The sequence below is a fragment of the Sorex araneus genome, chromosome 4 (genome assembly GCF_027595985.1).
Source record: "Sorex araneus isolate mSorAra2 chromosome 4, mSorAra2.pri, whole genome shotgun sequence".
In the NCBI taxonomy this organism is placed as follows: Eukaryota; Metazoa; Chordata; class Mammalia; order Eulipotyphla; family Soricidae; genus Sorex; species Sorex araneus.
Genome location: NC_073305.1, coordinates 176,385,691 through 176,456,955, shown reverse-complemented (window position 1 = coordinate 176,456,955; position 71,265 = coordinate 176,385,691). Strand labels below are relative to the sequence as shown.

General features: G+C 45.0%; 2 protein-coding genes across 5 annotated transcripts in view; both read left to right on the top strand.

Moving 5' to 3' along the window:
• NUP43 (nucleoporin 43) overlaps positions 1-14,969 on the top strand; it is an 18,315-nt gene extending 3,346 nt beyond the window's left edge. For both annotated transcript variants that reach the window (XM_055135536.1, XM_055135537.1), the window contains 5 exons: positions 481-661; positions 4,282-4,417; positions 5,123-5,274; positions 10,108-10,230; positions 14,720-14,969. In XM_055135536.1, coding sequence (XP_054991511.1) covers positions 481-661; positions 4,282-4,417; positions 5,123-5,274; positions 10,108-10,230; positions 14,720-14,949 — 822 coding nt within the window. In that variant the 3' untranslated portion in view covers positions 14,950-14,969. The remainder of the gene's footprint in view (positions 1-480; positions 662-4,281; positions 4,418-5,122; positions 5,275-10,107; positions 10,231-14,719) is intronic.
• Positions 14,970-23,960: 8,991 nt separating this feature from the next.
• On the top strand, positions 23,961-62,431 carry LATS1 (large tumor suppressor kinase 1). Of its 3 annotated transcripts, none has more exons than XM_055135579.1 (8): positions 23,961-24,215; positions 37,730-38,219; positions 49,471-49,618; positions 52,613-54,123; positions 56,833-57,415; positions 58,204-58,386; positions 59,149-59,255; positions 61,833-62,431. In XM_055135579.1, exons 2-8 carry the CDS (start codon positions 37,869-37,871, stop codon positions 62,340-62,342), a joined length of 3,393 nt encoding a protein of 1,130 aa, XP_054991554.1. In that variant the 5' UTR covers positions 23,961-24,215; positions 37,730-37,868; the 3' UTR covers positions 62,343-62,431. The 3 variants fall into 3 exon arrangements, with proteins under 3 accessions (XP_054991554.1, XP_054991557.1, XP_054991556.1); XM_055135581.1 differs by lacking the exon at positions 23,961-24,215 and adding an exon at positions 26,510-26,524; XM_055135582.1 differs by lacking the exons at positions 56,833-57,415; positions 58,204-58,386; positions 59,149-59,255; positions 61,833-62,431 and adding an exon at positions 55,313-55,363.
• The last annotated feature ends 8,834 nt before the right edge of the window (positions 62,432-71,265 follow it).

Genomic DNA, 71,265 nt, shown 5'->3' with positions numbered 1-71,265 from the left:
GCCAGGGATCAAACCCGGGTTGACCACATGCAAGTCAAATGCCCTCCCTGCTGTCTAGGCTCTGGCTCCCTTAGTCTAGGGTATTTTTTTTTGTTTTTTTTTTTTAAAGGAAGAAATAGGCTCCACTGTGGGCCGAGGTTGGCCTAGCACTGTCTTCGCGACATTGGTACTCTGGGGCTACCGGAGCCACATCCGGTGGTGCCCTATTCTCAGAGGTCACTCTTGGTGGGCTTGGACCATATGGGATGCTAAGGATTGAACTCAGGCTGACTGCGTGCAAAGCAAGCACCTACCTGCTGTCTTATCACTCTGGCCCCCGGGTTTCTAGATTTTAATAACTGGAAATACAAGAGAAAAAGAAGAGAGGTCATCCTTCCAGACGGATGTGAGACTAAATTTAAAAATACTCTCCAGTGGGAAAAGAATGCTCGATATTTTTAGTTTTGTTTTGACTTCCACCTCCTTGTTCTTGCTGTGTAGACTCTGTCTGTCAGCCAGCAGTGGCCCAGGGCTCACTACCACACAGGGCCGGGCAGTCCTTCCTACAGCAGTGCCCCCTGCACGGGCATCGTGTGCAGCAACCCAGAAATTGTCACAGTGGGAGAAGACGGGCGAATAAATCTTTTTAAAGCAGATCACAAGGAAGCGGTCAGAACTATTGGTAAGAAAAGCCATTTCCTTTTTTTCTTTTTGGTTTCAACCTGCTGTGGTCAACAGCAGTGAGTGAGGAAACACAGTGCTCAGTGATTGAGAGATATAAAAATAGACAAAATTGGGGCTGGAGCGAGGCTGGAGCAATAGCACAGCGGGTAGGGCATTTGCCTTGCACGCGGCTGACCCGGGTTCGATTCCCAGTATCCCATATGGTCCCCTGAGCACCGCCAGGGGTGACTCCTGAGTGCAGAGCCAGGAGTGACCCCTGTGCATCGCCGGGTGTGACCCAGAAACCAAAAAAAAAAAAAAAAATTGGGGCTGGAGCAATAATACAGCTGACAGGGCATATGACTTGGCATGTCGCTGACCCAGGTTCGATCCCTGGCATCCTATACGGTCCCTGGGCGCTGCCACGAGTAATTCCTTAGTGCAGAGCCAGGAGGAAGCCCTGAGCGGTACTGGCAGTGGCCAAAATGAAAAGAAGAATAGATCGGGACTGGCCGTGGGGGATGTGCAGACAAAGCAGGTCAGTGTGTGGGGAAGAGTGGGCAGGAGGAAGTATCAGTTGAAGAACCGACAAGGGTGGCTGTGAACCGAATCTAGGTCGTTAGTAAGCCGGAAGATGGCAGGTGCAATGAAGGGAAGAGTCTGGAGGCGGGATCAGATGGCTGAGAGAACTACATAAAAAGGGTGGTTTCGGGCCTGGAGCAGTAGTGTAGTGGGTAGGGCACCTGCTTGCCTGTGGCTGACCTGGGTTCCATCCCAGGCTTCCCATGGTCCCCTGAGCGCTGCCAGGAGTGATTCCTGAGCACAGAGCCAGGAGTAACCCCTGAGCACTGCTGAGTGTGGTCCCCCCCCAAGAAAATGCAGTTTCACCCGATTTTACCTCGTAGAGCTCAGGGATAGTTCCAGCTCTGTGCTCAGGAACAAGCTCTGCCCATTGAACCAGGGTCCGCCACGCGCAAACCTAAGTGCCTTAACCTATGTTCTGTCCCTCTGGTCCCTTAACTGACTTTATTTTTTTATTGAATCACTGTGAGATACACAGTGATAAGACTGTTCGTGATCAGGTTTCAGTCATCAGTGTTCCAACACCCATCCCTCCACCAGTGTACATTTCCCACCACCAGTGTCCCCAGTTTCCCTCCCGCCACGCCTCTTCGCCAGATGGCAGGCTCTCGCTCTCTTTCTCTTGCTCTCTCTCTCTCCCCCTCTCCCCACCCCCTCACCTCCCCCTCGCCCTCCCTCCCTCTCTCCCTCTCCCCTCCCTCTCTCCCTCTCCCCCTCTCTCTCTCCCTTTCCCCCTCCCTCTCTCCCTCTCCCCCTCTTTCTCTACCTCTCCCCCTCTCTCTCTCCCTCTTCCCCCTCTCTCTATCCCTCTCTCCCCCTCCCTCTCTCCCCTTCTCTCTCTCCCACTCTCCCCCTCCCTCTCTCCCTCTCTTCCTCTCCCCCTCTCTCTCTCTCTCTCCTTCCAGCCCCCCAACCCCCATCTCTTTTGGGCACTATGGTTTGCAATACAGATGCTGAGAGTTTTTAGCATACTGCTCTTACCCCAAGTTGTCATTTCCAACTGTCTTTGATCTTTGTCATGGTGGTCCCTTCTCTATCCCAGCTACCTTTCCGCCAAGCACTCGAAGCAAGTTTCCAACTGTGGACCAATTCTCCTGGCCTTTGTTTCTACTGTCCTTGAGTATTAGTCTAATGTTAAGGTTTTTTACATACCACAGATGAGTGCAGTCATTCTATGTCTGTCTCCTTCTGACTCATTTCACTCAGCATGATAATTTCCATGTTCATCCATTTATAACGAATTCATGACTTCATTTTTTTCCCTAACAGCTGTATAGTATTCCATTGTGTAGATGTACCATAGTTTCTCTAACCAGTTTTCTGTTATTGAGCACTCAGGTTGTTTCCAGATTCTGGCTATTGCCTCACTTTAGAGAGATGAAGCCAGATTGAAGAGTCTAATGCACGGCTGTAGAGTTATTTTTTATTAGGTTGGCAACTAAAGAGCCACTTGAAATTGTGAAATTTGCCATCCTTTAGAAGGATTGTTCAACTTCACATAGACTTTGGTGGAAGTAGCCTGGAGAGAGGGAGGGAGGGAGAAGGGGGGAGAGAGAGAGAGAGAGAGAGAGAGCGCTCTCTTAGAAGATTGTTAACCCTGACACATGGCCAACCTGGGTTTGGTCCCCAGCATTTCATATGGGAGTATTGCAGGGTGCGGCCAACCTGGGTTGAGTTTGATCCCTAGCATGAAGGGTAACAACCTTAAACAGAAATAGCGAAATATGAAAGGTCACCTCTTCTCAGATGTGTAGTTAGTGACAGTATTTTCCTATCAGAGCAGAGTCCATTTTTATTTTATTTAGTTTTGCTTTGTGGGCTACCCCAACCTCTCAAGGCTGACTCCTGTTTCTGTACTCAAAGGTCACTCCTGGATGGGTTCAGGGGGTAATATGCCATATGTGGTGCCTGGAAACAAACTAGGGTTAGCTACATGCAAAACCAGTGCTTTAGCCCCTATATTTTCTCTAGCCCAGGAGAGTGTTTTTTTTTTTTTTTCCTTTCTTTTTCTCTCTGTTTTTTGGGCCACAACTAGTGGTGCTTGTTGTCATCCTAGCCTCTACTTTTGTTTTTGATTTTGGGCCACACCCAGCAATGCTCTGGGATTTCTCCTGGCTCTGCTCTCAGCGGTCACTCCTGGCAGTGCTCAGGGCAACATATGGGATGACAGGAATAGAACCCGTGTCGGCCATGTGCAAGGCAAATACTCTCCCCACTGTAACATTTCTCTGGCCCCCTTAATCCTGACTCAGAGATCACGCCTGTCAGGATCACGGGACTTTATGAGGAGCTGGGGATTGAACTCAGGTTGACTGTGTGAGATAAGCACCCTGCCTACTGTAATATCACTCCAACCTCCAGAAGAATTATTTTTTTTTCCTTTTTGGGTCACACCTGGCAATGCACAGGGGTTACTCCTGGTTTAGTACTCAGGAATTGCTCCAGGCAGTGCTCAAGGAGCATATGGCATGCTGGGAATCAAACCCGGGTCGGCCACGTGCAAGGCAAATGCCCTACCTGATGTGCTATCGCTCCAGCCCCAGGAGAATCTATTTTTTTTTCTTTTTGGGTCACACCTGGCATTGCACAGGGGTTATTCCTGGCTCTGCACTCAGGAACAACTCCTGGCGGTGCTCAGGGGACCATATGGGATGCTGGGCATGGAACCCGGGTTGGCCGAGTGCAAGGCAAACGCCCTACCTGCTGTGCTATCACTCCAGCCCCTACCCAGAGAATCTATTTTTAACGTGAGTGCATTTCTTTACAAACGTTAAACCTTGACTTAAAATTTATTTATTTATTTATTTATTTATTTTTATGGGTCACACCCAGCACAGGGGTTATTCCTGGCTCTGCACTCAGGAATCACCCTTGGTGGTCCTTAGAGGACCATACGGGATGCTGGGAATCGAGCCCGGGTCGGCTGCGTGGAAGGCAACTGCTCTACCTGCTGTGCTATTGCTCCAGCCCCTGATTTACAATATTTTAATCTACCAGAAGGAATGTCCTCATGAGAAATGGATACTCAGTCACACATTGCTGTTTTTGAATTTATAGACAATGCCGATAGTAGTACACTCCATGCAGTGACCTTCCTTCGAACTCCTGAGATTCTTACAGTAAATTCAATTGGACAGTTAAAAATATGGGACTTCAGACAACAAGGAAATGAGCCCTCTCAGATACTGTCACTGTAAGTTTTGATGTGTAACTTCAGTAGAGTAATGCAAAATTAACTTGACTCTTTCAAGCAAATGACTTTAAACCAAATTGTAACTTAATTGCATTTTAAGAGAATGATTCCTTCTTAAATTGGTAAGGCAAGTTTGTGTTTGATGCTCTGCCACATTTAGTAACTATTTGTTGTATTGATTCAGAACTTTTATCCCTGTTTATGTTTTTTTATGAGAAGAAATTTATTTGTGCTTGTCATGTGATTCCTTTAATAATGGATATAAAACATGCCAAATATGGTTTGGAGACGGTATTTTTGAGCAGAAATTCTATTTCTGTGTGTGTGAAGCCGTTTCTCTAGTAAGAAATTAGAATGTGCCAAGCTGATAAAAATAATTGTATAAATTAAGTGAAGGTAAGAATAGAGAACCTGCTGTTTGATATGTCTTGTTTTCTACAAGTCAAGAATTGGACGTGTGTTTTACACCTCTTACCACCTGATTGTCTTGCTCCCTGCGCTCCAAGTGGGAGAGGGAATCAATAACTTTGACTTTCATTTTTCTCTCCCAAACCTCTAATATTTACAAGTAGCATCTCAGGTTTAGCCAGTAGCTCCAATCACAAACTAACCCAACTAGTTTCCAAAATGAAATAAATCTCGTGGACCAGGCAAAGATGAATTATCCCTTAGCAGTGTGTAATGTCATTGTGTCTCCCATGAAAGGACTGGTGACCGCGTGCCCCTCCACTGTGTGGACAGACATCCCAACCAGCAGCATGTCGTGGCCACGGGTGGCCAGGATGGAATGCTGAGCATTTGGGATGTTCGACAAGGCACGATGCCTGTGTCTCTGCTGAAGGCTCACGAAGCTGAAAGTAAGTGCTGTGGGATTAGAGTGTTTTTCGGGCGACTTATGTGCTATGTTGTACGCAGCTTTCCAGGATGATTGTAGATCATACATGAGTCATTTCATAACCTAGCATCGACAGAATTTTATAAATTTATTTCAAAACACCTTTTTATTAGACATTTACATTCTTTAATGTGGTTTTTTTTTTTTTTTTTTTTTTTTGCTTTTTGGGTCACACCTGGCGATGCACAGGGGTCACTCCTGGCTCTGCACTCAGGAATTACCCCTGGCGGTGCTCAGGGGACCATATGGGATGCTGGGAATCGAACCCGGGTCAGCCACATGCAGGGCAAACACCCTACCCGCTGTGCTATGAGAATCTATTTTTTTTTTTTTTGCTTTTTGGGTCGCACCTGGTGATAGACAGGGATTACTCCTGGCTGTGCAGTCAGGAACCACCCCTGGCGGTGCTCAGGGGACCATATGGGATGCTGGGAATTGAACCCGTGTCGGCCGCGTGCAAGGCAAACGCCCTACCTGCTGTGCTATCGCTCCAGCCCCCTTTAATGTGTTCTTTAAGATCCCTGGCATCCTATATGGTCACCTACGCACCTTCTGGAGTGATCCCTGAGCACAAGAGCCAGGAGAAAGACTTGAGCACTACCGGGTGTGGCCCAAGGACAAGAAAACAAAGCAAAAAGTACCAAATTCAGGAGAGAAAGTATAGGGGCGAGGACAGTTGTCTTGTACACAGCAACCTCTTCAAATTCCTGGCACTGCGTGTCGACCCCTGAGCTACCAAAGGGTTGTTCCTGAGCACAGAGCCAGGAGTAGCCTCCTGGTGTGGCCCTTGACTCCACCCCAGAAATAAAAACCAACTTGTCTTGCTTACTCAGTGCCGGAGAAATGAGTTTTCCCGTGCAAATATAAGCCAGTTTTACTTTTTGGGGGTTTTGTTTTTGGTTATTCCTGGTGGGGTTCAGGGACCGTAAATGGTGCTGGGGACCAAATGGGGTCAGTTGTGTGAAAGGCAAGCACCATACCTCTAACTTCAGTTTGTTATTTATAATAATTGCTAACTTGTGTTCCTCAGTTTATTTTTGTACCTTTAAAGGGGAGTGTGTAGTCAATATGGCCCCTTGAGCTCGGAGCCCAGTTTAAGCCTTAAGTAAAGCCAGGAATGGCCAAAAAAACAAAATAACATGGGCTATTGTCCCCCTTTTTGTGGGAGTAGGATGTTGGGGGGGTCACATCTGGCAATGCTCATGGGTACCTCTTGGCTTTGTGCTCAGGAATTACTCCTAACAGTGTTTGGGGGTCCCATATGTGATGCCTGGGACCGAATCCAGGTCAGCCTTGTGCAGGGCACCCTATCCGCCTTACCTCTCCAGCCCCTCTTGTTCCCATCTTGTTAGGGATTTTTCTTTTGCTACACAGAATGAATACGAAAAGGGACCAGGGCTCAGACAGATTGGAGAGCAGGGAGGTCACTTGCCTTGCATGCGCTGCACTCGTTGCATCCCCAGCACTGCATAGGGGCCCTGAGTATTTCCAGAGTCACACCTGAACAAAAGACCAGGAATAGGCCTCGAACACTGCCAGATTGGCCCAAAATCCATAGAGGAAAAGGTAAAGGGGTCTGGAGGTGTGAGTCAGTGGGAAAGCACCTAGCTTGCACGAGGGAGGCTCTGAATTTGATTCTTGGCACCACGATAAAACGGGCTGGGGATAGGGAAGCCCAGAAGAGAACTAGCCCTTTGGCAGTAGAATTACAGACTCAATCTCTAGTCATTCCTTTTTTTTTTTTTCTTTATTTTTGGTTCACACCTGGCGTCTGTATGAGCACAGGGGTTACTCCTGGCTTATGCACTCAGGAATTACTCTTGGTGGTGCTCAGGGGGCCGTTTGGGATGCTGGGAATTGAACCCGGGTTGGCCGAGTGCAAGGCAAATGCCCTACCCGCTGTGCTGTCGCTCCAGCCACTGAATGGATAGAGGTTCCAAATCCTATTTGGCTACCATCCCCCCTTTTCAGGAAAGAATCACTCAGCACCTGCCTAGAAATCTACCTTCTGTAAGCAAACAGAAGGTGCCCCAAGTTCCACCCAAGGCTATTCTCTGCACCCCATTGATTCCAGGCAGCCAGGTGAGGTTGGGTATCATTGCCCACTGGGAGAGACTGGCCCAGAAGTCCCCAGGGAAGGTGACTCCTTTGTGTTTTGTGTTCAGATATTCAGTGTCAGAATAAAAGCTGCCGGCTTGCATATTTGTTTTTTGGGTCACATCCGGCGATGCTCAGGGGTTCCTCCTGGCTCTACATTCAGGAATTACTCCTGGTGGTGTTTGGAAGACCACATGGGATGCTGGGGATCAGACCCGGCATTTTCCATGCTCCTCTAGGCTCCTGCTGCTGCCTCAAAGCCACTTAATTCAGCATCCCGAACCCTTGTTCCCAGAGCACCTGTTTCCTCTTCATGTCAGGGAGTCCTGGCCCATCACTGGTTCCCTGATGTGAACTGGCACAATAATTTCTGCTGAGAGTTTAGGTCTGTCTCAAATTGGCTCCTTAGAAGCTCTCCATCTGAAGCTGGATCCAGAATCTGGTAGTATTTCCAGGTTTGGGTTTGCCAGGAGTTAGTTTTGCTGTTTAAGTGGTAAAGTCTGAAACGTGCAGGGTCCAGACATGAGTCACAGGTGAACTCTGCCTCAAAGGTACTTGATCATATATTACCTTAAAAAAAAAAAATTGAATCACTGTGAGGTAGACCATCACAAAGCTCTTCACGATGAATTTCAGTCATACAATATTCCAACATCCATCCCTCCCAGTGTACATTTCCCACCACCAGTGTCCCCAGTTTATCTCCCTTTGGATAACATTAGGTTTTCCTTACTCCTCCCACAGGGAGCTTAGGTTTATTGAGCCATTCCCATAACAGTGCCCGTTAAGCACGCCCGATTCCATCAAGCACTAATAATTCTATATTGCTTTTCTTTTTCCTTTATGTCATTTGCATGGCTTAGCAATGGCCTTTTTGTATAGACACAGGAAGACAGTTGATGCTATGCTTTTGTTAACGTGGGAGTTAATTGACTCCAAATAATATTTACTCCTGGGCTTCCATCATATTTACCTCATTTAAGCCTCAGTTGCCCTTAGCACTCCAAAAGCAGAGTCCTGGTGAAGGGACTGGAAGGACCTAAGGCAAACTGTAAAATACCCTGGTATTGGAAAGGGACAAGCTAGGTGCCACATGAAGTATAAATTAAGAGCACGGTCATGGAAAAACCCTGTCATGACGCCCAAAAAAGTAACTGAATAAGGACCCTGCTGGGGTTAGGAAAGACTAACCTGACCTGAGAACTATAGTCTGGGATAGATATATAGCAAAATGTCTCCAAGAAGAGCCAATCTTTTTATTTTATTTATTTATTTATTTATTTATTTATTTATTTTGCTTTTTGGGTCACACCCTGTGATGCTTAGCGGTTACTCCTGGCTCTGCACTTAGGAATTACTCCCTGCGGTGCTTGGGGGATCATATAGGATGCTAGGGATCAAACCCGGGTCAGCTGCGTGCAAGGCAAACGCCCTACCTGCTGTGCTATTGCTCCGGTCCCAGAAGAGCCAATCTTTAAACTTAGTGGTCTCTTACTGTCTTACAATATTTCTAGTCATATAAAGTGACTAGAAATATCATAGGAAATAAATTTACTATGATTGTTTAATGTATTACAAGCTAAGGAAAAAAGAAAGCAATACACCTGGATGAATCCCACCCTTGAGCGGATCTCCTAGTAATCTGGAGTGCTGAACCCTCAGATGAGGTTTTGTCCTTCCCTTGAAGGAGTGGCTTTACCTCTGTTTGTTGCTGTGACAGTGTGCAACCCCACCTTTATGTATCTCACCCTTCATGATTTCTGTACAACTGTCCTGTAAGGGGACAGAGGTGTCATAGAAAGATGATGACTATGATGACTATGAGGCCTGTGGAGAGGACTTTGGGGTCTCTGATCTGTGCTCAGGGATGACTCTCGGCGACACTCAGGACAAAATGCAGTGCCAGGGATCTAACCAGGGTTGGCCCCATGCAAGGCAGCTGGCTTATCCTCTGCACTATCTCTCCAGCCAGAGAGTCCTTTTAAAACCTCCCTAGAATGATCTCATCATAGTTTTCCAGGAAGAAACTTTGTGATGAGTTTGGCATTATTTTCATTGATTTTAGGGGAGAGTGTAGCCTTCCAGGCTGTGCCCTCGGGTCCCTCCTGGAGAGGCCAGCTGGTCAGCAGTCAGCACTTCTGTGCAAGGCCCTGAGGATGCCAGGGATTATGGTGTTCAGCCACCTCTAGAGTTGCATCTAGCAACACCTTTTCCACCCTTTCTGGGGGCTTCCAGACCCAGAATTTGACCTGCTGGGGACCGGCCACTTGACAGACACGGACTTGACCCCTGTGCTAGCATCCCTTCGGCCCGTACTTGACTTCTCCACCCATGTACATATGAGAGCTGTATGGAGAGTTGTGGCTTGAATCCTTTAATCTTTTTTTTTTTTCTTTTTGGGTCACACCTGGTGATGCACAGGGGTTACTCCTGTCTCTGCACTCAGGAATTACTCCTGGCGGTGCTTGGCGGACTCTATGGGATACTGGGAATTGAACCCGGGTCAGCAGCATGCAAGGCAAATGCCCTACCCACTGTGCTATCTCTCCAGCCTCAAATTCTTCAACCTTTTGTTTTCATTACCAACTTGGGGGTTGATGATTGTGATGAATACGAATAGGAGGGGATGCCCATAAATAAGGTTTTGATGTTCCCCTAAATCTACACAGGAGTAAATGTCTTCTTTCTTAACTTTTAGTGTGGGAAGTTCACTTTCACCCGTCCAATCCAGATCACCTATTTACTTGTTCTGAAGATGGGTCCCTCTGGCATTGGGATGCCTCCTCAGATGTACCTGAGAAATCCTCACTCTTCCACCAAGGTAAAAGGGCTGTGGGTTTTGTTTTTGGCGGGGCGGGGCGGAGGGCTGCTGCTCGTGGTTGCTCCTCAGGGACCCCTGCAGTGCTGGGCAGGTAGCACGCGTGCTCCAGCCCTTTCAGACATCTCCCTGTCTTCACTCGGCTATATGCGTCAGCTTCCTACAGTGACTAGACACTTCTCGGTGTGGAGGTCCACTACAGTCAACTGAACAAAAAGTGTCCACAGGGGCCAGAACAATAGTACAGTGGTGAGGACATTTGCCTTGCATGCAGCTGACCCAGGTTTGATTCCTGGCATCCCATACAGTCTACCAAACCCTGCCAGGAGTGATTCCCGAGCGCAGAGCCAAGAAGAAGCCCTGAGCGTTGTCTGGTGTGGCCCAAAAGACAACTAACAAAAAAGTGTCTGCACACATAGAGTAGATTCAGTAGCAAGCTTTATTTACTTATTATTATTATTATTATTTTGCTTTTTGGGTCACACCCGGCGATGCACAGGGGTTACTCCTGGCTCTGCACTCAGGTATTACTCCTGGCGGTGCTCAGGGGACCATATGGGATGCTGGGATTTGAACCCGGGTTGGCTGCGTGCAAAGCAAACGCCCTACCCAGTGTGCTATCACTCCAGCCCCTCAGTAGCAAGCTTTAAATAAGTAAGGGTTCAATCAGAAACTACACAAAATTTAGGAAAAATTGGTTTCATATCTGTAGGAAGGAGTAGGAGAAGACGGGAAACAGGAGAGACATTGGAAAAGCAAGGAAGAGGAAGGCCAGTGATGGAGACAGTGCTAAGGACCGGAGCACGTGTGCTGCTCTGAGAGCTCAGGCTTCAGTGCCCAGCACGGCGTGCTCCTTCACACAAAGCTGGAAGTAGCCCCTAAGCACCACCAGGTTTGGATCAAAACCAAGAGTCGTGCCCAAGAACAAAAAGTTAAGGCCAGAGCGATAGTACAGCAGATAGGGCACATTGCATGCTGCTAGCCCAGATTTAATCTCTGGGAGCCCTGGAGTGGTCCCTAAGCTTGCCAGGAATGATCCCTAAGTGCAGAGCACTGCCGGGGTTGGTCCTCAAACCATGTATATAACTCCTGCTGCTGCTGCACTGTCAGAAATGCTGTCATAGTTGATTCTGACGCTGCAGGTGGCCCACGGCCAGGCTGGAATGACTGCTAAAATCAGGGGGACAGAGCCGTAGCTCCCCCCATCCACAGGTCCTTCCTAGAGCAGGGTCTGCTTTGCAGGCAGAGGGCAAAGAGAACTGGAAAATGAAATTAGTCTCTGCGATAGATAGTAGAGCAAAGAGCAGTGGGAATGGGACTCAGCAAGAAAGAGAAGATTAGCCCAGGTGCCCTGATGACCATCAGAAGAACTGAAGCAGAGTTGGAGGGTAAAGAATGAAAAAGGGTGGGGGCTGGAGCGATAGCACAGCGGGTAGGGCGTTTGCCTTGCACGCGGCCGACCCGGGTTCGAATCCCAGCATCCCATATGGTCCCCTGAGCACGGCCAGGGGTGATTCCTGAGTGCAGAGCCAGGAGTAACCCCTGTGCATCGCCAGGTGTGACCCAAAAAGAAAAAAAAAAAAAAGAATGAAAAAGGGGTGGGAGGGCTTACTCTAAGGCCTGATGGTGGGCAGAACTTTGGAGACAAAGGTAAGAGCCTTCCAGGAAAGAGCAGATACCCAGGGTCCGAGATCAGGCTGCAGTTGAAGGGCAAACAGGAATGGAACAAATGGAGGTAGCTGTGGGTCAGACTTTGCAGAACCATGAGAAGACTCTGGGTCTTTTTTTTTTTTTTTTTGCTTTTTGGTCACACCCAGCAATGTACAGGGGTCACTCTTGGCTCGTACACTCAGGAATCACCCCTGGCGGTGCTCAGGGGACCATATGGGATACTGGGATTTGAACCCGGGTCGGCCGCGTGCAAGGCAAATGCCCTACCCGCTGTGCTATCCCTCCAGCCCCAAGACTCTGGGTCTTATTCTGGCTGTGATGGAAATCCACTGGGGGCAGGAGGCAGCAGCCTGTTTCTGAGGAACCACTGTGGGAAATGGACTGTGTGAAGAAGGATGGCAGAATGCAAGCAGAAAGCCACGGTGGAAGACTTAATCTCAGTGCTTTTACCAGTGTCAGTTTCCCAGTATTTTAGGAGTATAAGAGTAATGTAGGGGCCAGAGGTGTGCTCTGTGGTGGAGTGGGGACCTTGCAGGTGTGACTGGCAAACCCAGGCACTTGCTTTGGATGTGGTCAACCTGGGTGTGATCCCTGACACTCCATGATCCCTGAGCTCCACCAGGAGTGATCCTGAGGTCAGAGTCACTCAAGGAGTCACTTCTCAGTATCATGTGGGGTGTGGCCCAAAAACAAACCCAAAAAAATGTGTGAAAATAGAGAATTAAGAGATAGTCTGGGGTTGGGGCCGGAGCAATAGCACAGTGGGTAGGGCATTGCCTTGCACACGGCCGACCCAGGTTCGATTCCCAGCATCCCATATGGTCCCCTGAGCACCACCAGGAGTAATTCCTGAGTGCAGAGCCAGGAGTAACCCCTGTGCATCTCCGGGTGTGACCCAAGGAATAAACAAAAAAAAAAGATAGTCTGGGGTTAAGTCATTTATAAGCCTTTCATTCAGAGGCCCCAGGTCAGTCCCCAGCACCACATAGTCCTCTAAGTACCACTGAGTACAGGAAGTGCTGGAGACCCCAAGAATGGTCAGGTGTGGCCCTGGAGTCTCCCCGAGAACTGGGATGGCAGGGGGCCCTCGGCACTGTACTGAACTGGCCTGACTGGCTAAGAATTGCCAGAAGCAGACCCTGGCCCTACTGACCACCACTTGAGAGACCCCCCCCAAAAAAAAATCAGTAATAAACAACACAAGTTAGTACATGAGGGGGTCAGGGAGACAGTACAGTGGATAAGGCATTGTCTTGCACGTGGCCAACCCAGGTTTGCTCCCCCGTATCCCATATGGTCTCCTGACCCCACCAGGAGTGACCTGAGTGCAGAGCCTGGAGTAATTCCTGAGCACTGCTGAGTTGGCCCAAAACCAAAAATAAGATTATGAATGGAATATACAATTGCGGAGGGTTCCAGGAAGGGAGACTCATGAATTAGAGTACCTCAGAATCTTAACCACTGTGCCCTCTCTGGCTCACTGCCACTTATTAAGGAAAATATGACCTTATTTGATCCAGCAGAAAGTGTTTTTCTCAAAATTGTAAAATTGCCGTATATGTTTCAGGCATGCATACTGCCACTGAGCCACATGCCCAGCCCCAGTTAGTTCTGCATTAACAGCATTTCACTAGGCGTGTAGCTCATTGGCAGAGCATTTCCCTTAAATATGTGAGGCCCAGGGCTGGAGCGATAACACAGCAGGTATGGTGCTTGCCTGGTACACGGCCGACCATATTTGATCCCTGGCACCCCATGTGGTCCTCTGAGCCTACCAGGAGTGATCCCTGAGCACTTCTGGCTATGACCCAAAACCCCTCCAAAAAAAAAAAAGTGTGAGTCTCTGGGTTTAATCCCCAGCACCGCATACATAGATACATGCATATATAATAAATGTAGGGACTGGAGCAATAGTATAGCAGGTAGGACGCTTGCCTTGCACATGGCTGATCTGGGTTCTATTCCAAGCATCCCGTATGGTGCCCCATCTGTCAGGAGTAATTCCTGAATGCAAAGCCAGGAGTAACCCCTGAACATCACTGGGTGTGCCTCTTGAACTCCCCCCCCACAATAAAACAATAAACCTCCACATTGGGGGGCCGTATGTGGTGCTGGGGGTTGAGCTGCGTGCACGGTGGGTGCCCTGCCTGCTGCACTCTCTGGCCTACTGTATTCTTGAGACTTTCCATTGAACAATGAGTAGAAGGACAGAATCATAATCTTGTGCTTGGCCTGAAGACTTAAAATTTGACAGCTATACTAGGTCTTGGAGAATATATTTCCTGTCTAAGAATCAGTCTTTGGTTCAAAATGGTGATTATGGGACAGGAGCAAAATAATTCAGAGGGCAGGGTGTTAGCCCGAACGTGGCTGACCCGGGTCCAGTCCCCAGAATCCCATATGGTCCCCGGAGCACTGGCAGAAGTAATCTTGAAGCATAGAGCCAGGACTAACACTTGAGCATTGCTGGGTATGGCTCTACATAAATAAACTAACTAATTAAATGGTCATTAGAGCTGGAAAGATAGTCCAGGGGTTAAGGTTCTGTCCCCGGCACCACGTATGCCCCCCCCCCCCAAGCACCCTGAGGAGTAAGCCCTGAGCACTGCCTGGTGTGGCCCAACACCATTCCGTCCCATCCCCCTCCCCCCTCCCTGCCAAAAAGCTTAAATGGTAAATAGTACAGACTTACCCGTATATTCAGAGAATGAGACAAGTTTAAATCATTGACTTTTTAAAATACCATTACATTTGTGGATTTTCCCATAAAATTGGTCTTGAAAGTTGTTTTGTTTTTTTTTCTTTCCTTTTCTACTCTCAGGAGGAAGAAATAGTACGTTTTTGTCTCATAGCTTTAGTAACCAGGCCAACGTTCACCAGTCTCTCATAAGCAACTGGCTCAGCTCTGATCCTGCAAAAGACCGTATTGAAATCACAAGCTTGCTTCCCAACAGGACTTTGTCTGTGAATAGTTTGGATGTTTTAGGTCCTTGTCTTGTTTGTGGAACAGATGCAGAAGCAATTTATGTTACTAGACAACTTTTCTCATGAAAGTACTATAATTTTCAGGTTATTTAGCCTTCCAAATTCCAACTTCTATGCAAAGTTTTATTATTGGAAAATGTGAAATTTGTAAGGAAAGCATCAGTAATATAATGATATCAGTGTCCAGTTTGGGCTTTCAGTTGTTGGTTATTCTCGTAACTGTTGCAGAATCTAATGGCTGGCAAAAGGAGTTGAGCTTGTAGATCGTCAGATGGATCTCTATACTGATGAATGTACTGCCTTCAAATAATTGTGGACAATTCATGGAACCAAGTCCCATTACTGATGTGGGGCATAATTCTGCAAACCATCAACTGATTCCTATCATTTATATCACAGTATCTGGATCGTACTCCTCAGAGACATTAGCCAGTGTTAATGTTTATTCTTTTTATTGGATGTATTTTCTTCTGTCCTTTCACATTTTCCCACCTTAATAATGTTAATAAACCTTGTCAGAAGTTCAGTAGAGCAAAAATGACTTTTGTAGTTTTTTTTTTTTTTTTAAGTGGAAAATGTTTTGACAGGCTTCTTTTATTAGAGAATAGACTTGAAGTAAATTGTGTCAACTGCTTGATCCAGCCATTTTTCCCCTAAGGATTTTTGCTCTTTTTTTGGTTGAAAATTGCCAAACTAGACATTGGGTGGTAAAATAAAATTTGACATTGATGAATAAAACAATTTCTAAACTAAAATTTGATAGATTACATATAATGAGACTAATACGATGATTTAGTAACAGTAAAGAATTTTGCTATCAGTATTCTGAACTGAAATATGCCTGATTGTTTTAAGACAGTTTATGATGCTGCCTTTCCAACATTTATTAGATTTACTGCATTATTGAACTGCTAAGACTTTGTTCACTAATCACTGCTATGACACAACTAAAGTGTGTATTCATTTACTTTTTAATTCCAGTAATAGTAATTATGGTAAAGTTTTTTTTTCTATCCTAATAAGTATTTTGAGTTTTTTTTTTTAATGACACCTCACCTCAGGGTTTTTGGGGTTTTGTTCCTTATAGCATTTAAAAATGGAATGCAGTGCATATTTGCATCTGCTTTTATATATAAAAATATCTGATTAAAGATAATAACCGAATTTTATATCATTATGCTGGGGAGAAATGTTGCTGATAGGAATTTTTAACCTGTGTATGTATAGTTTTATTGATTGCTGGGACTGATCTGTAAAATTTTCTGTTATTACAAAAGTAATTCATTACAAAGATGTATATAGTCAAGAGAAAATTTTAATACACAATACAAGTCTTTTTGGGACCCTATCATTCATGTGTATAATTTTTTAAATGAACTATGCCGTTTATGGGCTGGAGCAATAGCACAGCGGGTAGGGTGTTTGCCTTGCACGAGGCCGACCTGGGTTCAATTCCTTCGCCCCTCTCAGAGAGCCCAGCAAGCTACTGAGAGTATCTCGCCCGCACAGCAGAGCCTGGCAAGCTACCCATGGCGTATTTGATATGCCAAAAACAGTAACAAGTCTCACAATGGAGATGTTACTGGTGCCCACTCGAGCAAATCGGTGAGCAACGGGATGACAGTGATAGTGATGCCATTTACATTATATTTATAGCTGCCCATTTCCTAGCAGTAAACAAGCGGATTTGATGATAAAAATGCACTATGAAATTATCCTTTGATTTTTTTTTTAACTCCCTTTATATGAATGTCATACTGACACCTAAGCTGTAGTGTCCCTCACTTTTCCCTATACAGCCCCCACCTTCTGCTTAACACCCTAACATCCTTGCTCTGTGCAGCTGTTGTCCATCAAACTCAGGAAGACTCCCTTCCAGGGGCACATTTTCTGTGTGCAGTGAGTGGCAAGTTTGTTGTGCCTCTGCTTTTATCATTAACTGCTGCTGAAAATGTAAAGGTGTCCTGTGTGCTCTCAGCACCATCTCCATTTCCAGCAGCAACGTATAGGATTTCCCTAGGCACCATCAAGAGTTAAGGGAGCCAGACCTATAAACTTGTAATACTCTTGGACTAGAAACAAGTTTCAAGTTGGAATGTTTGCTATAAATTTTAAGGGTATCTGTAACCGCAATTCAACGAAAGTAGAATGGAATCATTAAATAGATATACCAACTTTCTATAGCATAAAACCCTAATTTATGAAACTGTCACCGCCTTCATGCACCAAAGTAAAAGTTTCTTTTGAGGACTACAGGATCTCTGGTGGAAGTACCCTGGAGAGCATCTTCAGCCAAAATTTAATTACACAGCATTCTCAAACTCTCCTGCAAATAACCTGGGATAAAGTCTTCTGTTTCCCAATGCAGTCTCTCCTTGTTCAGACAGTGCTGACTGAAACAGCATGATGGCAGGGTTTCAGTGCCTGAGTGGGATCCCAGAAAGGTAGAATCATGTTTTTGTGGGTTAATTAAGCGATAGTGTGAACATCCCATGACACAGAGCTAATTACCAATTTGCTGAGTTTGTAAAATGTTGGGCTACTTATGGTTTCACTAAATAAATGGATTTTCATATACTGAACTGAAATTCCTTTGTCTGCTTTCTTCAGACGCCACACATGCAATAAAAAGAAATGTAAACCTCATCACATATAAATATTGGTAAGTGCATACTATAGTTTCTTTGGAATCTCTTTAATCCGTGTGTCCTTGTGGTCAGGATTTCCTCCCCCAGCCCTTTCTTGCCTTTCTTGGTTAGTTCTTGCTTCCCCTTCTGGATTTCATGTGTCGTTTGTCAAGAAAGCCTTTCTTGCCCTCCAATCCTAGCTAACGCTGCTTCAAAAGCCCATTGGGAATTTGTGTGTTTATAGGCAGGTATAAAGCTGCCTCACTCCCTCTAGTGGACAACAAGCACAAGTCTTATTTTTCATTTTCTTATCAATGTTGAATATAAAATCCAACCCATAGAAACGTTGAATCATTATAAACAAATCAACTCACAATCTCCTTTCCCTTTAAAAAATACTTCTGAGAAGGAGGAGAGATTGCTCAAAGGGCTAAATCATGCTTTGCATGTGGGAGGCTAAGATTCTATCCTGGGCCAGCCTGCATATATATATATATATATGATTTTGGGGGGGTCACACCTGGCAGTGCTCAGGGGTTAATTCTGCACTCAGGAATTACTCCTGGAAATAACCCCTGAGTACCACTACTCAGGGAACCATATGGGATGCTGGGGGATCAAACCCAGGTTGGCCACATACGAGGCAAGTGCCCTACCTGTTGTACTATCACTGTGACCCATATTTACCACATCGGGTAAATGCAGAGTTTTGATCTTTTCTATAGGTGTGTATCCTTGTTCTAAGTAAAATAGTATAAAAATTATCAAGTAGGGGATGTATTTCAAAGTTCATATACTTTGCATGTGAGAAGTCCCAAGTTTTTGATTTATTTTACTTGGTTTGGGGGCTGCACCCGGTGGTGTTCAAGGCTTACTCCTGGGTCTGCATTCAGGGGTCATTCCTGCCGGGCCTGGGGCACCATATGGGGTATGAACCAGGTTGGCCACATGCATGGCAAGCACCCTACCCGCTATACTAGGGCTCCAGCTCAAGGGAAGTCCAGGTTTGATCATAATACATGGTCCCCAAGCACCACCAGGAATGAGCACTAAGCCAGGAGTACCCCCGACCCTCTTTGGTGTGGCTCAAAGACAAAAATATTGATCTACTGTGGAACTTTTTTATAAGTAAATTTTTTGTTTTTGTTTTTATACCACACCTGGCAATGCTCAGGGTTTACTCCTGGCTCTGCAGTCAGGAGTCACTCCTAGCAGGCTCAGGTGACCATATGGGATGCCAGGGATTGAACCCAGGTTGGCCTCATGCAAGGCAAGCGCCTTACCTGCTTTATTATCGCTCTGACCCCTAGAAGTTAATCTTTCAGCATGTTCTTCTCTACCTTGATTCTGTTAGGAGATAACTGGACTGAAGTGCTCAAACCCTCTCCTCAATTTTCAATGACACATTCATCATTAGTATTTGGCTACAGTTATTTTTTTTGGGGGGGAGTCACACCTGGCAAGGCTCAAGGGTTACACCTGGCCTCTGCACTCAGGAATTACTCCTGGCGGGAATCAGGAAACCATATGGAATGCCGGGGATGAAATCCAGGTCAGCCACTTGTAAGATAAGTGCCCTACCAGCTATACTATCACCCTGGCCCTGGAAAAAAATTTTAAGTTCAAATATCTGGGCAGGCCACCCTCAAGGCTGAACTTTACAGGTTTGCCCTGGGTCCCCCATGCTAGAGAATAAATCCTCTGAAAAACTCAGGTATGCGGAACCAGTGACTAAAAACGCCAGGCCTCAAGGAGTCGGGGTTGGGCCACCCCTTCCCATCTTCCTGCCCTTCCAGGTGTCCTGGCTGTCAAAGTGCCTCTGGGTGCCCTTTAAACCCATTAACAGCCATGGTTCAGAGACTCACAAATGAATCTCGGAACCGAACAACTCGCAGAGATGTCTCTGGACCCCAATTTAAAATTTTAGGATTCCAGGAGCACACGACCACAAAGGCATCTAATACTATCTTTTTTTTAACTGTTGAATCACTGTGAGATAGACCCTTACAGACATCTCATACTAGTCATCACTGTATCGCTGTTATCCCGTTGTTTGTCGATTTACTCGAGCGGGCATCAGTAATATCTCTATTACACTCAGCCTGAGATTTTAGCAGCCTCTTCTTACTGGTCTTTCCCAACGATTGGAGGCTCTTTCAGGGTCAGGAGAATGAGACCTGTCGTTACTGTTTTTGGCATATCGAATACACCACCGGGAGCTTGTCAGGCTCTGCCGTTTGGGCAGGATACTCTTGGTACCTTGCTGGGCTCTCCGAGAGGTATGTATATATCTGTTACTGTATTTGGGATATGAATACGCCACAGGGAGCTTGCCAGGCTCTCCCGAGTATTTGGGATATGAATACGCCACAGGGAGCTTGCCAGGCTCTGCCGTTTGGGCGGGATACTCTTGGTACCTTGCTGGGCTCTCCGAGAGGTATGTATATATCTGTTACTGTATTTGGGATATGAATACGCCACAGGGAGCTTGCCAGGCTCTCCCGAGTATTTGGGATATGAATACGCCACAGGGAGCTTGCCAGGCTCTCCCGAGTATTTGGGATATGAATACGCCACAGGGAGCTTGCCAGGCTCTCCCGAGTGGGCAATAGACTCTGTAGCTTGTCAGGTTCTCCAAGAGGAAGAATTAGGCTATTAGATTTAGGCTATTAAAAACAAACCAAAAAAAAGTAAATAAAACTTTTAAAATTTAAAAACAAAAAAGAGGGGCTGGAGAGATAGCACAGCGGGTAGGGTGTTTGCCTTGCACGCGGCCGACCCGGGTTCAAATCCCAGCATCCCATATGGTCCCCTGAGCACGGCCAGGGGTAATTCCTGAGTGCAGAGCCAGGAGTAACCACTGTGCATCGCCAGGTGTGACCCAAAAAGCAAAAAATAAAAAATAAATAAAATAAAAAAAATAAAAAATAAAAACAAAAAAGAAGGGAAACTGACCCGGAATAGCCAGCAGCAATAAAAAATAAGTTATCTAGCATCTGCCTGTGGGGCAGGCTTGCGTGGTGGTGGGAAAATGCTTAATAATGGTGATGGGAAGGTATAATGGTGGTGGGATTGGTGTTTAAATATTGAATGTAGGGGCCGGAGCGATAGCACAGTGGGTAGGGCGTTTGCCTTGCACGCAGCCGACCCGGGTTCGATCCCCGGCATCCCATATGGTCCCCAAAGCACTGCCAGGAGTAATTCCTGAGTGCAAAGCCAGGAGTAACCCCTGAGCATCACTGGGTGTGACCCAAAAAAAGCAAAATAAATAAATAAATAAATAGATAAATAAATATTGAATGTAATCAATTACTGTGAACAACTTCATGAAAATAAAATTTAAAATTTATTAATAAATATCTGGGCAGGAAAGATAGTACAAGTAAGGCTTTTGTCTTCAATATGGCTAACTCCAGATTAATTCCCAAGCATCACATATTCTCTCCTGAGCACTGCCAGAGGTAAACCCTGAGCACTGCTAGATGTGGTCCCAAAACAAACTAAAACTAGTTTTCTTAAATTGTCAACATTTCACTATATTAGAGGCAATCAAAGAAACAAGAAGCCATGGTGTGGAGTTGGGATGGGGATGGATTTGGGAGAAGAGAAAAGTAGAATGACTAGAATCTAGCTAATGAGAGACAGACAGACAGAATAGCCCAAGGAATAAAACCCTTCATTCAGGGCTGAAGACAGTGCAGGGGTTAAGGTATTTGCTTTGCATGTGGCTGACCTGGATTCGACTCCCCACACCTGCTTGCCTGGCATGCTGCCAGCGTAGGTTTGAACCCCATGTAGTCCCTCCAGCATCACCAGGAATGATTCTTCAGCACAGAGCTAAGTGAAAGCCCTGAACACAGATGGGTGTGGCCCAAACCCTCCATCCTCAATAAACACATACACTGCTGTTCAAAAAATCCACCCCCCTTTTTGTAGGGGGCCACGCAAAGTGTACAGTTAAAATTGTATGAATTCCTGGGAGTTTTTATGCTTTTCAACATTCATCTTCAGGGACTAGAGTAATAGCACAGCAGGTAGGGCGTTTGCCTTGCACGCGGCCGACCCGGGTTTGATTCCCAGCATCCCATATGGTCCCCCGAGCACCGCCAAGAGTAATTCCTGATTGCATGAGCCAGGAGTAGCCCCTGTGCATTGCCGGGTGTGACCCAAAAAGAAAAAAATAATTCATCTTCAAAAGTCTTTCCTGTAGGATTCAGGAGACAGCTCCAAGAGCTAGAGTGCATGCATGTTCTGCCCGTAGGAGCACTGGGCTGTAGCCTCGGCACCACCAGAAGTAACAAATGAGCAGAGAGCTAGGAGCAACCCCTCAGCACCTGTAGGAGTGGGTCTAAAAATAAACACATACGCCTCTTCCCTGGGTGCTGCGCCTTCCCATTCCCATAGCCATAAAATCTGACCCCTACAAAACCAAACCAAACCCATCTCTACTTCCACCAAATACTCAAGAGTGGAGAATACTGAAATTGAACTAAGGGCTTCTATTTGAGGGTCAGAGAGATAGTACAGTGGGTAGAGCACTGGCCTTGCATGCAACCAACCCAGGTTCGATCCCTGGCATCCCCTAGTCACCCTAACACTGCCAGCAATGCAGAGCCAGGAATAAACCCTGGGCATCGCTGGGTGTGAACCAAAACAAAAGGCCTTTTAAAGCCAGTTTTCTGGGCCTGGAGGACTGGGCTTATGCATTCCGTGCTGAATCTGGGGTTTGCCCCCCTGAACTGCACAGTTTCAGCACTTTCTGGTTTCTTCACCCCCTAGCAGAGCTGGGTATTGCCTCCGAAATAAACTTATTTTTGATACCATACCTGGCGGGGTAGTTAGGGATCACTCCTGGTGGGGTCTCCGGGACCCTTATTATAGGGATGCGAGGACCAAATCTGGGCCGGCCCATGTAAGGCAAACGCCCTCCCCACTGGGCTATCTTTCCAGCACACACACAAAATTTTTAAACAAAGGGTGGACTGGTGTCTTCAACCACAAACCCAGGGATTCGCACCCCTAACTGCCAATCCTCTGAACAAAAAACCCAGAAGTTCTGGCCACACCATTGCAACTGGAGTCAACAAGGCTTTCTTTTCCTGGATTAGGTTGCTAGCAGCAAATCTTTAAAAAATTCCCCCAACCCTTCATGTCTGGTTTGAGGAAGAAGAGACTCCTGGCTGCCTCAGAAAACACTTCCAGGGGCTGGAGCTACAGCACAGCGGGTCAGCGGGTAGGGTGTTTGTTTGCCTTGCATGCAGCCGACCCGGGTCCAATTCCCAGCATCCCATAGGGTCCCCTGAGCACCGCCAGGAGTAATTCCTGAGTGCACAGCCAGGAGTAACCCCCTGAGCATCGTTGAGTGTGACCCAAAAAGCAAAAATAGAAGAAAACACTTCAACCTGCCTGGGGGAGGGGGGGGTGGAAAGGCAGCTGGAATAGAGAAGGAATCACGGGATTGCTGGGGTGGGAGATGCGTGCTGAAAGGGACCAAACGTGACAGCCTATCAGTATCTGTACTGCAAACGCTAATGCCCCAAAGGAGGGAGAGAGAGAGTGGGGGAAACTGTCTGCCATAGAGGCAGGGGGAGGGGTGAGGTGGGGGATACTGTGGACATTGGTGGTGGAAAATGGACACTGGTGGAGGGACAAGTCTTCGACCATTATATGACTGAAAATCAATCATGAGAGCTTTGTAACTATCTCATGATTGATGATGCAAGAAAAACCCTTCAATATTTAAAATAATTTTTAAAAATTTCCAAATGGCAAAAAAAAAAAACCCTAAACACCCAAAAAAACGACCTCAAGTCACATGGATTTGAAGGGGCAAAGGAGAATAAATAATAAAATTATTTAAAAAAATAATAAAATTAAATAAGTTAGAATTAATGAAAACCCAAACGACTTGTCTGAAAGAGCCCGGAAAGCCCCCCGCGACGCCCCTGTGGCAGAAAGGCGGCCGACGGGCTGAGGGCTTGAGGGGCTTGAAGGGCTGGGGGGCTTGAGGGGCTGGGGGGCTTGAGGGGCTGAGGGGCTTGAAGGGCTGAGGGGCTTGAGGGGCTGAGGGGCTTGAGGGGCTTGAGGGGCTTAAGGGGCTTGAAGGGCTGAGGGGCTTTGAGGGGCTGAGGGGCTTGAGGAGCTGAGGAGCTTGAGGGGCTGAGGAGTTTGAGGGGCTGAGGGGTTTGAGGAGCTGAGGGGCTTGAGGGGCTGGCTGAGGGGCGGAGGGGTTTGAGGGGCTGAGGCGCTTGAGGGGCGGAAGGGCGGAGGGGCTGAGGGGCTGAGGGGCTGAGGCGGAGAGGCCGCTGCTGCCGAGGCGCCAGCGCGGGGACGACCGGCCGCCCGCCGGCGCAGGCCCCTGAGGCGCGCTCGCTCCCCGCCGCGCGCCGCCGCCCCCGCGCAAGCGCCGCCGGGAAACGCCTACATCCGGGAAGGCTGCGGCCGGCCGCGGCGGCGGCGAGTGGAAGGCAAGATGGCGGCGGCGGCGGCGGCCTGGTGCTGAGGGCTGAGGCAGGTCCCCGCGAGCCCCGCGGCTGGCCGCCCCCGTCCCCCCGCTCCCCGCGGCGCCTCTCCTCGCGCCCCGCCTCCCCCGCCGACCCCGAGGCGGGGAGCCCCCCCCCGGGGACGGGCCCAGGCCGTCGCGCCCCCCCACCCCCCGCCCTGTCCCAGTGGCCGCTGTCCAGGAGCCCCGCCGTCCCCTTGCAGGTGGGTCGCGCCCGGCGCGCGCGTTCTCCTCCCGGGGCCGAGTCGGCGGGGCCCACGCCCATCCCCGCGCCGGCGTCCAGGGGCCGCGGCGGGGCCGCGGGTCCGAGTCTCGGCAGGGGCAAGGGGGCAGGGCGCAGGGGCCCGCTCGGCCGGCCGGTCCGCACCCGGGGTGGAGTGGGGGGCGGGGGGCGGCAGGCGGCTGGGCCGCGGGCTGGGGACCGGTCACCGCGGGGTGCGCGGCCCGCGGGAGGCCTCGCGTGGCCGCTCGTGCCTTCCCCACCTCCACCCCGCAGCCGGCGCGCGCAGGTCGGCGGGGCTGGGAGGGACGCGAAAGGCGCCGAGCGAAACCGCCCCCCGAGTACCTTTCCCTGGCTCGGCATCCCCGGGGGACGGAGCGTGCGGGGAGCCCGGGAGAGGGGCCCGGGCAGGGGTCTTTGCTCTGCATCCCCGGGGGACCGAGCGTGCGGGGAGCCCGGGAGAGGGGCCCGGGCAGGGGTCTTTGCTCTGCATCCCCGGGGGACCGAGCGTGCGGGGAGCCCGGGAGAGGGTCTCGGGCAGGGGTCTTTGCTCTGCATCCCGGAGGGCTCGAGCGTGCGGGGAGCCCGGGAGAGGGTCTCGGGCAGGGGGTCTTCTCTCTGCATCCCGGAGGGACTGAGCGTGCGGAGAGCCCGGGAGAGGGGTCCGGGCAGGGGTCTTTGCTCTGCGTCCCGGAGGGCTCGAGCGTGCAGGGAGCCCGGGAGAGGGGCCCGGGCAGGGGTCTTTGCTCTGCATCCCGGAGGGACCGAGCGTGCGGGGAGCCCGGGAGAGGGGCCCGGGCAGGGGTCTTCCTGGTCGCTGTAGCCCTTCCCCAGTTTGGGGGTGGGTCGTAGCGGGGCATCGCTGCAAGGGGCGTCCTCAGGCGCACCAAGTGTGGCTCGACAGACGGGAAGGAAATTTAAGAGCCTTGTTGTTTATGCTGATCATAACTGCGACAGGAACGTGGAGCCTCCGAGAGGGACTTGCAAGTGGCTTGTTTCCAACCCCCCTCCCCGCATGGACATCTCCGATATTGCCAGGTTCTTTTCCTAGCTGGGTGATGTGGTGGTGGGAAAGATCATTTGTTACTTTGTTACGAGCTGTAGAACTCAGTGATGGCCTGGAAGAGGGTCTTCCGGAATGGGAGGGACCAATCTTGCATTGGTGTTTTTGGAAATGGATCTCCAACCTTTGATGGATGATTGATTGACATTGAAAGGAAAAAGAAAAAAGTTCGGCCGCATATCCCGCGGTCGTGTGGTTATGGAAATCAGTTGGCCTTTGCGCTTGTCTTCACAGTTACTTCTAACCTGGGGTAAGTTGACAGACTGGTAAAATAGGCTCGTTGATTCCCTAAGGCAGCAGAGTGCTGGTTGGACCGAATTCGGAGTTGCATTTTGTTCCCCAGTAGCTGCTAACTGCCTGGAAACTAGATCATGGCTCAGGGTGTGGAAGGCACATTCTTTGCTTTCTAAGATTAATTAAATGTACCTTGTTGTGCTCAAAAGCAGTCATTTCTATTACTTAAAGAACAAAGGTGTTCTTTTTTTTCCCCATATGGGCCTTGAATTTGGGGGTGATTGGATGGGGGTCAAACCCAGCTGTGCTCAGAGCTTTACTCCTGGCAGCAGGGGGGATCCTGGGCAGTGCAAGAGGATCAGACCAGGGTGGGCTGTGTGCAAGTGCTTTACCTGCTGTCCCATCTCTCCGGGCCAAGTACACTGGAGTTTCATGTTTGCTTTTGTTTTCAGTGATAGCCCTTGTTAGTATATATAAATAATAGCCTTGGGGGTCCTTGGGGGTTGGAGCGATAGTAAATTGGGCCTTGCCCTTGTCTTCCAGGAGGTAGACCAGTCCATCCCATATGGTCCCAGAGCACCGCCAGGAGTAATTCCTGAGTGCAGAGCCAGGAGTAACCATGAGCATTGACAAATGTAACACGAAAACAAAAAATAATAGCCTTGAAACAGTTCCAACTCTGGTTAGTTTACATTCTAGGTGTTAGGTTAGTTGAGGATTTTGTAGAACGCAAGAATTACTCATTCATTGGATAGCATTTTTTTTTCCAGGTTGAAATGGCAATAATTTCAATAGCTTTTCTGGATGAGTATAAAATGCAGCGATTATTTTCTCTTTTGACCAGCTCATTTTTAGAAAACAGAATGTCATCAGAATGCAGATTTCTTCAAGGGTGATGCTTAGTGCTATTCAAGCATTGTGTCAACCACTGTTAGGCCTCCCTAAAACAGATTTTATATGAATCTTACAAAGTGCATTTAAAAAGATAACAGCTGGTAAGTAGTTCAGTGAGATCTTCCTGAATGAGGCATTTGAGTGATACCTTAAAAACTGGGTATAGGGCTGGAGCAATAGCACAGCGGGTAGGGCGTTTGCCTTGGCTGACCCGGGTTCGATTCCCAGCATCCCATATGGTCCCCTGAGCACTGCCAGGGGTGATTCCTGACTGCAGAGCCAGGAGTAACCCCTGTGCATCGCCAGGTGTGACCCAAAAAAACCCCAAAAAACTGGGTATAGAGGCAGAGAGATAGTGCAGGAGAGGATTGTATGAGATGTTTGCTTGCAGCAGATCCCTGGTACCAAATATGGGACCCCAAGCACTGTCAGGAGTGATCCCTAAGCCATCAGGAGTAAGCACTGAGCACCACCAGGTGTGGCCCCAAACAGTCCCCCCCCCCCAAAAAAAAAGTGTAATCTCTCTCTTTCTTCTTTCCTTTTTTCCCTTTTGGCCACACCCAGAATTTCTCTGGGCTTACTCCTTGCTCAGGAATCACTTCTTGTGGGACTCGGGGGACCTTAAGTCATCCTGGGCATAGAGTCCCAGCCCCTGTGTTAAAGAGAAGTGCACTCTTCCTAGTACTGTCTCTCCATCCCTGGATGTAATTTCTACAATAAACTTGCCAGGGATAAAGAGAGCAGAGAATGTAATTCAGCTGTGGAGCACTTGCCTTTGCATATGTGAGGCCTTGGGTTTAATCCTCAGCATTGCAAATTTAAAAAAAAAAGGGGGGGAAAGGAAAATAAAAGAATGAACAAGGTAGAATAGAGCAAGGTATGTTAATGAGAGAAAGTAGTGTGGCTTCTTTAGATTAGAGTGTAAGGTAGAAGGGGTTGAGATTGTGTTAGAGGTAACACTATTTATTGAGGTAGGCATTTGTTTTATTGATCTAAGTTTTGGGCCATACTGGCATTACTCAGGGCTTATTCCTGTCTGTGCTCACAGATCACTCCTGGCGATGGGTGCCTGGGGTACTTTTGCAGTGCTGGGGATTGAATTGGGGGTGGCTGCATGTGCAAGGCAAGCACCTCACCATTGTACCATTGTACTCTGTGGTCCGCATGTATTTTTGTTGGGGTGTGTGTGTGTGTGTGTGTGTGTGTGTGTGTGTGTGTGTGTGTGTGTGTGTGTGTGTGTTTGGGGTAGGCCATACTCACCAGTGCTCAGGGCTTATTCCTATCTCTATGCTCAGGGATCACTATGTGTTGCGGAGGATAGGACCCATGTCAGCTGAGTGCCAGGCCTACAGCTTACTTAACCCTGTACTAGCCCCCTCGCATTTAATGTTGTACGAGTTTGTTTGTCTGGTTTTTTTTTTTTTCCTTTTTGGGTCACACCCAGCAGTGCACAGGGGTTACTCCTGGCTCATGCACTCGGGAATTACTCCTGGCGGTGCTCAGGGGACTGTATGGGATGCTGGGGATCGAACCCAGGTCAGCTGCATGCAAGGCAAATGCCCTACCCGCTGTGCTATTGCTCCAGCCCCTCTACGAGTTCTTTTATGGGGCGGAGTGATAGTACAGCGGGTAGGGCACTTGCCTTGCATGTGGCTGACCCGGGTTCCATCCCCAGCATCCCATATGGTCCCCCAAGCACTGCTCAGAGTAATTCCTGAGTGCAGAACCAAGAGTAGCCTTTGAGGTCACCGCCCACATGTGACCCCCCCCCCCCCACACACACACCCCAAAACTAAAATCAAAGAGTTCTTTTAAGGCCTTGGTGATAACTCAAAGGGCTAGAGTGCTTCTAGCCCTCAAAGGGCTTTGCCTATTGGAGGCCAGGGTTCCATCCCAGGCATCACACGTTCGCTGAGTCCTACTCTGTCATCCAGTTGCTCATTGATTTGCTCGAGTGGCACCAGTAACTTCTCCGTTGTGAGACTTGTGACTGTTTTGGGCATATTGAATACGCCATAGGTAGCTTGCCAGGCTCTGCCGTGCGAATAATAATACTAAAAAAATAAAATACAGAAATAAAAGCTATAAGTGTGAATGAATAGTCCACAGGTATGAGAGAAAAAGTAAGAATAACATGAAAAAAGAGTATATGTGAACAGTTGGACACCCAAATCTCCCCAGGAACCAGAGTGATAAAAAAGGCCACAGAAACAGAAATTCAGTGTGAAAGTTAGTCTACACAGACAGTCTCCTTCCTTCGCCCACCGAAGGCAACAGAGGAAGGGCCACAGGACAGAACAGGGGAGGGGCTCAGTTGCCTGCATCTGGTGTGTCGGCCCCAGGCTCGCCTGCCTATGCTCCAGATTAGCCCTGGTGGGGCTGGGAAGGGAGGAAACACCCCAGAGAGTCCTACTCTAGCATTTCTAACTGACCTCTGAGCCCCACTGGGTAGTGTTCGGGTCCTGCTCCCAGTTGTTGCTTCCAGGGCCGTGATGGTGCTGAGGATGCAGCCCAGCCCTCCAGGTACTCGCCATCCTGTTGCCTTACTTCTCTGGCCCAGTTTCTTTGGATTTTCAAAGACCACATTATCAGAGTTTACTGAGATTTGATAATAACTGTTGACCATGTATTGTTGGAAGAATTGTAAATTAATACACCTGGAAGGCAGTCTGATAATAAATATTAGAATTTTAAATATGCATTCTTGGAACAGCAGTTCTACATCTGGGAATTTATCTGAAGGGAAGCTCAACAGTGGATGCACAGAATATTTATTGCAGCTCTTTTCTTCCTCTTGGATTTTGGGCCACACCCAACTGTGCTCAAGACTCACTTCTGGCCCGCTCTCCTCAAAGCTCACTCCAGGCCTGTTAGGCCACAGGGAATCCTCTACGGTGATCGGGATCAAACCCTGTCTCGTTGGCTGCGTGTGAGGCAAGTGTCTTCCCTGTAGTACTACTGTCTCTCCAGCCTCTAAGTACAACGTTTTTCATGTAACTGATTTTAGTTACATGGAAGGAATTTTTATAGACATATAAGTTATGGAGCATAATTAAATGAATTTGACATTTTCACCCACCCGTAGGACTGTTAATATTACTACCAATGCAATTGATGTTAATGGTGTTGAAAAATGTTTGTGATGAGAGAAAAATGAATAGAACCTAAATCTCCATTAGTAGGAGTTATTGTACATTTGTATAATGCAATATATAGACACACACACAAAAAAAAGGTGGTGTGGGGCCAGAGCAATAGTCAGCAGGTAGGGCGTTTGCCTTGCACGCGGTCGACCTGGGTTCAGTTCCCGGAATCCCATATGGTACCTGAGCACCGATAGGGGTAATTCCTGAGTGCAGAGCCAGGAGTAACCCCTGAGCATGGCTGGGTGTGACCCCTCCCCCCAAAAAAAAGATGGTTTTAAAATTGTTCGATTTTTTTTTTTTTTATTTCCAAGGTACCATTACATGAAGTCTAAAGTTTAGTAATAATTAATAGTCGGGGGGGCTGGAGCAATAGCACAGTGGGTAGGGCATTTGCCTTGCACACGGCCGACCCGGGTTCGATTCCCAGCATCCCATATGGTCCCCTGAGCACTGCCAGGAGTAATTCTTGAGTGCAGAGCCAGGAGTAACCCCTGTGCATTGCCGGTTGTGACCCAAAAAGCCAAATAAAAAACCAAACAAATAATTAGTAGTCGGTAGTTTAATAATTGTTAGGAGAAAGAAACATAGTTCCTATTAACTCTTAATAGTATTCATTTACCTACTTGAATATATGAATGTGTGTGTGTTTCTGTATCTGTTCCCCCCCCCTAAAAAAAAAAAAAGACGAAAAAATAACAAGCCAAAAAAACAACACAGGCGGGCCACCCTGTATTGCTCAGAGCCTCCTGGTTCTGCACTCAGGATCACTCCTGGTGGTGCTTAGGGTACCGCAGGTCGTGCCAGGGATTGAGCCAGTTTGGCCACATTCAAGGCAAACTCGCTACCACTGTATTGTCTCTTCAGCCTGAATCGAGTCTCACTCACGGTCATGTTCTGGGATTCTTCTGGATTACTTTGGTAATTAACACTTAATTTCATGGTGTTTTGCTACATTTCATAATCTTAATTAACTTGAACCTAATTGTCTTTGTGGTTGAGTTTATAATTTTGAAGTATTTGAAGAATATTGGGTTTTGTCTTCCTTCCCATTTTCCTTAAATTCTTTGTTTTCAATCTTAGCTGAGGGAGTTGATGCTGGAAATTAAGCAGTTTTTTCTGAAAATTGAGGTTAACTCAAAAGATTTAGACAGATATTTTATGTTTGTGCTTTTACTTTTGAAATTTTTGTGATCTTGCCTAAACTTGTCAGTTGTTTATGCCTCTAATCGCTTACTTAGGTGACAATCTCTGAGTACATAACTCTACATTAAAATGGAATCTTTGAAGACATTTTGAGCATTAATCAAGGTTCTAAATTTAACTATAGATGATGCTATCAGATAAAATAATGTAATTGAAGTAATAAAGTTTGCCTTGTTTATGATCAGGTTAGGTATGTGCATTGTCTGCTATTCTGTTTGTTTTCGGGATACGCCTGCAAGTGTTCAGGGCTATTCCTGGCTCTTTGCTCCAGAATGTCTCCTAGCATGCAGGGCACCAAATGTGGTGCTGGCTGTTTAAACCAGGCTCATGGCTACCACAGGTGCATGCACGGCAAGTGCCTTACCTCTTGTATCATATGGCCTGTCTGCTGTTTTAGTACTTCTCTGCTTTGGCGCTCTGACAGATCTTTTATTGGGGTGGGGCAAGAGAGGGCAAAACTGGAGGTGCTCAGGGGCTACTCGTGGCTCTGTTCTTAGGCATCACTGCTGGCTGTGCTCCATAGACTCACTCCCTGCAGAACTGAGGATTGAACTGGTGTTGGTACGTGCAGAGCAATCATCTTAACCCCTTTCTCTACAGCCCCACGACATCTTTTTAATAATGATTTTAAGATGACTTAATTCTTGAAATACTAGAATGTGGAAAAGCATGATGCTTAGAATCAAGAACACACTGTGCTTTTTGCAGGCGGACATTTACAGTACTGTGTTGTTCTTTCACTAGCCCAGTGTTTTCCAGCAGCAGGAACTGGAGTCTGGGGCCAGTAATGTCTCTGCGAATTTATCTGTCTCTCCCCTTACACTGTGTACCATAGTACAGAATGCCAGAACATGGGGGCAGGGTCATTTACAAGCACTATTACCCATCTATATATAAATTTTGAACACTTCCCCCAGACAGATCTTGGCTTTCCAATAACCAGACCAGGAAGTAAGGAAGATTATTTGAGGACCTTGGTTCAGTTATCTTCAAGGAACTGTTTGATCTACCCGGGGTGGAAGGGACCAGGAGTGCCAGAGATCCGAACTTGGGACTTAGGTATTTTCAGCACGTGCTCCAGCCTTTAGAGCCATCTCTCTGGTCCTCATATTCTCTGACCCTTGGCCACTGCTCTCTGAGAAGGTCTTGGATATTCTTTTTGTGCTCTGAACTGTGGATAAGAGTGAAATGTGAACTTTGGGTGACATTTCCCTCTCAGAATTATGTAAATTTTTCTCAGCTATTTCTTAGAACTTGGGGACCAGAGTGATATTATACCAGGGAGGATGCTTGCCTTGCACATGGCCAACCTGGGTTTGATTCCCAGCATCCCATATATTCCCTGGAACACTGCCAGGAGTAATTCCTGAGTGCAGAACCAAGAGTGACCCCCCAAAGCATCGCCATGTGTGACCCAAAAAGAAAAAAAAATGGGTAGTTAAGGCTTTTTTTCTCTGGTGGTGGGGGTCTTCAAACACTTCCAGAAATGTTTGGGGGCTACTCCCAGCTCCGTACTCGAGGGTCACTCTCTTTCTTTGGTGCTTGGGTGACTGTGCATGCAAAGCCTGGAATCAGACCAGCACAAAGCAGACACCTTAATTCCTGTTCTTACTCTCTGCTCCAGTGTCACAGCTTGTTTTAGTTTGAACTTGATTGTTTGAAAACAATTTTTTAACAAGAATAGTCTCAAAGTTACTATGCTCTGTTGTATTTAGTTCCAGTCAGTCCCATGTATCAGTAACCATAAATAAAGTTATGAGTCAGTAACCTCATCCAAAGATTTGAGAGGGTGCTTCAGTCAGCTAAGAGGGTTCAGAAGGTGTCTGTTCTCAGTCATTTTGGGGGGTGGCCATACCCAATATGCTCAGGATTTAGTTAGGAATCTGTGCTCAGGGATCACGCCTGATGGGGCTCGGGGGACCATATGGAATGCCGGGAATTCAACCCAGGCCTGTTCTCAGCATTTTAATCCCACCTCTTGCTGTTTGGAGTCTAGAAGTAAGTTGAATTTCCAACACTTTGAGACCACATATCTGGTTTTTGGTTTGGTTTGGTTTGGTTTGGTTTTTGGTCCACACAGGACTATCCTCTGTCCCCCCAAAACTGCATTTCTGCTCTGTCTCTCCCTTTGCATTTCTGCTTGCAAAACAGTGGACAGAGAGATGGCACAGTGGGTAGGTTGCTTGCCTTGCACCAAGTTTATCTCTGGTATCCTTTATGGTTTCCCAAGCCCTCCAGTAGTAACCCCTGAGCACTACCAGGTGTGCCATCCCACAAAAACAAAAACCACAAACGGTGGCTCTTTCCTGACCTTACCATTTATCTGTACATTGCCAAACAGCCAGTGGCAGCTAATACACATATCTAAGATGAGTCCTTTTCCCCAACTCTTCATATAACTACAGGTTAAGTACCCTCAAGGTTAAGTAGGCTCCTTGACACTTTGGCCAAAGGGGTGGAGCTTATGCTTTGCAAGCTGGAGGCCAGGGTTTCATCCTCAGTAACTCCTGGAGCAATCCTCAAGCCAGGAGTTGCCTATGAACATTGCCAGGGATGGGCAGCCCCAAATATATATATATATATATATATATATATATATGAGAGAGAGAGAGAGAGAGAGAGAGAGAAGAGAAGAGAAGAGAAGAGAAGAGAGAGAAGAGAGAAGAGAAGAGAGAAGAGAAGAGAAGAGAAGAGAAGAGAAGAGAAGAGAAGAGAAGAGAAGAGAAGAGAAGAGAAGAGAAGAGAAGAGAAGAGAAGAGAGAGAGAAAAAGAAGGAAGACTGACTCAGGGAACTATTAAGTAGTGTCTGGGAATGAACCATGGTCAGCTGCATGCAAGGCAAGCACCTTAACCCTTCCATAACCCTAACCCTTCCTATACTATCTCTGGACCCAGCCTTATGGTTTCTTTAAGTAGAAATGCTGTGTGGTAGAAATTTAGTGTATTTTGTATTTGAATTAGAATTTTTTAATGTAGGAGTACTGCTATTTATTCAGCCATTGATTAAGATGATTGAATTGGATATGAACTCCACATTACTTTTTTTTAATTAAAGAAAATTCTTTTAATATCTGTGAGATAGACTATCACAGAACTGTTCATAATTGGGTTTCAGTCATACAATGATCCAGCACCCTCCCACCAACAATGAACAATGTCTCTTTTTTCCCTATCATCCCAAGCTCTCCCCACCCCCCCACCACTGGCAGCAGCCTTCCTCTATGGGAGGCACTTTCCTTGTTCTCTCTCTCCTTTTCCTTTTGTACATTATGGTGTGCAATACAGGTGCTAAGAGGTCATGGTGTTCAGGGAATTCAGTATTTTTATTGGGACTGTAAGACTGGAGTAGCTTTTCAGTTGGGTGGCCATTTTGGGGTGTGGATGTGACTGCTGAGTCTTCCATAAGTACAGGGAGGTGGGGGGAGGTAGCCCATCCCGACCCTGAGTGAGCCTGTATATTCCAGTCACAAAACCTGCCTGCCTGAATTTTCAGCAGATTATATCTTGGTGAGGTCCATCCTGAGATGGTGGAATTAGGCTGGGGGTATGGTGGTGATTTGGGATTGTGGAAGCAAGTGACTACCAGTGGCTCTGCTTGTACGGGCCCCAGGACAGTCCACCCCATCTCTGATTTACCCTGGCCTGTTCAGCCATGCACGGGTCTGAGAGTAATTGCAGCCTTTGATCTCTTTTGACATTTTTGTATGGGTCTCTGAAACAATGCTGGTAGTAGAGCTTACATGGTGGCACTGGAGTTGGTTCGTGGGGGTGACTGCCAGTGCTTCCAGGAGTATTGGGAAGGGGGGGAGGTAGCCCATCCCGACACCGCGAAAGTCTGGAGATTTCAGTCACAAAGCCTGCATACCCAGATTTTCAGCAGATTGTATCTTGGTGAGGTCTGTCCTGAGATGGTGGAGTCAGACTGGGGGTATGGCAGCAATTTTGGGTTGTGGAAGCAAGTGGCTACCAAAGGCTCTGCTTCAGCAGGCCCCAGACTAACCCACACCCCTCCGATTTACCCCAATCTGTTCAGTCATGTGCAGGTTTGAGATTAACTGCAACTTTGGATCTCTTTTTAGATTTATTTATGAGTCTCTGAAATAAGGCCAATAAATGAGCTTGCATAGCTGAGCCGGAGGTGGTTTACGGGTATGGCTTCCACCTACCTAACTTTTGGCCATTTAATTTTCTTTCTTATTTTTTTTTTTTTTGGGTCACACCTGACGATGCACAGGGGTTACTCCTGGCTGTACACTCAGGAATTATTCCTGGCGGTGCTCAGGGGACCATATAGGATGCTGGGAATCGAACCCAGGTCGGCTGCGTGCAAGGCAAACACAGTCTTCGCTGTACTATCTCTCCAGCCCCTGCATGCAAAGCTTTGACATGTCTCTTCAAGAGGTTGTGTACAGTTTTGTTCACTTTAATCCTATATATGCTTCATATGCTACCCGCAGTGCTATTGCTCCAGCCCCTGGCCATTTAATTTCTTGATAAACTTGGTCCCAAGTTGTTGGGGTCTGGCCAAAGGCACAACAGCAATTTTGGGGTATCAGGAAGCCTGAAGACGCCATCAGGCTGCTGATGCACTTGCCCTGCAGGTACAGCTTGACCTGCTGGCGGCACCATACCCCCGGAATAATTTTTTTGTTTTGGGCCACACTTCATGGTGCTCAGGGCTTATTCCTGGCTCTGAGCTCTGAGATCACTCCTGGCAGTGTTTGGGGGACCGTATGGGAGTGCCAGGTATTGAACCTGGGTCAGGTGTGCAAGGCAAATGCCTTACCCACAGTACTATCCCTCTGGCCCAAACTTGATGGCTTTATACATAAATCATTCTCTCACAGCTCTGAGGGCCCCAAATCCAAAAGGTACTGGTCACCAATTGGAATTTCTTAGCCTCCTTAGCCTCTTGCCACACCAACCCATTCTGCCTCCATAGTCACATTGTTCTCACCTCTTACCCCAGTTATCTCATAAGGACACTTGTAATTGCATGTCTACTCTCTTGGATGATTCGTGTAGTCTTCCCATCTCAAGATTCTTACTTTAACTTAATGACATCAGCAAATCCCTTTCTCCAAATAAGCTAAACATTTACAGAATCCCGGGATTAGAAAGTGATGTCTTTGGGATGCTGTTTTCGGTTTTGGTCTACAGTGATTCTTTATATTGTGGGAGGTGACTTCTACTTTACGTAATTATATAGTATTTGCAAGGATGCAATTTTTTTTATAATTAGCAAAATAATACTGTAAGATTTTTGTTTCTGATTGGGGGACATATGGGCATTGCTTAGGACTTTATTCCTGGCTCTTTGCTCAGGGATCACTCTGGTGGGGCTTGGGAAATCATACGGGGTTCTAGGGATCAGATTGGATTGGCTGCTTTCAGGGTAGGTGCCTTACTCTCCGTACTCTCTCCAGCCCCATAAACTCATCTGTTTTTAAGACAGAAGTTGTCTTCTAAACTTGAAAAACCTTTCTTGTTTTGTTTTGTTTCTTGGGGGGGGGCACATCATACTCAGGGCTTGCTCCTGCCTCTGAGTTTAGGGATTACTCCTGGCTGTGCTCAGAGGACCAGATTGGCTGCTGGGGATTGAACCCTAGTTGGCTGCATGTAAGGCAAGCCCCCTACACACTGTACTACCTCTCTGTCCCAGAAATCTTTTTTTTCTTTTTGTGAAGCAAAATAGTTTTTATTGAAACTTCTAGAAAGATGTGAAGGGGGAGAAAGAGAGAAGTATGTGCTCGAGAGAGAACATAGGGTTCTCCAGAGGAGAAATAGGCAAGCAGAAGCAGCACAGAGACAAGCAAGTGAGATCGTGTTCAAGGGAGCACCCGGGCTAGAAGAGCAAGCCTGTACCAGAAATCTTAGACTTAAATTCTAGCCTGTGAAATCTAAAATTGGAGTTGCTCGGTAAAATTGGTATTGAGAAAGAGAGAGATTGTCTGTTTGTTGATTGCGTTTGGAGGGCTCTGGGACCACCCCTGGCTTAGTGCTCAAGGGTGGTGTTCAGGAAATTATGTGATACCAACAATTGAACCCAGTGCTCCTGCATACAAAGCTTTTTTTTTTTTGCTTTGCTTTTTGGGTCACACCTGCCGATGTATAGGGCTTACTCCTGGCTTTGCAGTCAGGAATTATTCCTGGCAGTGCTTGGGGGAACATATAGGACGCTGGGAATTGAACCTGGGTCGGCTGCATGCAAGGCAGACACACTCTTCGCTGTACTGTCCCTCCAGCCCCTGCATGCAAAGCTTTGACATGTCTCTTCAAGAGGTTGTGTACAGTTTTGTTCACTTTAATCCTATATATACTTCATATGCTTACTAAAGAAATCCTACAAAGTTTTTAAAAACTCTTAAATCTTTTTTGGGGAGATTCTGACCTTGCAGTGCTCAGGACTTAACTCCTGGCTCGGTGCTCAGGGGGTCACTCCTCACAGGAAGAACATATAGAGTGCTGGGGATCTAACCTGGGTCTGCTGCTTGGAAGGTAAGTGTCCTACCCCCTGTACTATCATTCTATGCCATTGATATTTATTTATTTTTGATTGTTAGGACTAGAGAGATAGAGCAGTGGGTAAGGTGCTAACCTTGCATGCTGCTGACCTACATTAATTCCTGGCATTCCATATGACCTCCTGAGCACCTCTGAGAGTGAACCCGTAGTTTGAAGCTTGGAATAAATCCTGAGCACCCTTGGGTGTGGTTCCAGAACAACAATAAAAAACTGACCATTTCAGTTGTTTACTAGAGGAGGTAATGTTATAGTCAACACAGTAAGGTTTAGGAATTTGTCTTCATCATGTAGTAATCATTAATAATGAAACCAAGATCTCTATTATGTTAGTAGAGTCATTTCTTCCCCCCACATTTCTACTTCCAGTGTTTATTGTATGGCTTTATCAGTTAATCATTTTCAAACTTTTATTTCTTCTGTTTTCCTTTATAGGATTAATTATATTGATTGTAAACAGTACCAGGAACTTCTGTGAAGAATCTTTTTTGTTTTGCTCAGGACAAAGCTGTGGATTTATCAAATAGCTCTTAAAGAAGTCCTTTGTGTGGATTATATACATATAGATGTTTTCATGAAGAGGAGTGAAAAGCCAGAAGGTTATAGACAGATGAGGCCTAAGACCTTTCCTGCCAGTAACTACACTGGCAGCAGCAGGCAAATGTTACAAGAAATTCGGGAATCCCTTAGAAATTTATCCAGACCATCAGATGCAGCAAAGGCCGAACATAACATGAGTAAGATGTTAACTGAAGATCCTCGACAAGTCAGAAATCCTCCCAAATTTGGGATGCATCATAAAGCCTTGCTAGAAATTCGAAACTCTCTATTACCATTTGCCAATGAAACAAGTTCTTCCTCCCGGTGTACTGCAGAAGTCAACCCCCAAATGCTTCAAGATTTGCAAGCTGCTGGATTTGACGAGGTAAGACCTTCAAGACAAAGTGAAGGAGCTTAATTGCCACATAACACTTTTTTCTTTTTTTTCTTTTTGGGTCACACTTACCGATGCACAGGGGTTACTCCTGGCTTTGCACTCAGGAATTACTCCTGGAGGTGCTCAGGGGACCATATGGGATGCTGGGAATCGAACCTGGGTCGGCCGCGTGCAAGGCAAACGCCCTACCTGCTGTGTTATCGCTCCAGCCCAACCACATAACACTTTTTTAGGTGCTCTCATTTTCTTTCCACCCTTTCCATTTTAGTTTTTGGGTCACGCCTGGCTGTGTACTCTGGGACTATTCCTCAAGGTACTCATGGGAGTGCAGGGATTAAAGCAGGGTCAGCCTCGTGCAAGGCATGCACCTGGGTTCCTCAGCATCTCTTCACTCAGTCCCAGGTGACTGACTTATTTCCAGAGACTTCCTGTGAGAGAATTGAACCATGTATACTATAGCACTGTCGTCCCGTTGCACATTGGTTTGCTCGAGCGGGCACCAGTAATGTCTCCATTGTAAGACTTGATGTTATTGTTTTTGGCATATTGAATTACGCCACGGGTAGCTTGCTGGGCTCTCTGAGAGGGACGGAGGGATCAAACCTGGGTCAGCCGCGTGCAATGCAAATGCCCTACCCACTGTGCTGTCACTCCAGTCCAACCATGTATACAAATTTGTATATTCTGTTAGCAAAGTATGCCCTTTACAGTTTCATTAGTATTTCACTCATTTTTGTTTGTTTGTTTTTGGGTAACACCAGGCAATACTCAGGGGTTACTCCTGGCTCTTCACCCAGAGATCACTCTGGTGGTGCTCTGGGGACCATATGGGATGCTGGCGATCAAATCTGGGTAGGCCATGTGCAAAGCAAACACCTTACCTGCTGTATGGCACTCAGGCCCCTCATTAATATTTCAATCAAAATAATTGTTATTTTCTGTGTTTCCTAGGATTGAAAAGTCAGATCAGGGCTGGGCAGATAGATCAAAGGCTTGAATACCTACTTTGTGATTCCCAGCACCTGGGGGTCTCGCAGCATCACTAGGAACAGCCTTTGAGCACTGAACCTAAAATAGCTCCAACACTGCTAGGTGAGGGCCCAAAACCCAATAAATAAAAAGCCAAATGTGATGTCAACGTGCAGTTAAAGAAAGAAGACCAAGGGCAGGGTAGAGTCTGTGTTGTGTGTGATAGGCCTTGTCGTGAACTAAGGGACTGTTGCTGAAATGAGAGTTCCACAGAAACAGAGTATAAATTTTTACGACAGAGAAAAGTAATCTGAGGGCCGGAGTGATAGCACAGCGGGTAGGGCGTTTGCCTTGCACGCGGCCGACCCGGGTTCGATCCCCGGCATCCCATATGGTCCCCTGAGCACCGCCAGGAGTAATTCCGGAGTGCAAAGCCAGGAGTAACCCCTGAGTATTGCTGGGTGTGACCCAAAAAGCAAAAAAAAAAAAAAAGAAAAGAAAAGTAACCTGAGATCTCAGGAAATATTTGAACAGTGAGAAACGGGAATTTCAGGAAAACATCACCATCGATCCCAAACTTTAAATTCATAAAAACTCAAAATTGGCCAAGTGTTTCAATTCATACTAATTATGCCAGAGATTTAGTTTTTTGGGGTTCATACCCGGCACTCCGGGGACCATATGGGGTGCTGGGGATCGACCCTGGGTAGGCTGCATGCAAAGCAAGCTTCCTGCTCTCTGTAATATCTCTCCAGACCCCCAGATTCATTTTTATAAGACTTTTACATAGCAATATGAAAATATTTTGTTTAGGTTATAAATAAAATTTGTTTTCTATAATAACATATTTTATACAAATATTTAAAATATTTTTTTGTTCTTTTAGCCCATGGCTGCTGGTGCTCAGGGCTTCTAGCAGGCTCTCAGCTCAGGGATCACTACTGGTGGGGTTCAGGGGATCACATGTGGTGCCAGGATTGAACCCAGTTTGGGTACATGGAGGCAAGCACCCTACCTGCTGTACTCTCACTCTGGCCCATACCAATATTTTAGATAAAAACTGGCTATGAAAAAAGAAATGTGAGTAAGACTGAGGGCTCGGAGATGGATGACTCAAAGGATTAAAATGCATGCATTGCAGACCCAATGCCGGTGTTGTAAGGTGTCCTGAACGCTGCACATCCCAAAATACAAAACCAAAAGCAAATTACTTTTCAGATTAGAGCAACTATCTTCCCCAACTTCTAAATTACTGCTATTAAGAATTAAAAAGTATATAGAAGTAATTGAAGATCACCTTTTGTTGTATTATATAAATAACTACCCTTAACATTTCTTCACTGTTGTTAATATCTGGCCACCACATTTTCAGTTTTTTGTGTTTGTTTTGTTTTAGTGGTACAGGGATCAAATCTAGGCCACACACTAAGCATGCAGTCTTCCCCTGAGCAGACTCCCAGCCACTGATTTAAACAACTAGACGGACTGTGGCTCGAGGTGTCGAGCTCTTGCCTTGCATGTCTTACAGCCCAGGTTCCGTCCCCAACAGTGAGCATCAGGGAGTGGGAGCTTGTGGCCCCCATCCATGGCACCTGCGGCATTTGCTCTTGTGGACAGTGCAGCCTTGTTAATAACAGTGAATAGAGGCTTTATTTCCTTTCGTAAATAAAAGTCTTGGAGCCCCCATCAGGGCTTAGTGTGTGGATTTATTTCCCAGTGCCACATGGAGCCCTGTTCCTTCTCACCTGGCATTTTTAACATATGGTTTCCATCCTTCATATGCTAGCTGAGACTGGAGTAGGACCTGCTGAGTGGCCGTGTAAGATGAGAGCCACCCAGCATGAAATCCTGGGCACATTGAGAACCCAGATGTAGGTGCTGGGGTCACAGATTGAGTTGACTGATGCCAGTCAGCAGCTGTCATCAACTTAGTTGAAGATGTCTTCAGGTGATTTTGTCCCGAGTTGCTGAGTTGCTCACCTGTAAGTCTTCCCAGTTGAGACTCAAGACATCTGTTGGGAGGCAGGAAGCTCTGGTCAGAGACACTGGCAAGCACCGATGCCCGGGCTAACAAGTGCCACCCTGGAACCTGCCTCCTTAAAAGTTTCATGTTGGGGTTGAATATGGGGATAGTTGTGTCCCACCTGGCAGTGCTGGGGTGCTTCTCCGCGCTCTGTGCTTGGGAGGATGTTGCTCCCACTGGTGCTTGGGGGACTATGAGCCAGGAATTGACCCAGGGTCAGCCACTCGGCCTTAACCCCTGTATTCTCTCTCCTGGCCCCAAGTGAAGTTTCTTTGTTGCTGCTTCCCTTTGTTGTTGTTGTTGTTGTTGTTGTTGTTGATGTTTTCACGGGCAGGTGTTGCTTATAGACCCGAGTGCAGTGCTAGTTGGGCGGTGCTTTGTGCACTTGCTTGCTAGGGGCTGCTCTTGTGCTTGAGCCACACAGGTTATGGTTGTGCTCACGCACATGCTCACCAGGAACCACAGTTCTGGCCACACCCTTTTGGTGGTGCTTGCAGACAGCAGAGCAAAACGACTCTGCTGGGGTTGTACTCTGTGCATTAGTGAGGCCAGGAATTTAAACTCAGGACCAAGGGCTTGTGGAGCAAGCACCACAATCCAGCTTTTTGCACCCTTTCCACACCTGTAGCTGGTCCGCAGACTGGCAGTTAGAATCCAGGTGGTAGACCAGTGGTCTTCAGCCCCTGCAGACCTGCAGTGACCTGTGGTCTGGTGATTGAAGAACACTGCTCTAAGCCACCTCGCTATTCTTCAGTGCTCTAAATAATTTAATTTTGGCTCCCAAGCAATGCTCACGGGACTCAGCCACTTCTGGCCGTATTTGCTCACCAGGCTAGACCCTTCAATGCTCAGGCCTGGTGATGTGCTGCTGCTCAGGCCTTTCAGTGCTGGGAGTCTCCAGGGTAGTACCTGGAGGTGATGCATGGGGGTGCAGGGGTGTGAAGCTAGGGTTCAGATTCGGGGCCGTGTACCCCTAATTGAATTATCTCCCTGGTTGTAAATATTACAGTGTTTGTTTGGGGGCCTCTCCTGGCAGTGCTTAGGAAGTCATTTCCACTTGTGTTCTCGAGGGTTGCTCTTGGTGATGGTCAGGACAACATTGGGGTGCTGTCATCAAAGCCAGGTCCTCCGTTTGCAAAGCATGAGCTCTCGCCACTGAGCTAGCTCTCTGGACTAGTGTTTGTTTTGTTTTGTTTTGTTTTAAATGAGAGCCTAAATGTGTATAACCTAAGAATAGCAAAGGATTTGAGAAGAACAGTGCACAAATAATTAGTTAGGAACTAAGATGATTCTTTTTTTTTTTTTTTGCTTTTTGTGTCACACCCAGCGATGCACAGGGGTTACTACTGGCTCTTTACTCAGGAATTACTCCTGGCAGTGCTCAGGGGTCCATATGGGATGCTGGGAATCGAACCCGAGTCTGCCGTGTGCAAGGCCTACCCGCTGTGCTATTGTTCCAGCCCCAGGTGATTCTCTTTTTAAAAAAAAAATACTGTAGGGGGCCAGAGAGATAGTACAGTGGGTAGAGCATTTGCCTTGCATGCAGCCAACCCAGATTTGATCCCCAGTTTCCTATATGGTCCTCTTAGCACCACCAGGAGTAATTCCTGAGTGCAGAGCCAGGATTATGTGCCAAAACAAACCCTCCCCCCCAAAAAAATTATTAAAATATTTTTTAAATCGAATCACCGTAAGCTACAAAGTTAGTCCCGATTCAGTTTCAGGTATACAGTGCTCGAGTACCAATCCCTTCACCAGTAGCTGCTTCTCTCCACTAGTGACCCAGTTTCCTTCTGTCCCCCGGCCTGCCTCTTTTTTCTTTTTTCTTATTCGGTATGGTGACTTACAGTATTGTTACTGATAGGCTGTCATGCATATCACCTTTCCGCCTTTCAGCACCCAGTCCTGGAGATGGTTCTTTCTGACCCGTTTTACTAGTTGATCTGATTCATATTCTTTCCTTTAGGTCACATTTGGCAGTTCTCAGGGGCTGCTCCCCGTGTGGTGCTTGTGGTCACTCCTGGGCACTGTGCAGGGGACTTTCTGTACTTTGCTGTTCTGAAAATAAACCTAGAGAGGAGATGAAGGCCTGAGGTGGTTTGAAAAAATTCTTCAGAGGGTGGGTTTTTTTTTTTTTTTTGGTGGTTGTGGGGGCAGGGGGAGGCTTTGGGAGCCATACCTGGCAGTGGTCAGGGCTCACTCCTGGCTCTGTTCAGGAATCGCTCCTGGCGGGGCTCAGGGGCCCATATGGGGTGCCGGGGACGGGACCCGGGTCAGCCATATGTTAGACAAGTGCCCTGCTGTCTGTACTGTTTGCTGGTCCCCTAGCATTTCAAACTTCTTGCCCATTTTTTGCTTAATTTTCAACATTTCTTTTTTTTGGGGGGGGTTGGGTTTTGTTTGTTTGTTTGTCTTTGGGTCACACCCGGCGATGCACAGGGGTTACTCCTGGCTCATGCACTCAGGAATTACTCCTGGCGGTGCTCGGGGAACCATATGGGATGCTGGGAATCGAACTCGGGTCAGCCGCGTGCAAGGCAAATGCCCTACCCGCTGTGCTATTGCTCCAGCCCCAGTTTTGTTTTTTTTTTTTTTTTGCTTTTTGGGTCACACCCAGCGATGCTCAGGGGTTACTCCTGGCTTTGCACTCAGGAACTACTCCTGGCGGTGCTTGGGGGACCATATGGGATGCCGGGGATCGAACCCGGGTCGGCCGCGTGCAAGGCAAACGCCCTACCCGCTGTGCTATCGCTCCGGCCCCTCCAGCCCCAGTTTTTAACATTTCTTAAACCCTAATCTATCCATTTTTTTTTAAAGACCACACCCAGGGGTGCTCAGTGCTTGGGATTGCTCCTAGCATGTAAAGTATGTGCTCAGTCTGTTGAGCGATCTCTCTGGCTCTCTCATCTTTCTTCCCTCTACTCCCTCGGTCTATTTATGCCAAGTTCAAAGCAGTTGAAACTGAGATCAAACCAGTTTGCTGAATTACCAACCAGGCTGTGATGATTATATCCCAATTTTGGGGCCGTACCCAGCAGTGCTCAGAACTTATTCCTGGCTCTTTTCTCAAATATCACTCTGGGGTGGGGACGGGCTTTGAAAACCATAAGGGGTGCCAGGGATCAGATGCTCAGTTAGCCTTGTGCAAGGCAAGCCCTTAGCACTAGGCTATCTTGCTGGCCCTCCTGGGCTGCAGTTGTTTTAGTTTTGGAGTCGAACATAGCAACATTTGGGTCCTTCCAGTTTTGTGCTCAGGGTGTGCTCCTGGAGGCTCTTGGGGGACCGTGTCATATTGGGGATCAAATTGAGGTTTCTTGCTTATATATAGAACATGTGCTCAGCCTCTCCACCTGTCCCCATGTCATACTACACCCCCCCCCCCTGCAGGTTTTGGGTCTTTGGGGGTTATTTGGATACTGAATTTTAAATGCTTTGTGAAATTAGAACCTCAAATATGTCAAAATAATTTCTTCATAGGATTAATGCATTTTGGGATCCATAAATATATAATCCGCAGATTGTATTTTTGCTTCTAAGTATGAAAACTAAATGCATATTAATCTGAACATGTATTTTCTATCAGTTTTTTTTTTCTTTCTCTTTTCTTTTTTTCTTTTTGGGTCATATCCAGTGATGCTCAGGGGTTATTCCTCAGGAATTACTCCTGGCAGTGTTTGGGGGACCCTATGGGATGCCAGGGATCGAACCCAGGTCGGCCGCATGCAAGGCAAACACCCTGCCCCTTGTACTATCACTCCGGCCCCCTCCCTTCCCCTCTGGACCGTATGCAGTTCTGGGAATTAGACCAGAATCTGTTGCATCAAGGCAGATACCTTAAACCCTGTGTTTTTTCTGGCCCTTGTTTTTGTTTTTTCCCTTTTTAAATTGATTTTAATTAAAAACATTGTGATTTACAAGCTGTTCATTATACAGTTGTCTCAAGTATTTCAACACCACCAGTGTGACCTTCCCTCTACCAATATCCCCAGTTTCCCTGCCAATCCCAGCCCCAACCTGCTCTTTTTTTTTTTTTTTCTTTGCTTTTTGGGTCACACCTGGCGATGCACAGGGGTTACTCCTGGCTCTGCACTCAGGAATTACTCCTGGCGGTGCTCAGGGGACCATATGGGATGCCGGGAATCGAACCTGGGTTGTCCGAGTACAAGGCAAACGCCCTACCCGCTGTGTTATCACTCCAGCCCCCCAGCCTGCTCTTTTGGGCACATAAAAATTTACCTTATATTACTCCAACAAAACTTTAAAAACTGGCAAATAAAATAATTAGAAAATAAATCATTAAGGGCCAATTAGTGATTACTATATGATTTTGACCTGTGTAAATAGGAAATTAAAACCATTTAATACAGTATTAAAAATGCCTATTCTCATTAACATACACATTTTCAACTCTGGAATCTAAAGTATATTACTTTATATTTTATTTTATACTTGGATCTTTTTATGGTGATGATATCTTACCTGTCATTAATAACACTTTTAAGGCAATTCTGTTAATATATTTTGGAGTTTAAATGGAATAGGTAAGGCCTATTTACATATGTAAATATTCCTTTACACTTTATATAAACATTGTGGTTTACAAAGTTGTTCATGATGATTTGTTGCAGGCATTCAGTAATCTAACACCAGTTCCACCACCTTTACACCTTCCCTGCACTATTGTCTCTAATTTTCCCAACCACCTCTGAAGTCTGCCTCTTAGCAGGCCCTCGGTTATTTATTTTGTATTGTTTGCTATCAATAGTTGGCCAATAGAGTGATCAGAAAATGTTTCTTCAATTGTTATATCTCACCATGGAACCATTAAATCCTTGTTTAAGAGATTACCAAGACGTTACAGATTTACCTTCTGCAGTTATGTTTTGTTACTCGAGATTGGTTGTTTCCTACCTTACTTCCTATCCAGTCTGGTGTGCTGCTGCGGATTTATCAGTATTTTGGAGTTTAAGATGTTCCTCCAGAAAGTCTGGAATTTTTAAAGAAGTGATACAACTGGAGTTAAATTTTTAACTGGGTGACGGCTTGGTATGTGTGTATAACAGCTGGGGCTTCTGAAAGTACAGGTAGCCCATTCCGACTCCATCAAAGCCTGGATTTTTCAGTCACAAAACCTGCACGCCTGACTTTTTCAGCAGACTAGTTTCTGAGTGAGGCTTTGGAACTAGTGGAGTCCAGCTGGGGGGCATAGTGGCTTTGTGGTTTGTGGGGGCTTTTGACTCCTGGGGCTCTGGGAGAACACTGGGCTGACCCGCCCTCTTCTGGTGTACCCCTGATGATTCAGCCTTGTGAAAGTGTCCGGAAGAGTCTTCTGTCAGCCAGTTTCTTTTTTAAAATTTTTTGAAATTTAATTTTATCTTGGACTGGAGCAATAGCACAGCGGGTAGGGTGTTTGCCTTGCACGCAGCCTACCCGGGTTCAATTCCTCCACCCCTCTTGGAGAGCCTGGCAAGCTACCGAGAGTATCCTTCCCACAGGGCAGAGCCTAACAAGCTACCCATGGCATATTCGATATGCCAAAAGCAGTAACAACAAGTCTCACAATGGAGACGTAACTGGTGCCCACTTGAGCAAATCAGTGAACAACGGGATGACAGTGCAGTGCAAATTTTATCTTTATAAAATTGTTCACAATAATTCATTACATTTAATATTCAGACATCAATCTCACCATCATAAGAGGAAAGTGTGTGAAGATTCCTAGAGCCGCTAAGCCCTCATATAAGAGATTACAAACATGTATTTGTTAAACCCAAACAAACATAGCCATCAGTGGGTACAGTATGCAAGGTCCAGGAATTCTGAAATTTAGAATACAGTTATAGAGCAGATTCATTCATGGGTAAGGTGTGTGTTGCTCTCCTCGCAGCTTTATTACTGAGTCTCTGGATCTTGGCCATTGATGAGATTCTATGGCGCCAGTGGGTGGTTTGCAGGTGTGACTGCCACGCCACTAGAAAACTTGGGAGCTGTGGGGAGGAGGCCCAGTCCCACTCAAGAGCGAGCTTGGAGATGTCAGTCCCTGGTCCCACATACCCGGGTTTTTCTGTAGGTTCCCTCATGGTGAGGCTCGTCCGAGCATGGCAGCAGATAGGTTCTGGTGAGTTTTGGCTGCCGGGGCTCTGCTGGGGAGCCCCTGTTTCCTTAAAGAATTGTCAAGTGATTGCTCTGAGGAAAACTCTTAACAAAATCTGTGACTTTTTTTCTAAGAATGGGAGAGATCATCTATAGTTTCCAGCCAGTCTTTTCTTGATTGTACTCACACTTTATCTCTAGGGAACTGGAGGGAAGGTATCACTTACCTTGCACACAGCTGATCTGGCTTTGATTCCTGACACCCCATATCGTGGGGCACCCCAGTCCCTCCAGGAGGAATCCCAGAGTGCAGGGCCAGGAGTAAGCATTAAGCACCACTGAATGTGGTCCAGAAGCAGCAAAAACCACTACACAAACAAAAGTAAATATTTCACTTGGGATAGTTCTCTGTTAATTGCCTGTTCACCCATAAGCCCTTCTAAGCCATTTCTCATTTAAGGATATTGTTTGAAGGGTGGGAGCAATAGTAACAGAGGGCACTTACCTTGCAATCCTCAGCACCCCGTATGTTGCCTGAGCCCGCTAGGAGTAAGCCCGGAGCACCATCAGGTGTGCCTTACGTCCCCCCACTACATACCGTAAGATGACTGTCAACCTAGAAAAATGCATGTCATTATATTCTCTACATATTCATGTATGACTCATGTTTACACGTACCATAAAGAACATGAAGCCGAGCAGGAAGATTATCCTTCAAACTCTGTAAACACTGTGTGCAAGTGCTTTTACTTGTTCTAATTATTTTTCACTTGCTGGTTTTCGGGCTACACCCAGCAGTGCTCAGTGCTTATTTCTGTCTCTGTGATCACTCCTGGCAGTGCTTAGGGGACCGTATGTGGTATGGGTTGACTATGTGCAAGGCAAATGCCCTGCTGCTATCATCACTTCAGCCCCTTGTTTTCTAATGTAATCCTTACAACGTGGTTTCCTATAGAAGAAAAAAATGAATTCTGAAAATTTCTGCAGAACTAAGGGTTGAATGAACTATATAACCGAGCTATTTATCAAGCCACAAAAATGTGAAATTTTATATTAGTTGACAGAGTTCCTAGACTTTTTTAGTTTTAAAATGGGACACATGAATGAATAATCAGTGGTGTGGTTTGTTTATTTTTGGTTTTTGAGGAATCTTGCTGCTGGTGGTGGAGATTGGGTGCTGGAGATCAAACCCAGCCCTATTGCATATAAACAGTGTATCAGCCCATTGAACCTCTCTCTTCCTTTCCTTGTTACCTTTTGCTTTTTCATATTTGAAAACAAAATTACACTCTTTAACATTATAAAGGTAGTTCAGGAGTTAAGCTGCTTGCCTTGTACATGACTGACTACTTGGATCCCTAACACCCCCAAAACTTTAAAAACAAGATGAAACAAAGGTACACCCCGGGGCCAGATAGCCTAGAGAGAAGTTCGGGGGGCTGAATTCATGCTTCACTTTGTGGTCCCCTAGGCACCAGCTGGAGCAGCCCTCAAACTCTGCTCACAGTGGTCTGAAATTCAAAACAAAGAAACAAGCTCTTAATGACTCAGACCCAGTCAGTCCTATTCGATTCTGAGCTCTTTCTCCCCATCACATAATCATAGTCTTCAGTGTTTTTCTTCTACCATTTTTGTTCTATTTTGTGTCCTTGTAAATAAAGTTCTTTGGCAATGTAAACTCTTTGAGAGGATAGAATCCGAGTGACTTAGTTCTTTTGTTGACATATAAAGATAAAGGGCTCAATAAAGTACTTTCATGATACAAAACGGTTGTTTCCAGTATTTTAAATGACATCATTTTAGCAATCCAAGTCCAGTTTGTTTATACAAGAATGGAATTAAGAATGAGAAATAAAAAAAAAATGACTAATACTCAGAACCATTGCTGTGACTGCACAAGAGTTAATTGTAGAGGAAAACAGCAATATGTTAAATAAAATGAAGATATTAAAGATTCATTTGAAGAACTTGAGACTGTTGTTTTCTTTAGTAAGTTGTGGTGATGCAGTTTTATTATATAAAAAGGAATTAATATGATTTGGGACTCTGTTTGTCTAAATTGTATATTTTTCCTGTAAATTTTTTCCTGTAAGTTCAGAGTTCTTTCCCTCTTGCTAATTATAAAGATTGTTTCTTTTTCAAATTTTACATTAGGATATGGTTATACAAGCACTTCAAAAAACTAACAACAGAAGTACAGATGCTGCGATTGAATTCATTAGTAAAATGAGTTACCAAGATCCTCGATGGGAACAGACAGCCGTGGCACCTGCCAGACCTATCAATGCCAGCTTAAAACCAGGTGATTGATCAAGTGTTTTTTTTCCCTAGCCTTTCTTTTATAACATAGTTTCAAAGTTGGACTAGAGATATGGCTCAGGGGTAGAGCACTTGCCTTGAACCACCCTCCAAAATATTAAGTATATTAAATCTTTACTCCTACAAATTGTTTAAAACACCCCTACAGAGGTGAAAGTTTCAAATTAGGGTAACAATGTTAAGATGTTACTCTAAAATGAGTTCTAGCCTGAGGAGATAGTTTGGTGGTTAATCCGTTCCTTGGATGCACTCAGCTTGGGTTTGATCCCTGAAATACGGCAGGGATCCTGAGCAGCACCGCTACGGTCCTGGTCCTCAGCACGGTGGGTCCCAAGCAGAACAGTATCTTCACGCCTTAGTGTTAAACCATGGGCACAAATGACTGAGTATCACTGGAAGTAGCCCTGTGCTTCCTGAGCACCACTTGGGAAGTCCCTCCCCCCCAATTTTAAATTTATTTATTTTTGGGGTTGGGGCCCCACCTAGTGGTGATTAGGGTTTACTCCTGGCTCTGCACTCAGGGGTCACTCCTGGCAGGACTTGAGTGGGATGTGAGGGATCAAACCCTGGTCAGCCATGCGCAAGGAAAATACCCTACCCTCTACCTCTGTCTTACTACTCTGGCCCCTAAATCTGTTTGTTTTTTTTTTTTAAGAGATTCTAAAATAAACTTGAGAATGGTGTCTTGCTGGGGTTACTCCTGATTATGCACTCAGGGGTCACTACTGGTGGTGCAAGTCAAGCCATCTACTCACTATTGCTCCAGCTCCTGAAACAAGATACTTCTTACTGAATGAAATTTACTTAGATGTGAGGGAAGAGGATTCCATGTTCAAGAGAGCAGGGCTTCTCCAGAGTGGAGAAAGCAAGCAAGCATGCATGTTCAAGGGAGAACATGGGCTTGCAAGAGCAAGTCACTATTTTTCTTTTGTAACCACAAATATTTAAACTATTCTCTAAAAAAAATATTTTATTCTAAGAGTAAAACAAGTTTCTCATAGAATATTTAGAAAGCGAATAAACAGAAATAAAAAATCACCATGAATAACCACAGAGTGCAGAGCCAAGAACACATTTCAGTGAGCCCATTCTCTCAGAGAGGCTCAGAGAGTCACATGCCAGTTTACGTTTCAAGGTTGGCACTCTCCTGAGGGATCTCCTTTTGACAAAACAGGTCTGCACACAAACTGGCTTCTTCCTCTCAGAGCAGGGAGTGTGCAACTGGTAGTTACTGTTGGCTCAGTGTAAACCTCATCACAGTCAGTTCCTTGTCACTGTCCTCTCACTCCTCCTCTCCCTCTCTTGGACTCCCTCAACACTTCAAGAGAAAAAACCACTAGTGATGTCTCTTAAATGAAGAGTTTTCAACTTTTAATGATTAAAGCCAGGCTTGGTAGCATATATTGGAGGTATACATTTTTAAAAATCTTAATCAGTTCAGTGTTTAATTTTTTCCCATTTTTCATTGATATTTTTCATGCGTACACTGTTCTAACACCATACCCGCCACTAAAGTGCCCATTCTTCTACCAATGTCCTAAAGGCCACACCCCATGCACACCCCACACACACACCTGGGAAACTCAGTACAGCTCTTCAGTTCTTTGCCTTTGCGTATTTGTTTTCCCCTTAGTATGCATCTTTATATCCCTCCTATGAATGAGATCATGTGTTTTTGCCTGTCCCCCAGCTGACTTCCTTCAGCATGATACCTCTAGTTCTATCCGTATAGCAGCAGGTTGCATAATTTCATCTTTTTCTTACATAATAGTCCATTGTATATACACACCATAACTTTTTTTTTAATGTAGGAGTACTGCTATTTATTCAACTATTGATTAAGCTGATTGAATTGGGCATGAACTCCACATTACTTTTTTGGTTTTTTGCTTTTTTTTTTTGCACAGGGGTTAGTCCTGGCTCTGCACTCAGGAATTACTTCTGGCGGTGCTCGGGCGGGGGGGGGCATATGGGATGCTGGGAATTGAACCCGGGTCGGCTGCATGCAAGGCAAACACCCTATCTCTGTATTATCACTCCAGCCCCTCCACATTACTTTTTTTTTCTTTTTTGGGTCACACCTGGCGATGCACAGGGGTTACTCCTGGCTCTACACTCAGGAACCACCCCTGGCGGTGTTCAGGGGACCATATGGGATGCTGGGAATCGAACCCGGGTCGGCCGAGTGCAAGGCAAACTCCCTACCCGCTGTGCTATTGCTCCAGCCCCTCTCCACATTACTTTTATTTATTTTTTGTTTTATTTATTTATTTTTGCTTTTTTTTTTTTTTCGGTCACACCCAGCGATGCTCAGGGGTTACTCCTGGCTTTGCAGTCAGGAATTACTCCTGGCGTGCTTGGGGGACCATATGGGATGCTGGGGATTGAACCCGGGTCGGCCGCGTGCAAGGCAAACGCCCTACCCTCTGTGCTATTGCTCCGGCCCCTCCACATTACTTTAAAAAAAAAAAACTTTAATTGAATATCTATGAGATAGACCATTACAAAGCCATTCATAATTGTGTTTCAGTCATACAGTGATCCCTCCACCAGTGTATATTTTTCACCACCAATGTCCCCTATTTCCCTCCCACCATCCCCAAATACCCCCATCTCCTCACCCCCACCTCCCTCTACGGAAGACATTTTCATTCTTGCTCTCTCTCTCTCCTTTTCCTTTTGTGAATTATGGTTTGCAGTACAGGTGCTAAGAGGCCATGGTGTTTGTTCAGGGAATTTGGTATTTTTATCAGGACGGTAAGGCTGGAGTTGCTTTTTAGTTGGGTGGTCTTTTTGGGGTGTGGATGTTACTGCTGAGTCTTCCAAAAGTACCGGGAGGTGGGGGGAGGTAGCCCACCCCAACCTCAAAAAAGCTTGGGAGATTTCAGTCACAAAACCCACATACCCAAATTTTCAGCAGTTTATATTTAGTTGCATGGAAGTGAACATTTTTCTTTCTCTTGTTTTATAACCGTAGGGAATGTGCAACAATCAGTTAACCGCAGACAAAGCTGGAAAGGGTCTAAAGAATCCTTAGTTCCTCAGAGGCATGGCCCACCACTTGGAGAGAGCGTAACCTATCATTCTGACAGCCCGAACTCACAGCCAGATGTGGGAAGGCCTTTGTCAGGATCTGGCATAGCAGCATTTGCTCAGGCTCACCCCAGCAACGGACAGAGAGTGAACCCACCACCACCTCCTCAAGTCCGGAGTGTCACTCCTCCTCCCCCTCCGAGAGGCCAGACTCCCCCTCCGAGAGGCACAACGCCACCTCCACCTTCCTGGGAACCGAACTCTCAGACCAAGCGCTATTCTGGGAACATGGATTATGTGATCCCCCGAATCTCGCCTGTGCCGCCAGGAGCCTGGCAGGAGGGCTATTCTGCACCACCTCTGAACACGTCCCCTATGAACCCTACCCAGGGCCAGAGGGGCATTAGTTCTGTGCCTGTCGGTCGGCAGCCAATCATCATGCAGAGTTCAAACAAATTTAGCTTCCCACCCGGGAGACCTGGAATTCAGAACGGTAGCAGTCAGACTGACTTCCTGATGCATCAAAACGTTGTTCCTGCTGGCACTGTAGGTCGGCAGCCACCCCCTCCATACCCTCTGACCTCAAGTAATGGACAAAGCTCTTCTGCTTTACAGGCAGGGGGATCTACTGCTCCTTCATCATATACAAATGGGAATATTCCTCAGTCTATGATGGCGCCAAACAGAAATAGTCACAACATGGAACTTTATAACATCAGTGTCCTTGGGCTGCAGACCACCTGGCCTCAGTCGTCTTCTGCTCCAGCCCAGTCCTCCCCAAGCGGTGGGCATGAAATTCCTCCGTGGCAGCCCAATATACCAGTGAGGTCAAATTCTTTCAATAACCCTCTAGGAAGCAGAGCAAGTCATGCTGCCAATTCTCAGCCTTCAGCGACAACAGTCACTGCTATCACACCTGCTCCCATTCAGCAGCCCGTGAAAAGCATCCGCGTATTAAAGCCGGAGCTACAGACTGCTCTGGCACCCACACACCCTTCCTGGATGCCACAGCCCATTCAAGCCGTGCAGCCCGGGCCTTTCTCTGAGAGCACGACTTCCAGTGTGACCGTGATGCCGCCTGTTGCTGAAGCTCCAAGCTATCAGGGCCCACCACCGCCTTATCCCAAACACCTGCTACACCAGAACCCGCCTTTCCCTCCCTACGAGCCCGTCAGTAAGTCCAGCAAAGAGGATCAGCCAAGCTTGCCCAAGGAAGAGGAGGGTGAGAAGGGCTATGAACATGTCGACAGTGGGGATAAAGAAAAGAAGCAGATTACAACTTCACCCATAACTGTTAGGAAAAACAAGAAAGACGAAGAGCGAAGGGAATCCCGAATTCAGAGTTACTCTCCTCAGGCATTTAAATTCTTTATGGAGCAACATGTAGAAAATGTACTCAAATCTCATCAGCAGCGTCTCCATCGTAAGAAACAACTAGAGAATGAAATGATGCGGGTAAAACTTTTTAAAATGCTTATTTGTATGCTTGCTCATCTGTTTGATGTTTAAGATATTTAAAAAGTGAATGTTTGTTTAAAAGTTTTCTTAGACTATGTTTCAGTTTTTTAAAGGTCAGTGAACTTGGAAGTACTTTTATTTATTGCATTTTTATTTAAGCATTTCAAAATTTCTTCAGGAATTCCTGTAATGATAAATAAGACACTTTATGTGTATCACTTAGCTATACATAATGCCTTTATGGAAGTAGGGTCAAAAATTACTTTTTCGGTTCTATGCATTATTTTATAACATTTAAAATAAACTAGAAATATTTGGGTCCTATTTCTTGATATATTTAAGAAACATTTACTTTTCCACATACTAGTATCAAAAGATACCTCCCTTTCTAATTTCATTTTAATTATATGCTGGGAAAAAATGTGCTGAAATTTGTTAAACTAGTGAAAAGGAAATAATATGTCAAAACTTAGTTTGGTTAGTCTGTAATTCTACATTCACCAGCAATGCTGTTATTATTGTTTTTGTTTTTTTCTTTCAATTGGTTTTTGGGCCACACTGGGCAGTGCTCAGAGTCTACCCACAGTTTGTGGCCATGGATCACTCCTGGCAGGCTCAGGAGTTTGAGGTACTAGGGATCAAACCTGGATCTAACCAAGAGCTCTCTCTAGCCCCGATTTTATCCTATGTACTCTTCAGAGGTTTGATTCCTAGTGTTACATCTATTTCAAATTCCAATAAACTTATTTTTTATGCTAACACTTTATGAAATACTTTTGGGAGCCATTCTTTTTTTAAATTTTGTTTTATTGGTATTTTGGGACCACACCCAGTTGTGCTTAGGGCTCATTCCTGGCTCTGTGCTCAGGGATCATTCCTGGCAGGCTCAGGGGACCATACAGAGTGTTAGGGATTGAACCTGGGCCACATGCAAGATAGGCACCCTCCCCATTATGCTCTCACTTCAGCGTGAGAGTCACTGCTTAAAAATGTTTTTTTAAATTTGATCTTTTGGAATTCTTATTCATGCTACAAATTGAATTTTGTTAGCTGAGATAACAGCTATGATAATATATAATAATATGTATGACATCTGTATTTTAGCTCTTAGGAATTCTTACTAAAGTCTGTCTGTATGTATTTCCTTAGTTTATTTTTCCTTTTTCCTCTTCACTTTCACTAATAGCTGATTTAAACTTTTATGGTGTTGGAAGCTTTGCTGACTTCTGTAGTCTCCATTACTGTGTAGGCAAGTAAGATTTTAAGAGAAATGGTTCTATACTAAGTCTGGCATGTCACTCTTCTTAAACGATTTTGCATGCAAATGCGTATCCTAACAGAAGCATGAGGTTGCTGTTCTTTATTTAATCTTGCATTTCTAGAATTAGACTTTTCAAGTAAAATTACTTTTCTGTTTAAACCCTTAAATTAGTTCTTAGCCAAAAAAACTTGTTTCACCTTCTAAATCTAGGTTTTCCACGTCTACTTAGAAGTTGGTTTCCTTTTCATCTGTGTTTTGGCATCTTTGTAAGTCACAGTGACTATTCTTGAAATGTGTCATAGCATCTCAACTGCTCCCTTTGTGGCACACGTGTTCTCTTTCCTAAATAAGACAGGACAAAACCTGTTTTGCACAGCAGTGGCTTGAGTTCTATCCTTAGTCTAATACCCTGAGAAAGAGAAAAGGAACTTTTTTTTTTTTTAAGTTGAATCACTGTGAATTACAAAGTTATTTATGATTGGGTTTCAGGCACATCATGTCCCAACAGCAGTGTCCACTTCCATCCACCAGTGTCCCCAGGTTTCCCCCTGCCCGCGCTCCCTCCCCTGTCAACCCTGCCTACATGGCAGGCACTTTGTACCTCATTTCAGCACTCTCCTCCTCCAGAGTGACCACTTTGCTACCCCAGTGTTGTATTTCACCTTCCCTTACACTCCCACCCCAGCCCCAAGCGGCAAGCTTCCTTACTGGAAGCCTGAAAAGGGATGGCTCTTAATGAGTGGTTAGGTTACAGTAAATACTCTTTTATTTTTTTTTTTAAAGTACATCAACATTGTAGAATAAATGAAGTTGGAAAAAATTGTTTTGTTGATTTTGGGGTTTTTTTGGCAGTGCTCAGGAGTCACTCCTGGCGGGCTTGGAGGACCATATGTAGTATTAGAGATCAAACCTGGGTGGGCCATATGCAAGCCTGGGCCTTATGCCTGGTCAGCCGTGTGCTTGACTCACTGTACTGTTCAGCCCCTAAAAGAGGTTCAATTTTTTCCAAAAGGATAAAATGGGAGAAGGAAGGCCTATGCATCTGAGACCTAGACATTTCACACAGATAAGCACATATTGAAAGTGGTTTAATAATTTACTTTGGGGTGACTATGCATGAGAGATAGATGAGGATGCATGTTAACAGATGTTTGGTTGTTGCACATTGGGAACTTTCTTTAGGGGGTACATTAGAGAAAAGTAGAAAGGTTGCTTCTTTCCACAGCAGAATCTGCATACATACTCACTTTGTATATCCTGTTAACTAGCTCTTAAGCTGCATTTTTGATCATTAATTTTCTTTGAAATATATTCTAGATTTCTAACATGACTTATTAAAAATTACGCATTTAACCCTAAAATACATGCCTGAATTTCTTCCAGCTATTTCTTAATATTCAGTCTAGTTAATGCTTCCTCATTTAACCTATAGTTTATTTGTCTAGGTTGGATTATCTCAAGATGCCCAGGATCAAATGAGAAAGATGCTTTGCCAAAAAGAATCTAATTACATCCGTCTTAAGAGAGCCAAAATGGACAAGTCTATGTTTGTGAAAATAAAGACATTAGGAATAGGTGCATTTGGTGAAGTATGTCTAGCAAGAAAAGTAGATACCAAGGCTTTGTATGCCACAAAAACTCTTCGAAAGAAAGATGTCCTACTTCGAAATCAAGTTGCTCATGTAAAAGCTGAGAGAGATATCCTGGCAGAAGCTGACAACGAATGGGTAGTCCGTCTCTATTATTCATTTCAAGATAAGGACAATTTATATTTTGTAATGGATTACATTCCTGGGGGTGATATGATGAGCCTATTGATTAGAATGGGAATCTTTCCAGAAAATCTGGCACGATTCTACATAGCAGAGCTTACCTGTGCAGTTGAAAGTGTCCATAAAATGGGTTTTATTCATAGAGATATTAAGCCTGATAACATTTTGATTGATCGTGATGGTCATATTAAATTGACTGACTTTGGGCTCTGCACTGGCTTCAGATGGACGCATGATTCTAAGTACTATCAAAGCGGTGAGTAAAATCATAAAAATTTCTGTTACATATTAATGTGATTTATTAATGCAATTTATTATAAGATGGTATTATCGCTGGATGAGGGTCAGAAGTCCTGGTTCAGGTCTTAAATGTGTTTAAATGTGGGTGACTTATTTAGATTTGCAGTGAAAAGTATGTTAGATTTATTTTGCAGTATCAGGAATATCTTTTGAGTGTACCTTTTCACATTTTGTCAGTGTGACATGTCAGAAGATAATGTCTAAGAATTTTGCTTAGAGGGGCTGGAGCAATATCACAGCGGGTAGGGCATTTGCCTTGCACGCAGCTGATCTGGGTTCGATTCCCAGCATCCCATATGGTCCCCTGAGCGCAGAGCCAGGAGTAACCCCTGTACATCGCCGGGAGTGACCCAAAGAAGAACAAAAAGAATTTTGCTTAGGGAGAGTGTTTGGGTCACACTTGGCAGTTCAGAGACACCCCCACCCCCACCCCCTTGGTGTTTGGGTGGTGCTTGGTGGCCCAGGCAGGGGCTAGGGATCCAACCTGGGTCTCTTACTGGCAGGGCACATGCTTAGCCATTGAGCTCCCTCCCACCCAGAAATTCTGAATTCTGCCTGCTCATGACTCATTGTCACTTTGAGTAAATGACTGACAGTTTTTTCTAGGTGTAAAGCCTATTCTTTCTGTATCTTGCAGACTCTCCAGTGATTGGGCACATCTGTATCAAAACAAAATGTTAAAAAAAAATCAAACAGACTGGAGGTTTCCCCTTGTTATTGTGGTTTTCTTTCTTTGTTATATAGGTGACCATCCACGGCAGGATAGCATGGATTTCAGCAATGAGTGGGGCGACCCCTCTAACTGTCGGTGTGGAGACAGACTGAAGCCCCTGCAGAGGAGAGCTGCACGCCAGCACCAGCGATGTCTGGCACATTCCTTGGTTGGAACCCCCAATTATATTGCGCCTGAAGTGTTGTTACGGACAGGTAAAACATTGGTTTCCCAGATAATTTCGATGGCCCTTCAGACCAGCTGGAATTTAAATTAGAATATGCCGGGGGTGTGGAGGGTTTAGAGACAGGTATAGTAGGTAGGGCACTTGCCTTACACACAGCCCTACCCATTTTGATCATCAGTATCCAATATGGTCCCCTAGGCACTGTCAGGAGTAATTCCCATGTGCAGAACCAGAAATACCCCTGAGCACTGCTGGGTATTACCCCAGAACTAAAAAATATATAAATAAATAAATTACAATGTGCCTTTTTAAGTCAGGTTTCTTTTTTTTTTTTTTTTTGCTTTTTGGGTCACACCCAGCGATGCACAGGGGTTACTCCTGGCTTTGCACTCAGGAATTACTCCTGGCAGTGCTTGGGGGACCATATGGGATGCCGGGGATCGAACCCAGGTCGGCCGCGTGCAAGGCAAACGCCCTACCCGCTGTGCTATCGCTCCGGCCCCTAAGTCAGGTTTCTAATAAAATTAACTTTACGGAAAAATTGGTAACTTATAATTTTTTTTCTCTTTTTGGGTCACACCTGGCGATGCGCAGGGGTTACTCCTGGCTCTGCACTCAGGGATTACTCCTGGCAGTGCTCAGAGGACCATATGGGATGCTGGGAATCAAACCTAGGTCGGCCGCGTGCAAGGCAAACGCCTTACCCACTGTGCTATTTCTCCAGTCCCAACTTACACATTTTGAGTGTAATGCATTAAAAATGTTTATGTATAATGTTGTGTTCTTTTAGGTTACACACAGTTATGTGATTGGTGGAGTGTTGGTGTAATTCTTTTTGAAATGTTGGTGGGACAACCTCCTTTCTTGGCACAAACACCACTAGAAACACAAATGAAGGTAAGGTATGGAATCTGCACCAAGAGTTCCTAAACTGTAGACCTTTATTCACCAGGCTTTTCCTTAGAACATCTTACTGGTGGATTTCAAGAACGAACCTATAAGTATGCAAGAACTGACTAAAATATCCCGTATTAACTACTCCCGGTCATCCTGTGTCATCACATTTTCTGTTGTTAGAGATGGAGGTTGAGTGACACATTTATTCTGATGCTGGGGTTACATGCTCTTGCAGTTGGAGATCATACATGTGTGACACAGGGATCACACTTGGTGATGTGGGGTGGTGGTAGGAATCGAACCGAGGCCCTCGTGTATGCAAAGTTCCAGAACCACTTTGCTCTTTCCCTCATCTTGACTCACTCATACACTGTTCTCATATGTCGCTCTCATAGAAAACGTCGACACTTTCTATTCCACACCTGGCATGCTCAGAGGCTGCTTCTAGGAACCAAGCAATGCTGAAGGTCTGACCTGGGCCTCCTCCATACAGAACATGCATGCTAGCCCTTTGAACTCTCTCCTTGGCCCTTTAATATACTCTGAAGATTTTCTATTCCAGTTGATTCTTTGTCACTCAGTTCCTTCTTAACTTTATTGTCTTTTCTGCAAGGCCCCAGAGATGATCCCTGGTACCACATGGCATTTGGCCAGGACTATACCTAGAGGTATAGCCAGTTATGGCCTGGTTGTGAGAATATCATAGGAATTGTCCACAAGCCTCCTGAGCACTGCTTAAGACGCCCCCGCACTTTACCACCCCATCCCCCAAAAGAAAAAAAAAATCCCAGGGAAGTTGCTAAAAACCCCGTGGGATAACTGAACTTAGTGATGTTGTTGTGAATAAGGGTAATACATTGAAATTCTTGAGTGTAGAATAGGGTCTAGAAATGACATAGTGTCTTAAGCACTTGTAAAAATTCCCATGTAAGTGAGTTTAGTATTGGCGAGAAGTTAGGGTGATACATAAGAGAGTACAGGAGGGCAGACACTTGCCTTGAACATGGGTGCTGTGCTTACAATTCTGGTTCAAATCTCCTGATACCACATACGGTTTCCCAAAGCACCACAAAGGGTTATTTCTGAGCACAGAGCCAGTGGCACCCAAACAAAACAAAAAACCAAAATCCTACTGTAGGGGCCCAGTAAACGGCTCAGTGGCATAAGCACTTGTCCCACAAGCATGAGCCCAAGAGTTCAAAAACCTGTGCCTGGTGAGGTGTGAGGCCATAAGCTTAACTCCTGTGCTGCTGCGTGTGCGAAGACCATCCTGAGAGCCCCACTGTTTGGGGTCCTTGATGAGGGAAAACGGTCTGGTAGAGGCTGGAAGCACAATCATGCACACAAGTTCCAGGTTCATTTCCCAGCACCTCATTGTCCCCCAGCACACTGCAGGAGCATCTGAGGACTGACAAGGAAAGGGCCCCCAGCACTGCCAGGTGTGGCCAGAACCCCCACCCCACCCCAAAAAGTTCTTGTCAGTGAAAAAATTGTGACTATGCTATTAAAGGGTAACTAGACTTACTGTAATTTCACGTATGCAGACTTGAATCATTAGGAGCCGGAGAGATAGAAGAGTGGGTAGGGTGCTTGCCTTGCATGCAGCCAACCTGGTTTGATCCCTGGCATCTTTCATGATCCCCTTAGACTACCAGGAGTATTTCTTGAATACAGAGCCAGCAGTAAGCCCTGAGCACCACCAGGTGTGGCCCCAAAACAAAACAAAGCTGGGACTGAGGATGTAGCTTAGCACTAGAGCTCACATGTAGTGATGCCTTGGATTTGATTTCTTGTACTGAAAAACAAAAAGCTTTGTGATTTTTTTTTTTTTTTAAATTTCCCTCAAAGTAGCTTAGAGCTTATTGTTAATTGTAGCATTTCTGTGGTCTAACCTGGGGGAAGAAGACCTAAGGTGAACAGATACTAGAAGGGGTTTGTTTTTCTTCCTTCTACAGTGTCTGATAAGCTCTTACATTGTTTGATTTTAGTATAACAGGGCCAGGATATAGTACAGTGGTCATATGCTCGAACCCAGGTTCAATTCCTGGCTTCACATGATTCCCACAGCATTACCAGGTGGACCCCTGGAGTCCCCTGAGCACTTCCAGCTATGGCCTTGGCAGCCTCCATGGCATTGCAGGGCTCAAGTCGCATCGCACCACTAGTAGGCAAGCTTAACAGGAGCTAACAGCTGGACTGTAGTAGGAGTAGAGGGGGCTAGAGGAAAGGTCATTTCCCACCAGTTGAGGGGGTAGGAGGTGAAATACTATGCTATTTATTTATTTGTTTGTTTGTTTGTTTTTTGCTTTTTGGGTCACACCTGGCGATGCACAGGGCTTACTCCTGGCTTTGCACTCAGGAATTACCCCTGGCAGTGCTCAGGGGACCATATGGATGCTGAAAATCAAACCCAGGTCGGCCACGTGCAAGGCAAACGCCTTACCCACTGTGCTATTGCTCCAGCCCCACAATTTATTTTTTAAAATATGAATAGTTCAGTAAAACTATCTGGTATAAAATTTGGAAGAATTCTTTATTTTCCTTATTTAACTTCTGATTTTTTTTTAATCTTTAAAGGTTATCAACTGGCAAACATCTCTTCACATTCCATCACAAGCTAAACTGAGTCCTGAAGCATCTGATCTTATTATTAAACTTTGCCGAGGACCCGAAGACCGTCTAGGCAAGAATGGTGCTGATGAAATAAAAGCTCACCCATTTTTTAAGACAATTGATTTCTCTAGTGACCTGAGACAACAATCTGCTTCTTATATTCCGAAAATCACACATCCAACAGATACATCCAATTTTGATCCTGTTGATCCAGATAAGTTATGGAGTGACGATAACGAAGAAGAAAATGTAAATGACACTCTGAACGGATGGTATAAAAATGGAAAGCACCCTGAACATGCTTTTTATGAATTTACCTTTCGGAGGTTTTTTGATGACAATGGCTATCCATATAATTATCCAAAGCCGATTGAATATGAATATATTAATTCACAAGGCGCTGAACAGCATTCAGATGAAGATGACCGGCATGCAGGCTCGGAGATCAAAAATCGAGATTTAGTTTATGTTTAACACACTAGAAAATAATTGTAGTAAGAAGTTGCAAAAATGTCTGAAACCCAGGTTTTTTTGAGACTGAGAAAAAAAATATGCAAGTGTGACAGAGCTGTGTATGTATGTATGTATGCTCTGTTTACATTATTTAATGTTTCTAAATTATGGGAAATTCTTTTAAAGTGTTAATTTATTCCAGCTTTTGTAATCAGTAATTTAGAAAAAAATTGTTATAAAGTAAATTATGAACTGAATACTATTTAGTCAGTTCTTGGTACTTAAAGTACTTAAAAATAGTGCTTTGTTTAAAAGGAGAAGTCTGGTATCTGAATGTGTACATATGCAAAATAATTTTAAGTGACAAGTTTTGGAAAATTTTCTGAAAGACAGTTTTAGTTTTATTTTGCTTTAACCAAATATGAAACATCTCATATTTACAGAACTTCCTTCTCTCATAACCTGGTTTTGGTACAAAATAAGTTGGAGAAATTAAATCATCGTGATGGTGCGTGCTCCTAGGGTAGTTATAATGGCATAATTCATATCTTAAAACCAAGAAATAGAGGGTTGAAATATATTACCAGAAGTTAGGTAAAGTTCACCTATTATTTTTCGGAGGAGAAAAAAGTTGTTTTTTTCTCCCCAAGAATATTGAATCTAGCATTATTTAAGAATTACTGTCCAAGCTGGAGATACAGTGCAGGAAGTAAGATGCTTGCCTTGCATGCTGCTGACCCTGCATTCATCCTCAACACATACGATCCCAACGGCACTGCCAGAGATCACTCCTTAGCACAGGGCCAGGAATACCCCTTGAGCACCTCTGCCTGAAGCTCAACTCCACCCCTAATAGAAAGATACTGGGCCAAAAGAGAGAGTACAGTGGGCAGGATGCATTCAGCCAACTAGGATTCTGCCTCATGGTCTCACCAATCCTGTAAAAAGTGATCCCAGAGTGCAGAGCCAGGAATAAGCCCTCAGCACTGCCATGTATGGCCCAAACAAACAAACAAAAAAAGTATTGACTTTAAGAAGAGCGAAATAACTCGCAGGGTTTTTTTTTTCTCCCATAATGGAATATTATTTATTGTGGTTCTTGTAGTAAGCCTTATCAACTGGTTTACTTATGGTTCAGTGCTCAGGGATCACTCCTGACATTTTGCAGGAGACCATTTGTGGTGCTGGGGACCTGAACAGGGGTGCACTGCAAGCAAGGGAAGCACCTTCCCTCCTGTATTAGCTCTCTGGTCCCTCAGATTTGTATCTTAATGCTGCTTCCAGTATTAAAGGGGGAAGGGAATGCCCCATAAATCAAAATTAGTTAATAGAAGCCAAAATTTTTTTTTTCTATTTGAAAAAGTTCTTTAGTCCACCATCCTAAATAGATTATTTTCAGTTTAATACAAAATTTTTTTTTTTTGGCCCAGTGGGGTGCGCCTGGGAATGCTCAGGGATTATTCCTGGTTCTGCACTCAGGAATTAACTCCTGGCATGCTCAGGGTTTCGTATGGGGTACTGGGGATCAAACCTGAGTTGGCCATGTGCAAGGAAAAAGTGCCCTCCCTGCTATCCTATCACTCTGCGCCCCCACCCCTCATCATCGGTAATATTAAAGGATTAAAGGTTTTTCTCTTTCAGAAAGTAGTGCCGCATATGTGAATTGTTACTAGCAAAGGAAAATCTGACAGTTGGCAGTATTTTACCTAGGAGCATGTTAAATGGTAAAAACGTCATTTTAATCTTTTAACTAAGGTGCCATTAATAATTAGGAAGAGTTACTTAATGGTTTTAGATATTTCAAATTATCCTTAAGAGTAAATATGTTTCAGCCTGCCTGTGAAATGCAGTGCTTAGGTTTTAAAGAATACTTCTGGATTCACACCAAAATACACATAGCATGTCTTTTTTTAGGAAGTGGAAAAGGACTCTATTCTAACTAGTAGTGAAATTAGTATTTCATTTCCTTTTCTTAAGTTTCACTGATAGATAATTTTTTCATCCACATAGTATTTGTGAATGAAAGGGACAATTTTAGTGATTTCCAAACGTTGGCTTCATAAAAATTCATGAAAACTATAAGTAAAATTAATGGCAGAGTTCTTCTTTTGAATTAGTAGGGCAAAAACTTACTGACCCATACTTGCCACTTTTCTCTAAGTGGTCCTGTCAGAGTTCAGCTTGTAGACTGCTGTGTAGTCCACAGTGCATGGGTCTTCGAGGGTCTTTCGTCCTTCCAAGAAACTGATGAGAGTTCTGGCTAATGGTCCCAGAATATTGCACATCAACACACAAGATGTTATATATGAAGTTTTGAGGATTATGAACATGTTGAAGTAAATCTCAGAGTCTAAGTGAAGAACTTCTTTTAGAACAACATTGACACATATCACACTGAGAACTTTGCCTTAAATTTTCTGATCAGCACTCAAAGTATATCTTAGATAAATACCGACAACTTGTGATGGATATGGTCCGTCCCATATCATGAGATATCCCTGTGAATGCCTCTCTCACTGGCTGTGTTCAGTAGAGTGACTAAGTTCTTGAATACAAGCATTTCTGCTGTATAGCCAATGAGCTGAGGCAATTTTTGGTCACTGAAAAATCAAACTAGTTGGCAGCTTAGTTTCAACTTTGGTCTATACAGTGAAGAGCAGAGGTAGTCCTAACAACTGCGTGTAACGACTTGATACCTACAGCATATTGGCGTATTTGTAACAGCTTTCCATTGTATTCTGGTAGCCTTCTACACTGTTGTTTGCTCTTGGCATACTGTCGCTTGTCCTTTGATAGACATGCCCAGATAGATGTCTTTGTAAAACGTGGATTAAATCTTGGGCCTTTAAGGCCCTCACCTTGTTCTTGAATGGGTTTTACAAGAAGAAACCCACTCTCAGTGAAGAGTCATCATCTGTTCTTGTGAATAACACTATTAATATCACCAACAAAGAAAGTTAACGCTATAGTGAATTTTAAGTTTTATATTAATTTCACCTTCAATAAGTTTAATAAAGATAGCTGATAAAGGGAATGGGGCTAGAGCTCAAAGGAGCACATCTCTAGGAAGCCCCAGGGTTAAGCACAGCAGGGAATGCCCACCTGCCCGCCCTCCTACCCCCAAATAAAGGATGGCATTAGTGCAAAAGCTGCTGTATTTCAATTAGCTAAAGAATAAATCAGGGTTGAGAGATAGCTCAGCAACCTGGAACATGCACTTGGCTTAAGGGAAGCCTGGGTCTTGTCCCTGCCACCACATGGTCCCCTGAGCACTCACAGGGCTCAGAAAAAAAGAGAACTGATAATCAATGCTCTTGAGGATCAATGTGAATCACAGCTGTTTTTATGGTCATAGCTTGGTAAGCTTTAGGATTTGAATCACCATATGATTTGCAAACATTATTTCCCAGTAGTTTTTTTTTTTATAATTGAGATTCTGTGGTTTACAGTATTGTATTTTCTCTTTCCCAGTAGGTTCTGTCAGCATACTTCCTATCAAGTCTTTATGCATAGCTGTTACCTGTTAAAGACCATCATGTCTCTTAATCACTGTATAGGCCATTATGAAGGCTAAAATTTGTAACTAGAAATTGTACTATTTTCTCAGTTGAAACCAAGCTCTCGGTTATTTTATATATATATATTTTTTTTGGGGGGGGGTGGGAGGGATGGGGGTAGTTTTCCAAGCAGTGCTTGGGGACTACCAGGGCCACACCTCATAATACTTGGGGACCTTTCGGTGCTGGAACTCCAGCTGCAAAGCACATTCTCCCACCTAGCTATCTCCTCAGCCCTATTTTGTGTTTTTTGTTGTTGCAGTGCTGGGCATTAAACATGCAAGGGAAGTGCTCTACTGCTGAGCTACATGTATGTGCCTTGTCACTTTTACCTGTTTTTAAAGCATAAAGTCTTTATGACTATAATTAGGTATGTGACAGAAATGCAGTGAAGAACTTACGATGAATCTACCAAGAGCCTTTGCTGAAATTCTCAGCACTAACCTTAAACACACCCTGTAAAGAGCTCTGAAAGAAACATCCGGCTCACTATGGCCTGGTAGAGAAGTTTTCTGAAGGACTTCCAATTAGAGAATTTTACTAAGTACACTGTAGTAATATGACAGTCTTTGTTCATGGCATATTTAATTAGTCCTATAAAATTCTGTGGAAAGCAAGTTATTCATAGAATTTTTAGCTCAGTACTCACACTTAAGCTCAGTACTCACAGCCTCAAGACAGTGGTCTTGGGCTGGAGTGGGAATACAGTGGGTAGGCACTTGCCTTGCACACAGCTGACCGGGGTTCGAGCCCCAGTACTATGTATGATCCTTGGAACCCAGTAAGGAATAAGCCCCAAACACCCGTGAGTGTGGCCCAAATGAAGAAAGATACTGGTCTTAATGCTTCACACTTTGAGATTTGTTTCCATTTAGTTGTATTATATCTGGACTACGGTGCATTACAGTACAAGATGAATTTTGTTACGTTTGTGTCCTAGGAAATCTAAGGTGCTGTGTCCTAACAAAATCTGTGTTGCCCTTATTCCTCAAACAGACACTACAAATTGAATTTTTTCCTTACAGTGTCCTCTTAATAGCACAAATAAGCTTCTTGTGTTTTTCTGAGCACTGTACACAGCTATTTGGTATCTCCAGTTTTTTTAGTTTGGATCTATTTCTTCCCAAACTACATCCAGTTCTTCCAGAATCCGGTGCTTCCTGACCAAAAAGATAAGAATAAGATAAACAGTCTCTATGCTCTCCACTAAAAAGGAGTGAAACATTGGTTCTACATGTCTTCCTTTAAAAATAATTTCTTCCTTCACTAAAAAAAACTTGCTGTCTTTCTTAAACGTGTCCCTTTTATGCATATCAATAGTATTTATAAACTGTGTTCTATAATTATGTAATTGTAGATACTGTTATGTATTGTCCAGTGACACCCTAAGGCAGGCCCTATTGCTGTACCTTTTCTACCTTGTTTGTAATAGAAACTATAGAATGTATGACTAAGAAGTCACTTTGAAATTGACTTTTTAAAAAAGTTTTTACCTTCTGCTGTTGCAAAGTGCAAAACTGTGAGTGGAAATGTTTTATTCTGACTTAATAATATGTTAGAAATTAGATTATACAGTGGGAGGATTTTTAGATATTGCTGCTGCTGTTACCTAAGGTACTTTAGAAATTTTCTTTAATAAACAAAAATGAACAAAAAAAATCCCTTTGGTATTTAAAGTGAGACATTTATCCTGTTTTAATCTAAAGCAAAAAGTAATTTGAGTCAACATATTGGTATATTTGCAAAGAGCCTTAATATATCCCTTGTGGAAGGCACTATACCACAGTTTACTTTTATATTGTATTGTATATATGTATTTTGTATTAAAATTGAATCAGTGGCAACACTACAGTTTTATAAAATAATGCTTTTAGGAAAAGGAATTCCAGCTTTGCAAGATAACTAAATTTTGCATACTTCTGAATGTAACAGATACAAATAATCAGCTGTTTTTGATGAATCTATTTGTACTTTCCAATAATTTTCACTAATGTAACATTTGCTGGGATAATAAAAAAAATCAAATCTTTAAAATACGTGTGGAAAATATGTGTGGAGATTTGACTTAAGCCACTTAACGGATATTAACTTTGGGGGGCCAGAGAGATAGTACAGTGTGTAGGGCATTGCCTTGCATGTGGCCAATCTGGGTTTGATGCCCAGCATCCCATATGCTCCCTGAGCTCCGCCAGGAGTGATTTTTGAGCACAGAGTCAGGAGTAACCTCTGAGTACCACCAGGTGTGGCTCAAAAAACAGAAAAGAATGTTTTTATTTTAAGTCAGAACTTTCCTTTTAGAATACCGAATGCCCTGACCAAACATCATGACCTCTTAGCACCTGTATTGCACCATAATGCATAAAAGGAAAAGGAGAGGGAGAGCAAGAAGGAAAGTGCCTCCCACAGGAGCTTGGGTAGGGGGTGGGGAATGTGCACTGGTGGACGGATGGGTGCTGGATCATTGTATGAAACCCAGTTATAAACAGCTTTGTAATGGTCTGTCTCGCGGTTGTCCAATTAAAAAGTATTTTTTAAAAAAGCAATGTGGAGTTCATGCCCAGTTCAATCAGCTTAATCAATGACTGAATAAATAACAGGACTCCTGGGGGCTGGAGCAATAGCACAGCGGGTAAGGCATTTGCCTTGCACGAGGCCAACTGGGGTTCGATTCCCAGCATCCCATATGGTCCCCTGAGCACCGCCAGGAATAATTCCTGAGTGAAGAGCCAGGAGTAACCCCTGTGCATGACCAGGTGTTACCCAAAAAAGCAAAAAATCAAATAAATAAATAAATAATATATATAAATAAAAATAACAGGACTCCTACCAAAAAAAAAATCCTTTTAGGAGCTGAGGAAATAGCTGGAAGAGCTAGTGTGCATGCGTTGCACACAGGTGCACCACATGATTATCCAGCACTCCCGCTCTAGGTATTCCCCAACAAAGCATTTACCTTTCAGCTTTCCAGAGAACACTAATGATTTTTGAAACGTAATGCTTTGGAATTAAATATTGTTAATGCTGAATATAGAATTAATGGTAGCACCTTGGTGGAGTAAGACAAATAGTGTAGCCTAAGTGTTTGGTTTTTGTCAAACATAAGTATAACAATGCTTTTTTAAAAAAGTTTAGCACTTGGAGTGATAATACTGTAGGTAGGGCATTTGCCTTGCACGTGGCTGACCCGGGTTCAATTCCCAGAATCCCATATGGTCCCCTGAGCACCACCAGGAGTAATTCCTGAGTGCAAAGCCAGGAGTATCGCCTGTACATCACCAGCTGTGACCCAAAAAGCAAAAAAAAAAAAAAGTCTAGGACATATTTATTATCCCAATCCACATTTATATCTTTGAGTCCTGTTTATGCTTTTTTTTAATGTGAAGTTTTTGTGTAAACAATTTTAGCATATGTACTATGTGATATATATATTTGTTATACTAAAAGTCAATTTTATGGGGACAGGGATGTAGCTTCACAGGGAGCTCTTGCCTTGCATGGGGTTGATTCACAGCACTGCAAAAATGAGAAAAATTTCTATTCTACACTCATAACTCTTAAGGGTGTCCTTTTTCCTTTAATAGTTGTCTTATTTTAAGCCTTACTATGGCTTTATAAAATTATATTTTGCACTCCCTTATCAAATTGCATTTAGCTTATATGAAGTTGTGAAGTAATATAAATTGCACTTTTTTCCACCTTACTATATTGGGACCCACATTTGACTATGCTTAAAATTGCAACAATACTTTGCTAATGGATGTGAAGGGTAGAGGGAACTTGTCTTTCACATATATAAACGTGAAGGTGTGCTGAATTTTAGAGACAATTTATAATTTGAAAGCTTCTCAGACCCTTGCATGCTGCCCACGTCAGTTTGATTCCTGGTGACTAGACAGATCAGGTAGTTAACAGTATTTAAGGTGCTTGCCTTGCACCCAGCCAACCTGGGTTTGATCCCCAGCACCCAGTTTGGTCCCCAGAACACCACTACGTGCCATCCCTGAACACTGCATGTGTGGTTTCTCCAACCTTAAAAAAAAAGATGAATAGATGAATGGAACCTGACAGAGTTGAGAATCTGAAGTTACGTGCAGCATTACTGACTGGTCAATTGCAGAATTTTTTGTATACATAATTTCCACTACTGTCAAATGTTGCTATATGACATAATTTGAATCAATGTATAATCTGACTTCCAGAAAAATTTAAGTAGATCAATTTGCACTTTGGTTGTCTCCCATGAATCAAGCATGAAATTCAGTTAACTTTCTTTCCCCTTGTTCCCCATTTTTGCAGTTCCAGGGATCTAACCCAAGTCTCATGCACTTAACCACTTCCCAAAAACCTGGACCCTAACAGGAATCTCTAACTCATTCTGGTCCCTGAAGTTTATTATTTGACCTATCACCCAAATGACCTACTTAAATGACCTAGCATAACCGAGTAATCTAATGGACATGTAACAATTGTAAACTTGGAAACATAAAAAACAATAGGACCTGAGGGATACCACATCAGGGTAGGCGTTTGCCTTGCAAGTGGCCAACGGGGTTCCAGCCTGAATATCCCTAAGGTCCCCTGAGCCCACCAGGAGTAATCCCTTAGTACAGAGACAGAATAACCTCTGAGCATAGCAGGGTGTGGTCCAAAAAGAAAACAAAACAACAATAACAAAAACAACTACAGATACTATAGTGGAATCAAGGCCAGGTGGATTCTCCATGGGAGTCAACCCATGAGAAAGGAATGACATTAGATAAGTACCTTATTTTCTTTGTTTCTGGGCCATACCTGTGGTGCTCAGGACTTAATTCTTGACTCCGTGCTCAGGAATCACTCCTGGTGGGGCTCTGGGGACCATATGCAGTGCTGGGGATAGAACCCAGGTCAGCCACATGGGAGCCAAGCGCTCTACCTGCTTACACTATCTTTCCAGCCCCTTATTTTCACATATCACTTAAGAAAGAATGAAATCTTGCTGAATCACTAGCCATGCATATGTGGGAAGGACTTGAAGCATATTAAGACACAAAACTAAATGTAGGATCAGAAAGATAGCTCATAAGGCCGAACTTGTCGTACTTGGCGTGCAGGTCACTGCTTATTCCCAGCACTGTCTGGTTCCTGAGCACCACCAGGATCAAACCCCAAACTCAGTGCTGGAGTAGCCCCAAGCACTGCCAGGTGTTGCCCTTCTCCCCTTCAAGAAGCTCCCCCACAAAATAAGCCCCTAAACATTTGAGGTGTTACTCTCCATATAATCAAACCAATAGCTGCCTAAATAAACAAAGGAAAACCTGAAAAAAACAAAAAGCCCTTGAGGGACACATCACTAAATCTAGAGTATCTCCAACATATTTCAAATGTCTAGAATATACCCCCAAATT

Coding starts and splice junctions, on each gene's coding strand:
- LATS1 (XM_055135579.1), top strand. CDS start 37,869: ATGAAGAGGAGTGAAAAGCCAGAAGGTTATAGACAGATGAGGCCTAAG. Junction 54,124..56,832: donor TAGAGAATGAAATGATGCGG/GTAAAACTTTTT, acceptor TTATTTGTCTAG/GTTGGATTATCTCAAGATGC. Junction 59,256..61,832: donor CACTAGAAACACAAATGAAG/GTAAGGTATGGA, acceptor TAATCTTTAAAG/GTTATCAACTGGCAAACATC.